This window comes from Pithys albifrons, chromosome Z, assembly GCF_047495875.1.
Source record: "Pithys albifrons albifrons isolate INPA30051 chromosome Z, PitAlb_v1, whole genome shotgun sequence".
NCBI classification, from domain to species: domain Eukaryota; kingdom Metazoa; phylum Chordata; class Aves; order Passeriformes; family Thamnophilidae; genus Pithys; species Pithys albifrons.
The window spans coordinates 11,356,618-11,428,706 of NC_092497.1; the positions used below are offsets into that span (position 1 = coordinate 11,356,618).

The 72,089-nt window shown below is 40.8% G+C and overlaps 2 protein-coding genes and 1 non-coding gene across 4 annotated transcripts in view; 1 reads left to right on the forward strand and 2 right to left on the reverse strand.

Moving 5' to 3' along the window:
- Positions 1–3,451: 3,451 nt before the first annotated feature.
- On the reverse strand, positions 3,452–49,048 carry ZFR (zinc finger RNA binding protein). Of its 2 annotated transcripts, XM_071579992.1 has the most exons (20): positions 48,933–49,046; positions 48,644–48,728; positions 29,388–29,670; positions 27,896–28,040; positions 26,914–27,132; positions 25,517–25,767; positions 24,055–24,246; positions 21,755–22,043; positions 21,074–21,267; positions 19,633–19,752; positions 19,080–19,225; positions 18,549–18,711; positions 16,827–17,032; positions 16,521–16,671; positions 15,012–15,153; positions 10,021–10,118; positions 9,106–9,201; positions 5,034–5,145; positions 4,820–4,917; positions 3,452–4,159 (listed from the first exon to the last, which is right to left on the reverse strand). In XM_071579992.1, exons 1-20 carry the CDS (start codon positions 48,967–48,969, stop codon positions 3,980–3,982), a joined length of 3,207 nt encoding a protein of 1,068 aa, XP_071436093.1. In that variant the 5' UTR covers positions 48,970–49,046; the 3' UTR covers positions 3,452–3,979. The 2 variants fall into 2 exon arrangements, with proteins under 2 accessions (XP_071436093.1, XP_071436094.1); XM_071579993.1 differs by lacking the exons at positions 3,452–4,159; positions 4,820–4,917; positions 5,034–5,145; positions 10,021–10,118 and having other exon boundaries at positions 9,124–9,201; positions 48,933–49,048.
- On the reverse strand, positions 32,521–32,657 carry LOC139685137 (small nucleolar RNA SNORA66). Its single transcript, XR_011700044.1, has one exon. It is a non-coding gene; the product is annotated as a small nucleolar RNA SNORA66 (small nucleolar RNA).
- An 11,653-nt stretch (positions 49,049–60,701) lies between the features above and the next one.
- Positions 60,702–72,089, forward strand: part of SUB1 (SUB1 regulator of transcription) — a 12,435-nt gene continuing 1,047 nt past the window's right edge. Inside the window, exons 1-4 of the mRNA XM_071580610.1 lie at positions 60,702–60,775; positions 62,491–62,563; positions 64,130–64,249; positions 70,026–70,134. Coding sequence (XP_071436711.1) covers positions 62,492–62,563; positions 64,130–64,249; positions 70,026–70,134 — 301 coding nt within the window. The 5' untranslated portion in view covers positions 60,702–60,775; position 62,491. The remainder of the gene's footprint in view (positions 60,776–62,490; positions 62,564–64,129; positions 64,250–70,025; positions 70,135–72,089) is intronic.

The window sequence follows — 72,089 nt, forward strand, 5'->3', positions numbered from 1 at the left end:
AAAGAAAGAAAGAAAGAAAGAAAGAAAGAAAGAAAGAAAGAAAGAAAGAAAGAAAGAAAGAAAGAAAGAAAGAAAGAAAGAAAGAAAGAAAGAAAGAAAGAAAGAAAGAAAGAAAGAAAGAAAGAAAGAAAGAAAGAAAGAAAGAAAGAAAGAAAGAAAGAAAGAAAGAAAGAAAGAAAGAAAGAAAGAAAGAAAGAAAGAAAGAAAGAAAGAAAGAAAGAAAGAAAGAAAGAAAGAAAGAAAGAAAGAAAGAAAGAAAAAGAAAGACATGGCTTTGCAAAATTGTTTAAGAAAACACACGTATTAAAGAAGATGACTTAATGATGACCCTTACTAAAAGGTATGTAAGGGTCATGTTATATGGGAAAGTGTGCTCTGTGCAACATGAAGATCCCCAGCAAGAGCTGCCAGTCACATATCCCTGGAAAAGAGTGACCTGTACCCTGGCAGGAACTTTACACTTGTCAAGTACTATTGGGGCAGCATTTCTTAAAATGTAAACTGTGAACAATCAGAAAGCAGTTCAATAAACAACAACAAACTTCTCCTAAGATTCTCATAATCTGAATGAAAAAGGTGGAACAAAATGGGAGAACAACAATTAACATATAGTTACAGAATGAAGCCTGATTTTTATATGGATATAAATCAAAACCATTCTTGTAAGTCTACAGACAACACTCCTTGGATTTTTTTCCTCCCAAAAGGACCTGACTATCCATTTGATTTTTAAGTCTGAGAAATACCATGCTGAAAAGATCTGACATCCATAAAAGAAGCTCTCAGGAGAAATGTAATTTGCCAGTCTTTTTGGCTAGAAAGCTCTCTGGCTTGCAGCTGTCATTGGAAAAAAAAACCCAGCAAACAGAAGGGAAACAGATGTTTTTGTTGAATCTATCACCATACTTTGTAGACTTAGCATCAAAGTAGAAAAAAAACCATTGCCAACTGTGTCTACTCCCCCCTCCATTATTAATGCTATAATATTTAAATCCATTTGGGTAGTCCAAGGAAGTCTTAATTGTTTAATAAGGAAATAAATTCAGAATTGTGTGAATACTTAACAGACCAATGATCAGCAGATACTCAACCAGCAACAAGAATGTTAAATATGCATCCAAATTGTTGTAGGAATATTTAAAATTGATTCCAACTCTCAGAAATTTTCTAGGTAGAACAATTTTAGGTACTATTAAATCACTTCTGAGTAGGGAAATAGGTTTAAAAGTAAAAGCTGCAAATGAACCCATCACATTCAATAGCTCTTTAACTGTTCATCTAGAATTTCATAAAAGGGTAAGAAGCTGATGGACTGCGGTCAACAGACTTCAATTTCCAGCAATGCTTTTATACAGGAATCCATGTGACACCACACTGCCCACAGACAGGACACACTGATAAACGAGGAAGAGAAATCAATGTTTGAAGCTTCTGAACAGAAGAGCTCACATTCTCACAAACTGTTCCTCTAAGGTGAGCACAGAGGGGAATACACTCCCTGAATACATTTCTCTTTTGTGTGTAAGGACTGTGGTGTCTGTGACTCTGAGATTTATCACAGCACTGCTGAATAAAAATGGCAAACTGCTTATTAGTAAACTGCCAGCACTGCCAAAACACAGGATATTAAAATGCTTACTTGGTCACAGTTTTGTGTTCCAAAGTGCAGAGTGTAATATTTACAGTCAAAGCTAGCACTGGTACTTTTTAAAACCTTGTTTTTTCATTCGTCTTAGATTTGTTAACAATAGTCAGAAGTTATCCATTAAAATACGCAGGAAATCCAGAAACAAACAGCAAATTCATCCTTCACCACACAGCACAAAAATTATGGTCACAGCTTCATATTTAATGTGGAATCACTTTAAGTATACAATATTTCAAAAGATCCAGAAACTGGTTAGGAACTAAAAGTCAGTAGAACAAAGATACAGAAAATCCAAAATACATCTTTGACCTTTTTAATCCTATATTTTAGGGTCACATTCTTGAATAGACAAGTTTGCTTTTATGAGGAAAGAAACTTTGGTATGGAGTTGAACTAGCCACATGAATAGCACCTGTAGCTTTCAAAATAAATAGTAATGGCTAACTAGACATGATGGCAGCAAGATATCCCCTAGAACAAGCATATGCTTGGAGCTATGTGTGAAGAATGGACAACAGAACTAGCATAATTTAATAAAGTAACGGTAAAGCATTTCTGCTTTTTTATATTTCTGATGTGGAAATTATTTAGAAAGCCCATGATTCTCTTGAAAATTGCACTCTGGTGCTTGAAGAACACTATTCTTATGTGTTTTATTTTAGAATTCCTCTTCTTTTCTAAAATATTGTATTTTCATTATACAGGCCCTGTGGCTCTGTAGCAGTGAACGTGGTGAATAGAAACATCCCCCTTACTCCAAGAGTGACTTATTAAAAAGGTCAAAGAGAAATTCGACCTTGAAATGCAACAAAAGTTGGTTTTTTCTTAATAAATGGTACCAGATAATCAACAAATTATCTTTGTCATGTGTGATACTCTCCTACTCTAGCCATTGATAGTTACTGGAATGTTAGTCTGTGTTAATCTGTGTTTTATGGGTTTGCAACAAAGCATAATACACATTTAACAGAGTAAGTGAAACTTCAGTTTCCAGTATATAATGAATTTTAGTAATTTAATAAATTTTAATTTTTATTTGTGTATTCCACTGTAGTGCTGTGACAACAAATCACACCTGTGTACCAGAGCATACATCAACAGTATGATGTAACTTTACTTACACCACTGCTATATTTAGATTTTTGAAAGAGACATAAGCATACACTATGGCCACAGCAAATAATTTTCTGGGTTTTTAATTTGATAACCTTCACTTCTTCAGTAATACTTCACTTTTAAATTTTGAATTCTTGAAAAAATCACAGAAAGTTTATACAGGAACAGATATAAGGAATAACCTCACAGGCACTGATATGACAAACATTTACCTTAAGGGCTGAGAGGCATTGATACCATATTGACAAAGTTGACTGAAATGAACAACTAACTTTGTCTAAATGGGAAATGCCCACTTTTGCTTGTTGAGAAAAGAAATTCAGAAAGTTATTTTTGGCCTTGCTATGTCACAAATTCCATCATACAGAGACCTATGCATTTAACCTAAGGTAATAGTTTTAAAAGCCCTTCTATAAAAGAGAAAAACAACCCATCATGCAAATCTTTGATCAATTATGCAGCGCTTTAAAACTGTTGCAAGACCATACTGTATATATTAGCTTTTATACTGCTAATGCACAACTAACAGCAAACTCGATTAGATTAACACAAATTTGTCTTAATTACACCATTATATCACACTAAGGAGACAAATGCCACAAGATTGGCAAAAACATTTAATTCTGAGCACTCAAATGGCAGGACAATTATGTGTTGTAACCCCTTTACACTTAGAATAAAGTGCAGCCTCAGTTTACAAAAAAAACCAACCAACTTCTGCAAAATATTAATGGGGAGGGGAACAGTTTTACTACCTAATACAAAGTAACTCATACAACTAGTGTCAAAGGCAAACAAAAATAACTTCTAAATAAAAAGTCAAAATACACAAAGCAACAGAAGCACAAATTCTGCATTAAATACAGTCAAGATAGGAAGACAATGCACTTGTTAATAAAAAAAGACAAAAAAAGAAGAACTTACTAAAGTTAGCACACATTTAAAGAAAATAACATGAGGAAAAACTCCTTTTTCCTATCACAACAGTTTCCATTTGCAGTCTTTCCATCCATAATTTGTCTGGTAGAGTACATCCAATTAAAATTCTCAGAATCCCCCAGAAGAGTGAAGTTGTTCTCTTCAAAATCTAATTCTCAGGTTTGAATTAGACCCAAGTTTTGGATGTTTTAAACAGACATTATTATGAATGAAGTAAAGCAAGGGAACAAATGGACTTTTCATTAGCTTCAATCTTACCAACGATGACAAATATTTTTAAAAGTTATCATAATCTTTTTTGTCTTTTTTCCCCTCTGCTTCAAATCCATCAACCCCATCACTGTCCCTTCTCCTTTTGCGATTATTATGGATGTTGAAGCGTTGATTCATCTGCGGCAACGGATCCATTCCTAAAACTTTGTGTATTTGACGGAATGCAAGGAGCCTCAGCGCAAACTAGGAAAGGGTAGAAAAAAGTTATTTCTGTTAGGAACAAATGTCACTTTGAGTACTTTGTCACAGAGTTATAGAGGAATACTGATAGTGTATAATATCCTTAGCTCTCATTATCCCTTCTTTCTTTCCCGCAACGATGTGAACACAATAAAATGTGTATGTCAGATTTGCTGCTTCTGTAAACACATCACCTTAGCTCAAAAATAATATACATGTGTTTCAGCTGCTGGGCCTGCACTGAAGCAGGCAAGGCTTGTCACAGGTCCCATTAGGCATGAGGAATCTTTAGCAAAAGGATCAAATGAAGAGGTAGAGGCAGTAACCTCTTACCCTGCAAGCATAATGTCGTATTAAAATTAAACTTACACAGCTTTATTTATAAAATATTAAATGTCAATGTAATTTCCAATCTAATAACATACTGCTTTAGAGTGAGCCTATTTACATATATAATCTAGATGAGAATGGCACAAACCTTTCAGAACAATACATTAATTTTAGTGCAAAAATGAACACTGTTACACATGCTCTGTTGTAACATGTTTAATGCCTAGCTTAGGACTGGTAAGATCTGACCACATTCTAAGAAAGAAAAATTCAAGTCCAAACTAAACCAAAAACCATCCAAAAAATTTAGTTACTTCACATATGTTTCCATACCTGTGCACTTGAAGTAATATCCTCTCGTTGCTGATCTGTCATTACAGCAAGGGTATCAAAAGGATCTTTTTCACAAGGGTCCAGAAGGCCAGGACCACCTACAATAATCGGGCTAATTAGTAGCTCATCTTTACCCTTTACCTGATTTCAACAAAGATTACAGATTTTATGTTAGTTAAGCCTAAGTGTACATACACAGATCAAATGCACTTGCCTTTGAGGATGATTCCTGAAGAAATACACTCAAAAACTCTTCTCAGTGCATCTCCAGGACTCTGTGGTCCAGTAGCACTGCTAATTGCTTTTTCCACAAGCAACTCCATAGCCTACATCAAAAATAAGAGGGTTCAGCCAAATTAAAAGATGGATTAAGACAGAAAAAAGCTGCTCCTGTTGCTCAATACAGAATTCCTGAATCCATAATTTTGAAGAACATTACACATCAAACAATACTTTCAGTCAAAAAGGAAAAAAAGACCTGTTATTTTATAAAGATGAATAAAAGGAAAGGTGGTGCAAGACTGAGTAATAATACTGGTGACTGGTCACTAGTGATGTTGTCCAGAGCTCATTACGGGGCCCAATCCTGTTTAATATCTTTATCAATCATCTGGATGAGGGGAATAAATACACCCTCAGTCAGTTCACAGATGACACCAAGCTGGGTGGGAGTGCTGATCTGCAGCAAGTTAGGAAGCCTCTGCAGAGGGGTCTGGACAGGTTGGATCGATGGGCTGAGGCCCATTGTGTGAGATTCAACAAGGCCAAGTGCTGGGTGCTGCCCTTGGGTCACATCCACCCCCTGAAGCTCTCCAGGCCTGGGACACAGTGGCGAGAAAGTGGCCCAGTAGGAAAGGACCTGGGAGTGCTGGTCGACAGCAGCTGAGCATAAGCCAGAGTGTGTCCAGGTGGCCAAGAAGGCTATTGGCATCTTGGTCTGGGTCAGCAATAGTGAGGCCAGGAGGACCCGGGCAGTGACTGTCCCTCTGTACTGGGCACTGCTGAGGCCACACCTCAATTCCTGTGTCCAGTTTTGGGTCCCTCACTCCAAGAAAGACACTGAGGTGCTGGAGCATGTCCAGAGATGGGCAGAAGAGCTAGGAAAGGGACTGAAACCCAAGTCCCATGAGAAGCAGCTGAAGAAGGTGGAGGGGGCTCAGCCTGGAGAAAAAAAGGCTCAGGGAAGATCTTATTGCTCTCTACAACCACCTGAAAGGATGTTGTGGCAAGGTGGGAGCTGGCCTCTTTTCCCAGGGAACAAGTGGCAGGACAAGGAACTGGCCTCAAGTTGCAGGAGGAAAGGTTTAGATTGTATATTGGGAGAAATTTTCTCACTGAAAGGGTTCTGCAGCATTGGAACAGGCTGCCCATGGAGGTGGTGGAATCACCATCTCTGGAAGTGTTCATGAAACACGTGGATATGGCACTTCAGAATATGGTTTAGTGGTCATGGTCATGGTCCTGGGTTAACAGTGGGATCTGATGATCTTGAAGGTCTTTCCCAACTTTAATGATTCTCTGATACACTTCTGCTCATCACAGGTTGTTCAATAATTTTGTAGAAATTTGTACAGTAATGGCCTACATAAGCAGATAGACAACTTGTCCAGCCATTTTTTGAGAACATAAAATATCATGGGTCACTGGATTCTGTCAACCATCTTTATACAGTGTATCTAATGAAATTAACAGAATGACACAGAAAAGTATTTTTTAATACAGGAGTACAGAAACTTAAACCATCAAAAATTTAAAATTCTCAAAATGTTTAAGTAGGTAATTTTTCTTCAGTTTAGCAAAACTGAAGTTGACAGCAAGTTTTCTCCTGGTTGTTGCCTAACACTAATTCAGATGTCAAATAAGGATAAGAAAACCCCACGCTGTAATATTTCTAAAATTTACACACTATTTGATATTAGTTAAAATGGTTTAAATCATTAGCTGTATTTTAAACATTGGTGTTTTTTCTGTGACTATTTCCAGTTTACTTTTATAAGACACTGTTTTTTCCAGCAAAATCTGCAAAAGATACTTGTAAAAGTACAGACTAGCTTTCCTTAGTTTTCTTTCCAAGCATTAAATGGATGTTTCACTGCTACCTCCTTGCCAAGTTTAATTCTTAAACAATGTGTCTCTTGGTTTTAGGCAGGTTTTTTGCAGGCACTTTTTTGGTCATTGTCCTCCTCACTGTGCTTACAGTTGTTCAAATGCTACCTTTGATTTTTCCTTTCCAGGTGTAAATGCTTATTGTCATGTATGCAAATAAATACAGGCAGTGCTGATCCCAATCCTTCTCTGAGGGTGTCCATTGCTTTCTATTTTAGCTCCATTTAACTGAGAAATTTCAATTCCTGCACATGTTGTTTCCATACTGTCACTGTATCGCTCAGGACTTCGCAACAGTAATTTCATGGTTTTCGAGTATGAAGCAAAACGCATCAGTAAAGAAAAAAATTAGATCATATTTTTGCATTTATTTCAGTCTAGTTCTTTCAGACCCTCATAGTCTACAACTCAATCCTAGGAAACTGTGAATTACAATGCCCTGGTGTTTAAGTGCACAAAAAGCTGGATTTCAAGTTTGAAAAATCAAACTTGAGTAATAGTTTCTTCTAACTTGTAGGAACTTGTAAAAATTTTTCTAATTTAATGTTTATTTTTAGACACACAAAGTGCTAAAAAGTCAATATTTAGACTTCCTAATATCTTCTAGTTTTGCAACTACTTAGGTTAGGTTTTTTTAAAGCTCTGGCATCGCTTTGGTTTGTAAGAGGTTTCTAGTATGTAAGTTAGGAAAAAAGTCTGTATCCAGAAAACTGTGTTTCTCCAATCTATGAAATTCCACCTGTGACTGGCAGAAATCGCCAATGTCATTTCATCGCTGTTTTTATCCATAAGATTTTTCCCATGGGCCAAAGGAACTGCCAACTGTATTTCCATACTGATCCATGCCACTGACAACGCATCAGTTACCAGAGGTAAATCAGGAATCACTTTTGGAGAGAACTGAGACACAGCTAGGTCTGACATGCTGCTCCCTACCTCTCTTTCCTTCTGGATGTGCATTAGAACACATAATGTGAAAGTTGAAAATAATTCCTTGTTCTTCATGCATGTGCCTGCTTTGTGCTGCAACAGTTCTAAGGATGCTTTTCTGAAAGTATGCCAGGGTTTATTCTATGGCAACTCAGTATCAGTGATATTAAAAGGGCAGTTACTTTTTACTGTCTTTTAAGACACTGCATTTGTTCAGTGTATTTTTAATGAAATGTAGCACAGAAACTGGCACTGGTTTTTTCCCTTTAGATATTTTAAAACCAGATGAAAGGACTTCACTTCTTTCCAGAAGCAGTAAATATTATCAGAAGTAATTTAATAAAATTGTCTGCAAACTTAGTAGAGTTGTAAAACATTCCTTGCTGAAATGAAGCCAACTGCTGAAACTGCCCCAACAATGTTAGTGCCCTTCCTTCAAAAACTGAAAAGGAAGGATCACAGTGCAATTGGATTTTTCTGCGAAACAGAACAATCAAAGCTAAGTTTTCTTCCACATAATACATATTTCACAGACCTATTTCAGACTGACTTTGTCCAGTCTACAGACTGAACATCTGTTAATATCTGGAGCACATGTTGCCCTCATGGAGAGTTAACTTATCTTGTCAATGCAAAAGGAATGCTCCAAGAACACTCAGCTGCAAGAATTAAGAAACTTGACCCAATACAACCCAGAGATTTAAGTGACACTGATTAAAATGTGATGGTGACACAACCACAGACTGTACTGAAGTACTGTGGCATTTCACCATGTGGGAGGGCCATATTAATGATAACAAGAATCACTGTGATTTACCCTTTGATGTAGGCTTTCTGTTATCATGGAACTATTTGGGCACAGCTGACATTATTTTAAATAAGCTTCAGCCAACTCCAAGCATTTTAGAGTGGATGGTTAGAAAAAAATAGATTCTTTCATATAGCGTATGGAAAAAAAATTCCTGAAACCTAGAATAAGAATCTACCCGCAAAGGATATAAAAGAATCAGAAAATTCCTTTTGGAAAAGAAATAATCAATTCCAGCTTCAAATGAAAAAAAACTCAGAAAATTCTATTTTAAGAGGGAATCTGGAATATTTGTTGGCAAAAAGGCCTTCAAAAATCCCAAACAAAACCCTACATTACTTGTTGAACAAGTCTAAATTGAAAAGTTGTAGTAAAACTTCACTTTGCTTTATTTGCAGCACCTTATTTTTTAAAAAGACTTGTTCAGGTGAACATTACTTACCCAGCTTGGAAAATCAGACCAAGTAGGAACCCGCTGACAGAGGTCACGAAGAATACGTATGATAATCACACAGGACTGCAGACCATTAGCTCTAGCCTTGAGAGCAATACAAAATCAAATTAATTAATCCCTGCACCTGCAGCAAATAGGACTTGTTGAACGACTAAAACACCGCTGTTCAATGGAAGCTCAGATACAAGATTGAAACAAATCATTCTGCAACTTTATTCCATGAGCTGCCATTTACAGCAGTATTTTATACAGGGTTAGTAATTTAAGGTGGTAGAAGTCAAAGTGCACAGGTTATGCAAGAATAACATTTCTTGATCCCCTGTACACTTTGACATATGTTCATCTGTAACAGTAAATACAGTATCTTTCTATATTAGAAAAAAAAGGATGAAGTAAAGATCTAAGAAATAGGTATAGAGACTGAAAGGTCAAGGGAATCTGTTTGGTTTCTTTATTGTGCCTTTGCCAGCATGCAAAGTCACTAAACCAAACAGTTGCTTCTCACCTTTCATTCCCTACACTTAATGCACTTAAAGAAATAGAAAAAAAAGTCTTAAAATCTACACACAAAGCTTTAAACACATATTCCATTATTTAAAGCGAAGTTACTCTGCAGCCTTATGGAATATATAACAAATATACACCATATGATCACCCCAAGCGAGTCAAGCTTTCAACGTCGCCTTCTCAATGACCAGAAAAAAAATGATGTCAAATGAGCACTAACTGCATAAAGCAGCTCCTCCATACTCAACCTTCTACAGTTAAATTTAGGGACCAGAAAAGTATTAAGTATCATTAGCATGAACAACGCTGAGTGTTTTCACACAATTAAACATTTATATTGCAACTGAACTAATCTCTCATAAGGCTACAAGAAGAAAGTAAAATGATGTTCCGAACCTGGAACCACTTAGCGTGGCGTAGAGCAGCCAGAGCGTCAAGGCATTTTTGCCTGTCCAAGACGTCCGGTGGGTCTTTCACCATACCCGAGGTTACATCTAAAATGGATTGAATTGGCAAAATGCAGTGAGGAATGGGTGTTTGACCAGGTGAGCAAGACACTTCCTTAAACAGCTTCAATGTCACACATGCCATTTAACGTTTAAACCCTTGAGCAACAAATGTGAATGTTCAACAAAAGTCGTTCAATTCAGATCAGGGCATCAAGCCACTGTGAAGATCAGGAGCATGTTATGCTTCAGATCTGAGGTTATTTTCAAATGCATTGCAGATTATGCAATGCTTAGGATTTCTTTATTTAAGCTAACACTGGAAGAACACACATCCCCTAAAATTAAATACCGAAGGAAGGATGGTTGGACACAGTGCACCAGCACAGAGAACACAGGACAGAAGGAACACAAAAATCCACTTTAACCAAGTAGAAACATTCAAACTTAATTTCTTGCAAATTTTAATGGTCACATGTTATTTGGGACCTAGTCTTAAAAGAAAAACTACGTATAACAAATCTTAAAAGCACTAGATGTTTAGCAATGATGTTATTTTTATCATACCTTAAACTTGAAATTATTTTGCTTTAAACACCTGACTAAAAGAATGCAAAATGTTCTTCAATATTACAGAGTTCCATTGCTTTCTACTATCCTCTCTTACATAGATAAAATTCCTCAGCCCATAACACATGTGATGTGTTCCAGCAACACTCAGGATGCAGGGAAGGATCTGTAAAGGGTCTGCTTTACATAGGATTCAGCAGGAAAAAGAAAAGCAAGAAACAGTCTAAAAAACAAAGCATAATGTCTGAAGGATAAAGAAGATAGAGTAGACCTTGTATATTTAAATGTTTAGAAAAGGATTTAATTACCCAGCTGACTGCTTTGCTACCAAAAAGGAAGAGACCACAGAAGTGGTTTAATCAGTGAAACTGGAACCACTGAACAATATGAAATGGTATCCATACCTCAGGCTGAAAGTCATATGCATATAACCAGAGCAGTGTTCACCTTTAAGGTTTTTTTTACTAATTGTGAAAATGGCCATTGGGACTACTAAAAAAGTATTTTGGTAGCATAACTGGTGATACACCAGATAAGGTGAAACAAAAAGCCATCACTCAATGGCACTCATTTCACAGGAGCTGGCTGTATGGAGCAATAGAGCTTACTCCATCAATAAATTTAGCTAAGCCAGAGAATACAATTTAAAAAAATAAATGAGACTTATGAAACATGCCTGCAACAAGAAGCTTTTAGAGATGTTGCAGAAATACTGCTCTGAAACCACAGAAGTAAAATAAACGGTAGAATACCTTACTATACAGCACTAAAAAGCCATGAATTAATATGGTGGTACAGCTTTGCAATACAGCAATTAAACTTAATGTGAAGTACTACATTCAGATTTCAGCATTTTGATAGGACAGTCCCATTGCTCTGCACAGGGATACCAGGCAGAGGACTCAGTAAGAACAAAGCTGGGAAGAACACAATTATCTTCTCATACAGATATTGCAGCTTCCATACTACATGTTGCAGTGGAAAGATGAAAATCTGGACTAACAAGGCAATTCAGAGCAAATGAAAATATTTATAGTGGTATTTATTTTAAAACAAAACCAATTTAGAAACCAAAACAAACCCCAACAAAAAAGTCTCCTCCAAACCTATGCAAGAGGGGTGCCAGGTAAACAGATGCAAGGAGTACAACCCAGATACAAGAGACAAGGACTACATCCTAAGAAAACGCAGAGCAGGAAAAAGTGGTAAAGTAAGGCTGAGAAATTAAAAAGAAAAATATGTGTTGTTGGGCCTACTAACCTAATCAGTCAATTATTTATTTTCTTCTAAAACTAATATGCAAATAGGTGACACTGTGCAAACTTTTAGATTTATCAAATAATTTAAAACTTTACTTCTACCTCTGAGAAACTTTAATTTGGAAAATAAATTTACTAACAAGAATTGCAGTTTAAATGCACAGAGAAGAATCTTACTCAGTGCTGGAAATGCACCGAGTAAAATGGGCTACTAAAAGCTACCACAATACTCTTGAAACTTATGAAGTCAGAAATTGCTGAGGCATGTAATGGACATTGACTGAAAAAATGTATCAAGGGAACTCCTGTAATATTTAATCTGTGGATTTTTGCTTATGTTTCACATTTTAGGATTAACCCCTTAAAGACTATTTAACTAAAACCAGATGCCTAACCTACCACCCTATTAAACTCAGAAAAAAACTGAATTAATTTACAAAACATGCGCACGAATTCTTACCCTGTATAACTTATTACTAGACTAAACATAAGGGGTTAATCTTCAGTTAGACATGCTGTGTCCACACTACCTCTTCATTAAAAGTTAACAGGTGTATCAATTTAATTAAGTTTTATTACGTTAAATATGTTTTATCCAGTCAACTATTTCAAGACTAGTGTGAACACTGCTTAATTCTAGGAGAGAGACAAAGACAAAGAGAAAAAATAAAAAACAAACACAAAGTAACAGTAGATGCTAGGACTATGCATCCAAACCCCTCCTTTGTAAAGCATGGCAGGTGTGACACTGAGCTTTAGAAAACCTTGGTCAAAAATCCTTCCGATGTCTTGGCAGCCACCCCTGACAGGAATCAAGTCCCTCTGCTAGAAGGCTTTGGACCGGGGCTGTGAGCTAAGGATAAAAAAGACACACGCGCACACACAGATGTGTTTTCAAGTATGTACACTTTGCTTGCTGAAGGAAGACTCCACAGCAGGGGTTACAGCTCTTGGAATACCAGATTTGGTAACCTGTCAAACGCACGATACTGTAAGAAACAGTAGCTATGCGGTTAACAATTTTATTTCACTTGTTTCTCTTTTTTTAAGACTTTCATCATGTAATTACACTTCAAACATGATTCTACTCCACGTGCAAGACTCAGTCTCGTCTTTACTCAAACTGGTTCTTCCGGTAAAGCCTTCCTTAACACCTGAACTAGCTCCCCAAGCGGGCTAAAAAAAAGAGAAAACTTTAAACCAATGTAAGACACAGAGCATGAGAAGCTGCAGTAAGAAAAACACAAACACATACTGTTATTCTGCAGCAAATAAGCAGCAGTCTTCGCAATAAGGAACTTCTTTGCTGCAATAATTGTCAATTCAGTCTTCCATTTGTTCCAGTTTCAAAAGTGAACTTTTCTGCACATCCATTTTATACTGCTCAGTGTCTTGAAGAGAAATTTAACTTGACTTTGTCTGCCTAGAGGCAGTACTGCATTCAGCAGTGAATAAATTCACAGAGATAATTTAACTCAAGTGTGGGTCAGACAAAAATACAGATTTGTTTCCTTTCGGTGGCATAAATTAAGGGATTGATGATAGTAATTTGAAATGTCTTTTATTTTCTGTCCACATCATGGAATTTTAGGCCAGAAATCACTTATTTGAAATTGAGTATTGTAGCAGGAATCAATATTGCACTTTTGCACAGTACATCAAGAAGTAAGCATGGTGTTTAAGAGTAATTTCATTCAATGGTTAGTCTAATTGAGTAATAAAATCTTTTAAGTGAATGTATTCTTTAAAAACTGAGATAATATGGGAAGTCAGGTTCACCCCGGAATCATGTTACACTCAGATTGTCAAAAAACAAGTAAAATTCGTTGGGTGTGACAGTACATGTTACACAGCCTTTATAGCTAGGAATAATAGGCACAGCTTAAAAATCATGTTCAAAACACTCTAAAACTCTTTGGAAGTCATCCAAACCACAGAATGCATCTTGTAATTTTTCTTTCTGATTATCAGGATGACTGTGTTAACATAGCTTGCTTGTAATGCACTAGTCACAGCTACAGGACATTTATTAATGCAATATGAAAACCTCAAGTATTTTAGAGGACATGTAATGATGAGATGAAATAAAAAAACCTCCGTGGCTTATATAAATACGTATATACACAAGCACATGTATACATACACACATACAATTTCTTTCAATCTGCATATGAGATCTGTTGAGACAGCCTTAGATTTCCTATTTGTAGGTTTGCTGTCAAACACCAGAACCCTGTTTGCTATGATCTCTTTCAACTATGAAAATACATGATTAAAAGGAAACAAAAGTTAGTTTTATCTGACCCGTAAATAAAAGGAACCAATGTACTGCAGACATTAATCATGCTTGTTGGCTTAAAAGCTTTTGGAGCTTTGAAAGTGTTACAGAACAGACCCTAAAGCAACACTGCTGGCACCAGAGAACTATGGACTTCAGAAATGTAAATTGATTTACAAGCTCCACCTTCTGCTTCAGCTCAATGACAAAGCCATTTCTTATTGTACTAATCTGGGTTTGCCAGTTGGACAGAAGACTGATTGTAATACCAGGAGCCTAAATGTACTCAAAAAACACTCCAGACCAAAAAACAACCTCAGAGAGCTGGAAAAAATCACACCCTCTTTTAAAGATAGAAGCACTGTTACCATCAAAAGTATTGTACAAGCGCATTTTAAGTGACGCTGCTATTTGAAAGGTCTAAGTGATGGTAATGCTGATCCAGTTTAAACCCAGAAACCTGCGATTTGATTTTCTAAAATCATACAATCTTTCTCTTAAGGCAAGACTGCTCTAGGAAGCCAGTTTAGAGTCACTTGGTATACAATTCTTAGTTTCCCACATAATTTTAAGGGGAAAAAAAAATCAAGTTTGTACCTTTTCCAGAAAGCTGAGGTTGAACATAAAGTTAGAAATTTTAAAAATTAAATAAAAACATCATATACACATTTATTTTAACCAACTGTTCTCTACCAAGACTGGTTGTTGAAAAACAAGGTTTCAATCAAATACATGTGCCAGCATGTTGCCTTCCAGGACCTTAATGCCATCTTAAGCAGAATAAACATGAATAAATAGGTGAGGAAAAAGTAACATCTTTAACAACTTCCCAACCTCCATCCCTCATGTTCTCTTCCCGAATGACTGGAGATGTCAGTGTGATTGTAACTTGCATTTTGGGTTCCACACAGGAATTTAAAATTATTGCTGCTTCTGGGACTGCACACTTGATATCGTATTTCTCAGGACTTATTACCTAAATACCGAGAAACAGAAATTTCTGTTAGCATGTGGTCAATAAAAGCATGGGAAAGAACACGGACTCCAGCATAGTCTTTTTTAACAGAAAGATGAGATGCAATATAATTACATGAAGCAGATACCTGTGTAGTCATAGATACCACAGCACACACTACACAGATATACAGACATCTGGACTTGCATATTGTTTCCAAATTATTAATGCAAATACACAACAGTAACCAACCATGCAAAAGGAAAAAAATACCCAGAAAGTAAATTTAGATACAATTACGTAACAAGAATCTTGACTCTGTTTGACGTAAAGAAAAATTTCAGTGCCACTTAAAATATCAGCAGAGCATTTTTCATTGGATCAGAGCAGCCTTTAAAAAGCAAAGATGCAGTGGTTGTTTTTCAAGCTCACAGGATGGGTACTGCTAATACATCCTATGCTTAGATGTCAAAACGTCCGAAGAAACAAAGGGCAAGACAAATACCAGGTGAAAAAAATATAAGACTAACTAGTAAGAGGGTTACTCCAAATTGCTTCGTGCAACTTTAATAATCCTAAGTAGCCCCAAAAAGAAAGTGTCAGCATCTCTGTGATCTTCTTCCACAAACTACATGGAGAAGTGACATTTCCACAAAGCCAGCTCAGGATGTGCATTTTTTAAATTGACTTCTGTTCTGTTACTTCAATTGAGCAAACCTGAGACTACTTTCTAGTTAATCTGATTTTGCTAAAGTTTCTACCATGCCAGTGATTCTGTTGAGCAGTTTACCAGGCTGCACTGAAATATTAACACTGTGACACAGACTATAGTGACACTGAACAGGCTTTGGCCAGCAGAGAGCAGACATTTTATTCCATACCTTTTTTTGTGGAAATACTGCAGTTGGTTTATATTAATTTCACTGAATTGTCTAAAACTGCATGTTTGTTTTTTAAAGGTCCACATTATAAAAATCACCACACAAGAGTAAGCTAACTGTGGACCTGCAAAGCATTGACTCATACAAATGGGAAACAAGATGTAGCCACAAAAAGAAGGGAGAAATTTGGCCTTCAGGCAGCAACCTTCCTGTAAGTGCTACTGATATCTGCGTAACAGCCTTCCTTGTGCTCAATTCTATTTCCCAATTAAATAAAATGTATTAAATGATGATTGGTACTACACCAGTGGAGTACACACTTGTATAGGCACAATACAGAGAAAGCAGAATATGCAGCAGTCTCTGAATTCAGATGAAAACACTCAGAAAATGGAAAAAATCGAACCTGAGCTATGAAATGTAGCACAGTGAGTCCTGCTGATATTTGACTTGACTTGTGCAGTAATTCTACATAAATTCCAATTCAAACCCCAAAATTCTACTTACTGCAAGTTGCTTAGGAAGACTTTCAGCAATACGACTGAGCAACGACTTAGAAGGCTTCTCAGCACATAACAAAACAAGATTGACATTTCGGTCTCCTCGGAGCAGCAATCCTTTAGCCAAAACGCCTACCCGTAAAACTCCCTTCAAAGCTCTGTGAATGACAGTTAAAAGTTGTATTTAAAATTATACTGTAAAAATCCACATATACTGTATAACAGCCCAAAGAGAAGATAATCCCTGGAAGCACAGGTAACAGGGTAAGGAAAAACAATGAAATTCTTAAAAAGTAATAAACAAAAATAATACCTGTCTTTACTGCCATCCTTTTTGTCATCTCCCTCTTTATTCTTGCTTTTTTCCTGATCAGTCATGCTGTCAGAAACAAGTTTCAAAGCACGCTCAGTAATAGAAACAATTTTTTGGACTGCCTGAAGCTCCTCCTCCGTGGGATAAATAGCAGCGTGCTTGGTCATCACGTAGCGGTCATCAGAGGAGTCAGGTCGGCGCAGAGGCTAAACAGAAAAAAGTGTATTTCTGAAACCTGGGTGCACTCCCAAATAGTGACCAAAGCTCAAACATGTGGCTAAACAACAGAATATTCAAACCTTACATCACTGAAATGTAACACCACATGAACTGAAGTGTCCTTAACAACTTACACTGGTCACAATTGATTTGTGTCTGAAAAGACACAAAATGTATCAAAATTAAACAAATTACAAATCAGAGGTACTTCCCCAACAAAAATACCTCGTCTTTCTGTCCACTGGGAAATACTTGCATATTATGCAAAATAAAGTACCCATGACTGCTTTCATACAATCACAGGGTGGGACCTCAGAGGGCTGTACAGTCCGACTGCCCATGCAAAACATGGTCAGCTCCAAGGCCACATCATGTTGCTCAGGGCTTTAGTCTGTTGGTTTTTGAAAAGATGGAGGCTGCACAGCATCTGCATTAAGATGATTTCTTGTTTTCAGTCTTTTGACTTGGCTTAAGCTGGATGTGTTTCACCCTCTCATGGCTGTAAAAACCCTGGCTCCATGGTCTTTATAATGCACAGGGGTATTAGATTACATCCCACCAAAGCTCGCTCTTCTCCAGGCTGAACAACCCCAGATCCCTCAGTCTGCATGAATTCCAGACCCCTGACCATCCTCGTAGCCCCACAGTGAAATTGCTATGGTTTATCCTATCTTTCTTCTACTGCCAAGCCCCAAACTTAATGTAGTATTTCAGTCTGGTTCTACTGAAAGCTGATCACTTCCTTTCATCTCTTGGATTATGCTCCTGTTACTAAAGCCCAGGTTGCTGCTGGTCCTGCTACTGACTCACGTTCAGCTCCCTGTTTGCCAAGACCTTCAGATCCCTTTCACCAGAGCTGCCATCCAGCCTGTATCAGTGCAAGGGGTTACTCCTTTCTGAGTGCAGCATAAGGCATTTGTCCTTGCAGAATTCCAAAAAATGCCATTCCTCTAGCTTGCCTAAGTCCCTCTAGATGGTGGCCTTGACCTCAAAGGTATCAGCTATTCTCCCCACCCCAAACTGGTTGTTTCATGCCAGCTGCAAACCTCAGAGTGTGCACTCACCCCATCGGCCTTTCAGATCACCGATAAGGTCCCTACCAGACTAACCCCAGGACAAAACCACGCCGCATTCACTCCACACAGGTAGCGTATGATCCACCACTAAGCACTATCCTTTGAAACTGATGATTCAGCCACTTTTTATCCAAGTATTTGTCCACAAGTTGTATAATGCAGTCAAATAAAAAACTACATAAATGCAGTGTGACTTGTATTTCACAAAGACAAGATTTAAGGCGTCCTCCTGTCATTTCAGTGGACTCATTTTGGAATACAGGTCCACCTACACTGTTACACTGGCATGTACTTTCTTTTTGACTTTTCCAAATCCTTTACTAAGAAACACTGGAGACAAGTGAAATATCACTGATTAATTTGTAATTCTAACTGTGCTTCCTGGTAAGTATGATTTAACTTTTTTTCCTCAATTTTAGAAACTCACAGCTGGTCCTTGAGGCTGAGGAGGCATTCCTGGTCTAACTCCCAGCAGGCCCAGAGGTCCTGGAGGACCATGAGGATACCCTCCATCAGGTATTCTGCGGCGGTCATCCCAGTGGTGCTGCTCTTCCTCCATTCTCCTCCAGTACATGTCCTCTTCGTATCGCCTAAAGAGCATCAATCAAAGTGTACCCTTCATGTATCACTTAACACTTGTAGCCATTCTAGAAAGGATCCTTTTTAGTAGTCAGAAGCAAATACCAGTGAACACCAGAGGATAAAATGAAGAATTATTTTAAAAATAATTATTTTGAAAGTAGGTCTGAAGTTACAGCAAAGTAATTCTAACAACTCTGTGCTCCTCAGAGGGATAGAACAGTAAGAAACAAAAACCTTAGAGAGGTAATGACAACTTCATTTAAAACAAGATAGCACAGAGTTCCTCCAAGAAGTGTTCACAATAAGTAACACTGAATTTAGTTTCAGACAATCTGAATGCAGCTTTGCCTCATTCATTCATAAAACAATGCATTACCTCATTTCCATCCTCCAGCGTTCCTCTTCTTCTCGCCTTCTCCAGTATTCTTCTTTCTGCATCTGCTTCCTCATCTTTTCTTCTTGAATTTTTCTTGCTCGAATACTGGGCTTTACTTCTACTTGTAAGTCTGGGTTTACTTTTTTCTAGTTCAGAAAAATAATGAATTATGTGTTGATTTCCTCTTTTCATCTCAAGATTACAGAATTGCTCTGACATTTAACATATCCCACTTCTCTGCAAGAAAATCAAGGGGAGTAAAATGCAGTTTTAGAACTGCATGAATGCCCTCAGCACTAACAGAATCTGCAACACTTGTTTCTCAATGTCTCCACAAGGAGTGTATGTGGCTTATCCTGACAAACACATTGAGCAGTACTATTTTACGCTACTTGAAATTCATGATAAACAACATAAAGAACCTATTGCTGCTTGTGTAGGTTTTTTATATGTGCTGTTCACTCAGAGTGCCTACTTTTGTCTAGTCTTTAAGAACATGTGATCAGTGATATCTGCTCGATTTTCAGAGAGAAGCATTAGCATTTCTACCAACCTTGTACTGAAGTCTGTGCCGCCTCCCTTTCAAGTGCATCTCCTTGGCATTAGGATCATTAAAACTGCATTCACAGAGTTTACAGTGAAAGCGGATCACCTTGCCTTCATCATTCCTTACCTGGAAAATGAAGTTATAACACATTTTGGCCTTTTCCTGTTTTTTTAATAAAGTGGATGTAAAAATTAATTATTCATTATCTAATTATCCAATGACAGTGGATAATGTCTACCTGTCCCACAACATATAAGAAGTTCACACAGTAACTGAAAAAAGCAAAGCAGAACTTTCAATTCTGACAGACAACCACTATGCTTGGTAATGAACAATGAACAAAGTTCTTCCATTCCAAAGACTGCACAGCTTTAAATTCAAGACTGAACATACTGAGTAAATCACAAATGTATATACCACTGTATATAATGCAAAATTTACATTAGACTCAATCCACCTATCTCATGCCACTCACATGAAGAATGCTCCACTGAACAAAAAAGAAACATGCACAATACAAAAATGTAAACATGCACAAGCCTTTGCAGGTTCAATGCCTTGTCACTCTTATTTTCAAGGAGGACCCAGGGAATTACTAGTCAGTCAACCTCACTTTGATCTCAGAGAAGGTGATGGGAGTAGCTAGTCCTGGAAACCACTTCCAGGTACAATGAGAGGACAAGAAAACCATCAGGACCAGTCAGCGTGGGGGCTTCACCAAGGTGAAACCTGGCAGATGATGGCAGGGCAGCTGATACTGTCTCACCACAATATCCTCATGCATAAGCTGCTACTGTGTATTTTGGATAAGCATACAGTGAGGTGGACTGAAAGTTGTCTGAATGGCCTGGCCAAACGTGGAGATCTGTGCAATAAAGCCCAGCTGGAGCAAGTAGCCAGCAGTGTACCCCTCAATACTGGCTCCAGCCCTTTTAAACACCTTCAGGAATGCCTTGGATGATGGGGTGGAGTGTAACCTCAACAAGTTTGCTGATGGCACAAAACTATGAGGAGCGGCTGACATGCCACAGGGTGGCACTGACATCCAGAGAGATTTCGACTGTCTAGCTAGGGAAGAGGAAGCTGAGGGGAATGGGAACTTATCAATGTATGTAAACAACTGAGGGAAGGGTGCAAAGAGCCAGGCTCTTTTCAGTGGTGCCCAGTGCCAGAACCAGAGGCAATGGGCACAAACCAAAACACGAGTGAACATCAGGAAGCACTTTTTCCTTGTGAGTAACCGAGCCATGGGATGGGTTGCCCAGGGAAGTTACGGAGTCCTTGGACACCCTCAAAAACCATCCAGACATGGTCCTGGGTAACTGGATGTTATCCCCTGCTTGAGCAGGGTGATTCAACCAGATGACTTCCAGGCAACCCTGCCAACCTCAACCACTCTGTGATTACACTTCACTAAAACAGTTAAAATACACATTTTCAGTAATACCTCCTCCACATAGTCATGGCCCACTGGTTGGACATCACTTTGCAAGGCAGCAAGAGTTGTGGGAGTCACTGGTTCAGCTGCTGTCTCTGATTTTACTTCCGGTGTTTGTACCGTAGCAGCAGGAGTTGTTTTAACACTTTCAGGTGATTTCATTTCTTCCATTTTACTTCCTGTTGTCTGAAGCTTGTTGCCACCTAGAAATCAAAAAAAGTTATTGAGGAACAGTTGCTTCCCATCTCTGAGTGTCTGTCATGCTCAGTTCAAAGTTCCCATGGTTACATTTCTACTCTTACAAGGATGTTTCAGTTACCAAGTGCCAGCCTACTGCAGGTGCCTCCAACAGTCCAGGCTGTGAACTGAGACCAGGACCAGGAGGACTACAAAGCACAGTACTCCAGTACTTACGGTTACATAAGAAACCCCAAATGTGATGCTTCTCATGAAGGTGGGAGAAGCATTTTAGAGAGGCCAGGTTGAGACAACCAGGTAAAAAAAAACGTAAATTTTCAAGGAAACTTTAATATTCAGTCCCATTCTCACCTACTACTGAGAATTCCCTTTACACAATGGAGTTACTCAATGCACAAAGATAACTAAATACATTTGTATCTCTGCACCCATACTTTAAAAAAAATAGGGAATAGGTGAGGTTTCAAAATAAAGACTGTCTTCTGTACTTGCCAACAAAGTTAATTTTCGGTGTAGGTATTTTCTTTACGGGTATATTAGCAGCAGCTGAAGACGTTTTGTTGTTGGACGCACTGTTAATTGGTGTGTTTGCTGTGGGAGTTAGAACTTTCACTGCAGAGGATGCAACAGAGGAGTTCACAGTACTGCTGCTAGTTGATATATTTGAAGCAGAGGCAGTTGGCTTGGAAGCAGATGTGGTTGTTGAGGAAGTAGCTTGGGTAACCACATTTGGTTCAGTTGAAGGAATGGGTTTGCCAAGTTTTGTGTGCAACTTCACTACCTGTAAGTATGAAGAAAAACACATAATATGATATCTCTGGGATTACTATGCAAAATTATTTATCACAAAGATCAATAAAACTGAAAAAAATTCCATATAATGAAAGAGTTAGAGCTTTCTTTTTTTAACAAAAATTAGTCTTAGTAAAAAAAATAAAAGACATCTGAAAGCTCTTGTCGTTTGCATTACAAGGAAACACTTAATATTTATCTCACATTGCTTTACTTCCATGAGAAATTAAGGCCTTTACTCCCACTGCTGTGTGGATGAGGACAGGCATCAAAATCATAAGTCAGTAAAACTAAAGAAAACATTTTGCTTCCACTGATTCAATGTATCTATTTTTTGTCTGGCTGCTTTTTAGTCTCCCTCTAGAAGTGTAGCACATTGAACTATTTTGGTTCCAAACAACATTTTTAACTATTTCAACTATTTAGCCAACTTAATTAACAGTGAACAACTCTGTCTCTTTTAAGTGCTACATTTTAAAAGTATTCATATTGAAAGAATTTCCAGCTCTAGCAAAACTGAAGAGCTTCCTTGGGCAAAAGTGTTTGTTTTTTGTTTTTGTTTAAAAAGAGAAAAAGATACATATACAGAAAAAGTGAAGGAGGATGCAAGAGGTATTTCAGAGCTCTTCAGTATCTTCTAGAAAGTAAAAAGGTACAGGCTTATTCTCAGAAGTAATAAGCCAAAGCCTTTCCACAATATGCCTGATAGAATATTACATTTTTTGGACTATTGATCATCACCTGGAAAAGCAATTCATGTAGTTCATAAGAAGCAAACATGAGAGATCAAAACTGGGTTTTGAAAATAGTAGTAAAAAATTACAAATCTCTGAGACATGCCTTAAATGCAAAAACATGTACACAAGCATGATGTGCTCACAAGTGTATGAATTAATTTCTTAAGTTTTTGTTCTTTTTATGTTCACTATCAGAAAACAGACATATTAAAGTCACATAATACTATAAATTTAAGTTCAAGCAACTCTTCAAAATGAACTTTTTTCCAGTAGAATGCACAGAGTTATTTAGTTACCGGAGAAATAAAGAGAGTCCTTTAAGATTTCATTTTTACACTGCTAATAACCTAAAATAGCAATGGCTAGTGACTATCTATCAGAAAGAAAAAACTATATCCAAATATATAACATATAATATACTCCATATAACTATGGAGTTATTGGGTACAACTCAAAAAAGCCATGGTCCAATTTACTAAAGAACGAATGAAACACCAGACAAGTTTGTCTTGTGGGAAATATATTTAAAATCTGCCATGTGTTCTGAGATGCAAAGAGCTATAAAAGCTCAGTATAAATACTGTATTTGTTAGTGACATTAACCTTTCCAGAGTTTTGAGGAAAACCTGTAACACCTAAACACACATTCGACGCTACCACTGCTTTTACTCTTGTATGGCCAAATTTGAAACACAGGCCACAATGTTCCACAGTGCAGGTCACAGATTTTTTTCCAGAATGTACACCTGAATGCACCCAGACAGTAGGAAAAACACGTGTACCAGAAGTCCTCCAAACACACTCATTATGAAGTCTGCTACAGAACATTATTCCCTTCTCCCATATGACAATTTTCTTTGCAAGGATTACCAAGAAATGATGCAGAATACTCCTGTTTCTTGGCACTGTCTCAGCTTACAGCACACTGAAAGCTTCACAGCACCAGTCAAAGTAGGGTGAATCTCAAGAAGTCTTTGAAAGAGTTCAGGGGCACAAGCATGGCACTGCATGTCCCCTGTGACTCTTTTCCTCATCTTAATCCATAACTTCTTCCTATGAGTTACATACTTTTCCCAAGACATCCTCTTCTCATTGATGCCATGGCAGTATTTTTTCCCCCGCTTTCTTTCAACATGGCCTTTCTAATAATGATCTTAAACTTAAGTTTGAAACAGGAAGAAGTAGTAAATGTCTTTACATAAAAAAACGACACAAAGAATTTAGATGCTGACTTGCATAGTAAGAACAAGAGAAAACTCTTACTTTCTGATGCTTGGCTCCACGGATATGGGCAGCATAAGCATCTGCCCCTGTACAGGACACATCACAAAGCTCACAACGCAACTGATTCTGAGTTCCACGAGCAGAAGTGCTGTTGTTATTGGTGTTCTGGGAAGCCTTTAATGCTGCTTCTTTCTTTTTGTGTTTCTGGCCTTCTAAGTGTTCTTTATAAGTCTGTTTAAATAAACAATACACACACAATAAGCTGTCTTTGTACTGTCAGTCACCATTCACATGAATGCATGTAAGACAGAATATGGCATGACACTTGACCTAAGAAATACTTCCTACACTGAACATTTCCTCTGTATGACATGCTCTCATAATAGGCCAGATCTAAGACCAGCAAATTTTTCCCACCACCAGCATTCATGGTTCAGTAAATACATGGGCTTTTCTACTCTAAATTCTCATTTCCTCAGTCGAAAAGTCAATTAAAAAGAAGGTAGCAAATAAATAAAGCTGTATTGAAAATGAAATGCAGAAGATGATCTGAGTTCCTATATTAATATTGGAAATCTATAGAGCAGACAGAGTGAGAAATAACAAGTTTACCTAAAGAAAAGGAACTTTTTAGTCAGACACACATGTGAACACTCTGCATGACTTGGTATCTATTTTCTTTGCATTTCTACCCACTGTGAAACTAAAGTGGGATGCTGGAATAAAATGAAGAATAAATGTTTAGGCTTACCACTCACATAATTTATGTAATTCCATAGCTTTCAAAAGTGAATTTTCTAAAAAGTTTGCTATGTTAAAGAAGCAAATCGAATCCAAAGTTTAAAATATTTCTAAATTCCAAAACACAGGTGAGACTTCTCTCTACAAGACTGGGGATTTATCCTTCTGTCGTCTTGTAGGAATTCTTTCTATAGTAGTGCACATTTTAACTGAATTATTCCTTTAGCAGAAGTACACAATCAGGTCTTTAAAAATTAACAAATATTCTTGATTGGAGAGATGGAGAACCTCTCCTGCAAGGAAAGGCTAAGAGGTTTGTTCAGCATGGAAAAGAAAAGGCTTTGGGGTGACCTAAATAGGGCCTTTCAGTCCCTGAAGGGAGCCTAAAAGAAAGATGGAGAGACATTTTACAAGAGCATGGAGTGACAGGACAATGTGGAATGGCTTCAAACTGAAAAAAGAGTAGGTTTAGATATGAGGAAAAAAAATCTTTACTGTGAGGGTGGTGAGGCAATAGAACAGTTTTTGCCCAGAGAAGTTGTGGATGCCCCATCCCTGGAAATGTTAGAGATCAGGTTGGATGGCACTGTCAGCAACCTGGTCAAGCGGAAGGTGTTCCTGTCCCTGGCAGGGGTTGGAACAAGATGGCCTGTAAGGCCCTTTACCACCCAAGCCATTCTATGACTCTTCACAGGGTCAGATTTTTAGCTGAAGAAATGATTAAACAAGTGTATAGTAGAATATCATAGAATACAGGTACCTGTGGTCCAGCACAGCTGATCTTGCACACATCACAGTAGTGGATCTGGGGAGGTTTGGGAGGTTGTTTTGGTTTCAGTTGCTTATTTTGGAATGGTGCCTTCTTAGTAAAGGTGGTCCCTGTCCAAGCAGCTGTTGCAGCAGCAGCAGCAGCTGCTGCCGCCGCCTGCTTCTGTTGCTGCTGCTGCTGCTGTTGGTAATAGGACGACGCGGCCGAATACACGGCGGCTTCATAGCCAGAGTAGGAGGTACCTCAAAAATCAAAATAAAACAAATGTTACATCACTGTGCACCACGGATCAACTACATAATGCACTAATTCAAATCTCGTTGCATAACAGAGGGGCAGGGAAAGATATAAATAATTTACTGAGATCTTGTCAAGCAGTCTGAATTTTGCTTGATGCTTCACAGTACACAAATACACAGCTACCAACTGTACTGGAACATACTCCATTTCAGACACATCTTTGCACACACACACTTATGTTGGATATATCAAAGCATTCCTAAACAACATTCAAAATTTCCTGGTAAAATTGGGTATAATGGAACAAGAATTTCAGTGAAAGGTTTATCAAAGGCCACTTGAAGTAAGAAATCTTCTAGAACCACATTTGCTGTTCATGTTTCCAAATGGCAAGGACAATTGATATTTTGTGGAGGAAGGGGAAAAAAGAAGATAAAAGACAGAAGGTCTACTGCTATTACATCCTATTACATTGATTTAAGTTCTTTTAGTGCAGAGAAGCTGCCTGGTCACTAGAACCTGGCTACACAGTCCTTGATTCCTAGTATCATAGTTGAATCAATCACAGAAACTGTGCTCTGTCTCAAGGGAGCAGTAAAATCCCTTTTTAAACAGAAAACAAAACAAAACAAAAAGTTCAAGGTAGCTGTAACATGCCAGTTGATTATTACCTAAAGTTAACACATTTTCCTCTTCAACTACCTTTTGAATGTGTAAGGATTGAATTAAAGTCTTTTTTTCAGCACCCATTTTCATTCCGTTTTGGGTCAGGACAGCCCAAACTTAAAAAATTTATACTGAACTGCTCCTCCCTGTCTCTGTAACTGCATGCTTCCTTCCCATACACCTGGGGTAACATTTGTGTGGATGCATTTCATTTTTTCTATCCCCCATCTCTGCTTTTCAAACCTTACAGTAAGTCACCATTCATGTAGCAATGTCATCTGTATATCCTCACATGTAACCAAACAGGCACATAAGATATCAAACCTCTTCTAAAGACACAAGAAAATGATAATGGCTTAACTGGTTGATACTTCTCAGTAGACTATGATGTAATTGAATATGAATTGCTAAATTCTGAGCATTGAAAGCCTTTCCTGCAACAAGTGCAAAGAACCCAGTAACAAAATATGCAAAATTCTTACCAGAGTAAGTCACTGCCGTTGTACTGTATGTTGCACTTTGAGTGTAGGATGGAACAACAGTGGCTGCAGCTGCCACTGGCTGCACAGTCGAGGACACTGGATATATGGAAAACGTAGTTGTTGCTGGACTTGGGGTTGCAGGTTTTATAGCTGTCACTTGTCGTGTTTGCTGGGCTTGGGTGTACTGAGTTGTCCCTTGGCTATATCCTGCTTTTGGAGCTAAATAGGATAGAAAATAAGTGCACAAATATTGATAGGTTTAAGTTAAGAGAAATTCAAATCGTATTAAGGGATAATTTAACAACATCCTTGTGAACAAATGTGCAAAAAGAGGGGGTTTGGTTTGTTTTGTTTCATATATTTTGCTTTTTAGTGCTGTGCTTTATTGTCATGATTATGCAGGTTATGTTACCCATGTAACACACAACGATTTAATCATGTCACAGCTCACATTAGAAAGCCTCAAACTTATTTATTTAACTGTGCTACCATGCTTTTAAACAACTTTCTTATCCAATGGTTTTATTAGAGTACACTAAACCAAAGCACATATAAACTTTCCTCTTATATTTAAGTGAGGTAAAAAAAATAGGATTGATGATTTGTAGCAATCATGATATGAATAATTAAAGAACTACATACATGAAGTAACTGAAGAATTACAAGAGTAATTCCAATTAAGTTATCATCTGAACCCGATAACAACTATCTAAAACTACTTCAGCAAGCTTTCAAGACAAATCAGTAAGAACTTTACCTAGAGGTATGTTTTGAGTCTATTTAGTAGTAATTCAAGCCTCAGATGCAGCTACTTATGGCGATGCCACACTAATGTTGAAGCTCTAGGTGTACAAATTTTTTCAAACACATTGACAGAGATTACATGACCTAAAAAAGTGAAATACTCAAACCGCTGTTTTTAAGGTATTACAGTAGCTGGCAGACTGTGAATAAGGAGAGCAGAGAGAACCGTGCCACCCACCTGTCTGGTAGTAGGACTCTGCCACCGAGGGCTGGGGCTGAGCAGCAGCAGCCACGGCCGCGGCGGTCACTGTCGGCTGCTGGTAATATTGTTTGCTGTCATAAGCTACGGCTGGGGCGGTAGATCGGACGTAAGAATAGGAATCCTAAGAATTCAAAACAGAGAAACCACCTTTAGGTATCTATCTAGAGTAATAAAAGTCATCCACATGTAGTGTATATACAAGTAAACACATTAAAAAATTGCATTTACGTTTACAGGTACTTCAGGCCTTAAACAACCCTACTGGTCTTTTAGACCCTTAATATAGGAATTGACTTCATGTTATTAAATCACTTTCCCTACCAAACTACTTTTGTTATTGAAAAGCATCTACTCTCACTTTTTAATAATTACCTTTTCAGATTCTGTTTCTACAAAGTATGAAGTGAAAACCCATCACAGATTTCCACAAAATGTGAATTTTTTACAACCTCACATAAATTGACAAGGTTAGAAACATGAGCCTATATTGCCCTAAAAAATCACATAATTAACTACGTTTTTCTTGGCTATGCTTTTTGGAGTATGAAAGTGGTACTTTAAAAGTCTTCTTCCCAGCAGGGAACCATAAGTGGCAATAAAGGCAAGGCAAGCAGCCCATTTGACACCTTTAAAACACAGGAGATGTCCAGTAAATTTAGAAGGGCATGACCTGGAAGATACTGTATATACGTACATATATTCTTCCATCCTCACCACATTTATGGTACATGACAAAGAGCTGATCAACTGAAGAGTAGCAAGGCATGAACTACTACAGCTGAAATATACTAATGTATAAAAATCCTCTGTAATTCCAAGAAATAAAACAGTAAAATCTTTTTTCCATCCAACGTGTGTAAACAGGAATTATTTTGTTTAGTTTGGGGGACTCTCTTTTTTGTCTAAGTAACTGACCTCATAATTACAGTATGTAACAAATTACAGAAGCTATGCAAAAGAATTGAGAACATGCAGTAATAATATCGTCCTTTGAAACAAACAAAGCTGCTAATTAGAATCTAGGTAACACCTTGGTAAGTTTAGGACTAAAAAAGATGAAACAAGAGACACAGTATTTCAAATTGGAAAGCTCCCTTTTGCAGAAAGCCCGTATCCACAGGAGGGTAGGCAGGGATTTCACAAAAAGCATCCAAAAACTATTTACAGGGCGGTTTATCTTCTACGGCAATCTTCTATCCTCAAGACTTGGTACTACAACTCCTGTGGCACCCAGCAACCTGACAAAGGAACTATTCCACCTGAACTGAAAATGTTTACTGGAACAGTCTGAAATTTTCAGCTTCAGCAGTTCCATGACCCAGTTTACTACACACCATGCACACATCACTTAGCTGAGACAACAGTGCCAACCTTTTACAGTAGTAGGTTCACAAAACTGCATTTTCTTTTCCAAACAGACTTCCTCCTTTTAAAGGCACCGTGTAAAAATCACACCACAGGAACTCACCTGGTAATTCTGGGTGGTGACAGGAGGCGGTGGTGGTGGAGCCTCTTGCTGTCGCTGCGTGTAACCGTAATCGGTGGCTGTGTGTGCCGTGGGATAACCTCCATAGGCAGCGGCTGTGGCAGCTGCTGCAACAGCCACTGGGGCTGGCCTGGCCACGGCCACCGTGGCTGCTGCCGGGGCATAGGCTGCGGTGACCGTGTGCGCAGCCACCGGCGCCTGGTGCACGGTGTAGCTGGCAACTGTGGTCGGGTGGGAATAGGCTACACCCGAAGCTGGCTGCTGGCTACATCAGGAAGGAAAGACCATAAGAAAATTAATCCAACATATGAAGATAATGCTTACACATTTCAAAATCCCAGATTTGATTTCACTTGTCTGTTCTACAGAGAGACCTGGAGCAGCTCCCTATCGCTACATGCTGTTATCACTCAACTGCCACCCTCATGAAAAAGGGCTGTACCATTCTGAAGCTTCTGTGGATGGACACAGAATACAATCATAGAATGTTAAGGCATGGGAAGGGTCCAGAGAAGAGCAACAAGGCTGGTAAAGGGACTGGAGCACAAGTCCTGTGGGGAGAGGCTGAGGGAGCTGGGGTTGTTTAGCCTGGAGAAGAGGAGGCTCAGAGGTGACCTCAGCACTGTCTAGAACTACCTGAAGGGAAGTTCTAGCCAGGTGGGGGCTGGTCTCTTCTCCCAGGCACTCAGCAATAGGACAAGGGGGCACGGGCTTAAGCTCTGTCTGGGGAAATTTAAGTTGGAGATCAGAAAAACATTCTTTCCAGAGAGAGTGCTCAGGCATTGGAACTGGCCTGCTCAGAGAGGGGGTGGATTCCCCATCCCTGAAGGTTTTTAAACTGAGATTGGCCGTGGCACTGAGTGCCATGATCTGGTAAAGGGACTGGAGTTGGACCAAGGGTTGGACTTGATGATCTTGGAGGTCTTTTCCAACCCAATCAATTCTATGAAACTCTAAGAAATTCTATGACCTTAAAGACCATAGAGTCCCAAACCCTCTGCCATGGGCAGGGACACCTCCCAATAGACCAGGTTGCTCAAGATCTTATCCAATCCGGCCTTGAACACTGCCAAGGTTGGGGCATCCACCACCTCCCTGGGCAGCCTGTGCCAGCATCTCACCACTTTCACAGCAAAGAATTTCTTCCTAATATCTAACCTAAATGTCTTCTCTTTCACCCATTACTCCTTGTTCTATCACTACAGTTCCTAACATATCATGCATGTGATGATCTTAGCAAAGGGGATGTTTGTGTTGCATTTTTTCTAAGCAGTGGAACACAGGTCTCTCATTGAAAATAAAGCAGTAGTCTTAAACTGTTATCTTCTCATGACGGGCAAGTTTTAAAATGCTTTAGTGGCTCTTCAACAAAACTGACACATCTGTAACATTAAGAAAAATGCTACTTTTCTGTGAAAGTTTATTACTGATCTATACTAGCATGAAGTTTTTCATTAAACCATATTCAAGTAAACAGATTTTAAAGACTTTCATGAAAATTAGCTCAGAACTACTGCACTTACTCAAATATACACCTCTGATAGAGGACTTTTCCCACAGAAGTTTAGAATATTGGCCCCACTTGCTTGTGCAGAAGTCCACTGACACAACATGAGGCATCAAAAGAATAGTCACTCATATCGAGCAAGAAGAGCAGTACCAGAGCTGTGGGAATCTTCCAGGCATGTATGAGACTAATCTGCCTCTCTAAAATTTGCAGGTAGGACACTAATATGTGGGTATTTAATAAGAATGAGTAAATACTAACAGCAGAAATCAAAAATGATGACTTCAAAGGTTTAATTGCTTGAACAGAAACTAGAATTACTCTCCTATACTGATGTGTAACTCTGCATGATGTTATCCTATACTTATGTGTAACTGTGTATTATTAAAAACTTAGAATATTTATGATTTTTAAACAAATAAAGTGGGCAAAATATCACTACTTGGAACAATGACATGAAGCGAGGATACAGCGATAATTCTAAATTTTTAGTACACTTTCTGCATTGTTGTTCAATAATAGCTAAAAATTTATGAAGGATTTAAAATCCCTGTAGCACTATTAGAAGATATTTCAAAAACAACTCCATGCCTAGGACAGAGGGAGTATTTCAGAAAAGAAATCTCACTTGGAGCAGACACACCCAGCAGCACCATGGAATTGCAATATGGTTATGCTCAAAACCAAAAGGAACAAGTTTCATGACATTTTCAATAAGAGTAAAGGAAAAGACTAAACCACTTTGATGTAGCTCCCATCATTGCTTGGAACAATCGTTCCCACCTGATGCACAATAGGAAGACTGTTCACTAATGTGAGAACTGGACTCCACCACAAAATTCAGGAAGACTATTTTATGATGGTGAAAGTGAATGACAATTCATAGAATTAGACTGCATTAGCTACACAGCAAACAGTACAGAACTGTGAAGTATTCTCAAATTCTGAGGTAATTATCTCTATCTCATATATATCCTAAAACCACATTAAACTGAGTAAACAGTCAGTTTAACTCAGACTGCAGCTGACCACACCAACAGACCAATACTGCCAACAGGGTAAATCCTGCTGCACACTGTGCTTTCCCACTCTTAGTCTTCCCATCTCCTGTATATAAAACCTAAGCCATCGTATTTCATCCCTGGTGCTAAAGCTCTACTTTGTCAAGCAGCTCAGTGCACTGATTTAACTCATTAATCTAGCAGAAAACAATGGGAGGGGTTTTTGCTGGGGTCATTTTCTAACATGGCAGAAACATGGAGAAACACTGGAGCTCACAAAGTAAGTCTGCTGAATGCCAGAAAGCTTTATATAAAGGGAAATGGGGAGAAAATGGGAGCAGTAGGATGACCTGTGCAGAAGCATTAACTTGGCTCTTCCAAGTTTCACTAAGTCACTACTACCAAGTATGATATAGTGCTTAGAACAAACTGCAAAGTAACAATGTCTGTCAGTTTATCAAAGAAAATGCTTTTGTTCTCAGAACATATATGGTCAAAACTCTCACAGTTTTCCATATTTAATACTGTTAGGAGATTATGATCATTAGCAGCAGAACTACTACCAAGATTACAGTAGAGAGAGTTTCATTTCTTGTGCATCAAAATTCCTTATCATGGTACAGAATCAAAAGCCCAAATAATTTGATTTCTAAGGCTAATACAGCTGTATGACCATGTTTATTTCAGCAAACCTGTTCCCCTTGCTTCTGCAACATCATGCAGAGGTAGTGATCGAGTTTGCAAGCCTGCAAGAAAAGTATTATAGAGTTGACTGCTTCTTCCTTTCTAAAAATTGTTACATTATGTTACAGAAACTCACAGTGACATCTCCTCTAAATTTGTGACATACTTCCAATTATAGTCTTTTAACATTAAGATGAGCAGACATTTTCATGTAATTAATTTACATGTAAATATCTTTGTGTCAACTTCTTCATTTAACTTCTAGGAGTTCTTATCCTTGTTTGGTGATTAGTGTCTCATCATGTTCACTGAGCTTCTCCTGATTATTCTGCCAGACTCCCTATTCCACTCCATCTTCATCTATGTACCTATCCAAGTTATTATCTGCTTTTATGGGTTCAATTTACTTTATTAAGTAGGTGGAGCTTAAAAATCACAGGATAATTTAGGTTTAACCAAAGATTCAGAAATCATCTGTGCCTACCCAGCTGAAAATACAGTTTATTTTAGAGTTCTCAGGTCTGTGTCCAGTCAAGTTCTGATCATGTCTAAGAACAGAGATTGCAAGACTGTTCTAGACAACCTGCTCCAGTGTGTCATGGTTTAACCCAAGCTGACAGCTCAATCCCCGCAGCTGCTCATCCTCCCCCACAGGGAAGGAAGCAGGGAGAGAACTGGAAAAGTGAGAAAACTTGTCAGTTGAGATAAAAACAGTTTAATAGGGAAAGCAGAAGTCTCACACGCAGGCAAAGCAAAACAAGGATCTGAAAAGGCTGGATTGATGGGCCAAAGGCATGAGGTTCCACAAGACCAAGTGCCAAGTGCTGCTCTTGGGTCACAATAACCCCGTACAGCGCTGTAGGCTGGGGTGGAATGGTAGGAAAGCTGCCCAGTGGAAAAACACCTGGCTGACAGCAGCTGAACAGGAGCCAGTGTGTGCCCAGGTGGCCACGGCAGCCAGTCACAACCTGCCTGGTATCAGGAATGGTGTGGGCAGCAGGACCAGGGCAAGGGACTGTTCCCCTGGACTCAGCACTGGTCAGGCCACAGCCACACCCTGAGTGCTGTGTCCAGCTCTGAGCCCCCCTCGCTTCAAGAAAGACCTTGAGGTGCTGAAGCATGTCCAGAGAGGGGCAACAGAGCTGGGGAAGGTTCTGATGCACAAGTCCAGCGAGAAGCAGCTGAGGGAGCTGGGAGTGTTTAGCCTGGAGAAGAGGAGGCTCAGGGGAGACCTCATCACTCTCTACAACTACCTGAAAGGATGTTGTAGCCAAGCAGGGGTCAGTCGCTTATCCCAGGGAATAAGTGACAGGATATGAGGAAATGGCCTCAAGTCGTGCCAGGGAAGGTGCAGGTTGGACACAAGAAGAAATTTCACTGAAAGGGGGGTTAGATATTGGCCCATGGTCGAGTCACTGTCCCTGGCGTGTTCAAGAAATGACTGGACATGGCACTTTGTGCTATAGTTTAGCTGACATTGTGGTGTTTGGTCAAAGGTTGGACTCAATGCCCTTGGAGGTCTTTTTCAACCTTAATGATTCCATGATTCTATTATTGTATGAATTCATCCACCACTTCCCACCAGGCAGGTGTTCAGCCATCCCAGAAAAGCAGAGTTCCATCACACACAACTGTTACTTGAGAAGACAAACACCATCACTCGAAGTGTCACCCTCTTCCTCCTCCTTTCCTCAGTGGTACCATATGACATGGAATGTTCCTTTATGGAGCTGGGGTCTGCTGTGTCCCTTCCCAATTTCTTGTGCACCCCCAGTTCTCTCCCTTGCTGGTGGGGTGAGGAGCAGCAAAGGCCTTGGCTCAGTAAGTCCTACTCAGCAGTCACGCACGTATCTCTTTACTTTGAACACTCTTTTCAGAACAGATCCAAAACACAGCTTAATATCAGCTACTATGAAGAAAATTTACTCCAGACCAGCCAAAATCAGCACAAAATATTTGAGAATCCTGTAAAAATTTTCCTTATAGATATTCCAGTTTCAACCTTTATCTAAGGCAGATAGATCCAGTTTCTGACCATTCAGTTCAATGCAATTTCATATAAAACTTCTTATGCTGCTTAAATTAACTTTCAAGATAAACACCATTCTTTAGGAAGTTATAGGGTACCTTCAAATTACACTTTGCTGTACTGCTACTACATTACCTCTTCTGAGAGAAATTTTCACTCAAAAATAGTAATTTTATGATACCACTCCTGTTTCTTTAGCCGATCATAATAATGACAGTGTTTCCCCACCAAGCTAACTTAATTTCTATTTTCTAGGAGGAACACATTTTTCAATGCTTGTGTTCCATTTTAAATATCCATGTCACTGCATTTTCACTGTCCAATCCAGAAGCATTTTCAGAGCACAGGCTGTGCTCAGTATTTCTGCTCCAGGTTCTGTCAGTGTATGTTTCAGTCAACTACAGATGGTAATTTGCCATGTATTTTGTCTTTCCTTACTTGCTTTTTAACTTCCACATGTATATCGCTGTTTCCCCATGCTCTCTACTTGCTCCTCCCTAACAAGGTCACCTCTATTCAGAAGTTTTACATCCCAGTGTATACTTAACTTGTCCTTCTTCTACATCCTAACTAAATAACCTCAAGAATGAGAGAATTCTTTATTCACAAATGTTGTATTACAGTGCATGAGGAAAGTATTTTTTGTAAAATACCTTTGACTCAAATCTTTGAAAATCATCTATTCTAATTTCTACTGACATTAACGACAGGAAACACTAATCTTTCTGTGGTGTTTGTACAAGAACAAATGCCATAAATTGTGAAATGTCACTATGAGATTAAACCTCCTGGATAAGACTGACTACAGTGAGCTGTGACCGTGTATCTTTCTGCACACTAATCTCTAATTCCATGACAATCTGGTTTACTGCTGGTGGTATAAGGGGCCAGACTGTCTCAGAGTCTTACAGAATTCATCCCAGAGCAAAGGCCACAGCAAAAAGTGCTTTGTCCGTGTTGCTGTCGGGTGCACAGAACTCCTTTCATTAAGTGCAAGTACCTTTTCTCAAAGCAGGTGCATGTTTTGCCCCAATACTTTGCAAGCTGGACATCAGAGTAACACAGCAGATGTTTCCATGGGACCAACATTCGACTTCTGGAGTACATTTAGAACTATCATCCTGAAACAGGGTAATATGTAAAAATATTTTCCTCATTCCCAAAGTCTCCAAAACACTGAGGCAACACCAGAGTTCTGAAGATCTCCATGTCCAATTCTATACAACAAAATCAAATAAGCCATGGTACAGCTTTAAAAAAAACCAGTGTAATTCTATGTAGATACTTAGCCAGGAGAATTGTACCCCGAACACTTTACATTTGGCCAAGTTGTATTAAAACATCAGCAACAAAAAGTCCACCCCCTCAGATAAGCTGTCAAAAGGTACCACCCATCCAAAATTGTTATTAAAATAACTAGATGAATTTTCTGATTTTGTTCTTAACTTTTATTTCCCTTTCCAAAATTGAAAATATTCAAGCAGCAATTAAAAATGTTTTCCGAGTAGCACAAAGTTCTTCGGCAAGGAAACAGTAGCAGTGTTTTTGATTTAAAAAAAGAAATACAGACTTGTAAAGCAAAAAAAAAAATCTGACAGTATATTTAAACTGTCAGAAACTGGCTGGGAGGCAGAAATTGCTCAATCACAATTAATGAGGTACTGGTGTCACTTGGTAAAATATTGTTCCCCAGTCCCAAAACCTTACCTTTGTCTCACTTAAATAGCTCAGTAAGGTAGGTTTGTAAATGAGCAACATTATTCCACACAAAAAGCTTAATGAGAACTTTTAACTGCTACATTGAGTACAGCAGAACCCTTGCTCATTACTTTTATATGGCAACACCAACAAAAGGTCTGGATTACCCATGAATGACAGACACTAAAAGCAATTAAGAAAAATAATACTGAATTCTCTAACACACTTGGGTAGTGGTTTTTCCATTTCCAGCTATTGCCCTTTCCTAGAAAAAAAACTGTTGAGGCCTCTTTGTTAAAAACTGTATTGACAGTACAAAGCTTTATTTATTTTTTGCATGTTAGAAATAAAAGAAAATCTATTTTGATAAAATGGTATCTATTTTTCCAGATAACTAAAGATTCTAAGAGACTTTAATTTTCACATTAAGGTATCTGTAGAGTAAGTCATGTGTTCAGAAATTTTATGCTATCTGTAGCAATTACAGTCAGAGGAGTAACACATTTTCAGGAAAATGCAGTCTATTTCAAAGTAAGATATATAGCACATAAAAGCTATATATAGAGGAAGCACATGAAAGGTTCCCTATAAGCCTTGCTGTTGATCACACCGACTCATTAATTAAAATAAAGGAAATTAATTAATTGTTATCATGTGCACATAACCTCATGAGAAGAATGCTGATTTCCAGCTCATCTGTGTACTAACAACCAAGACACACACAGACACACAGACACACACACACACAGACACAGAGAGACACAGACACACACACGTGCGCGCACACACACAGACACACACAGACACACACAGACACAGACACACACAGACACGGACACACAGACACAGACACACACACAGACACACACACAGACACAGACACACACACAGACACACACACAGACACAGACACACAGACACAGACACACACACAGACACACACAGACACACACACGCGCGCGCACACACACAGACACACACAGACACACAGACACAGACACACACAGACACAGACACAGACACAGACACACACAGACACACACACAGACACACACACAGACACACACAGACACAGACACACACACACACAGACACACAGACACAGACACACACACGGACACACACAGACACACAGACACACACAGACACACACAGACACACACAGACACAGACACAGACACAGACACACAGACACAGACACACACACAGACACACAGACACAGACACACAGACACAGACATACAGACAGACACACACACACAGACACACACACACACACAGATGCACACACAGACGCACACAGACAGACACACATACAGACACACACACACACACACAGAGATGCACACACAGACACTGAGATGCACACACGCAGACACACACACAGAGACACAGACACAGACAGATGCACATACAGACACACAGACACACAGATGCAGACACACACAGACACACACACAGACACACAGACACAGACACACACACACACACAGACACACACACACAGATGCACACACACACAGACACACACAGACACACACACAGACACACACACACACAGACACATACACACACACACACAGACACACACAGACACACACACACAGATGCACACACACAGACACACACACAGATGCACACACACACAGACACACACAGACACACACACACACAGACACAGACACACACACACACAGAGATGCACACACAGACACACACAGACACACACACAGACACAGACACACACACACACAGACACACACAGACACACACACACAGATGCACACACACAGACACACACACAGATGCACACACACACACACACACACACACACACACACACACAGACACAGACACACACACACACACAGATGCACACACAGACACACAGAGACACAGACACACACTCTGCTACTATTCCAGCTCTGTTTAGGTTGCCAAACATTGAAACTCATCTCCTAGAGGCAAAGAACATCTTTAATTTTTCAGTTTCAGTTTTCTGAACGGTGTTGTTTTGATAGAGAGTTACAATTTGGCCTAAAATCAAGTCTGTCCCTTATCCACATGACAATCTTCCCCAAAAATTACAACTTCTAAAACATATTTCTTGTAGGACTTTTCACTTAAAAAGTGATTTCTGTGCTAGCTTGACACAACATTTAAGCTAGTCTTAAAATAATTTTTAAAATACAAGTATCTTCAATTAATCCCCTCCACTAATTAAGATGTATCTCTTGAATTCTAACATTTAAGAACATTTGAACATTTTAGCATTAAGGACACCATATTTGGTGACCCTTAACTGTCAGATTTCTTGAAGTTTCTTAGATTATTCTATTAACAGCAGAGTAGCAAAATCTTCAGTCCTTTCAGGAATATAAATATTGAAACAAGTATGATCCAACCCTACAAAAACTGTTAGAAGCAGTGCAGTCTGATCCTGCTTCAGATCCTAAGCCAGGAAGAGGTACTCATGAATAACCGGTCAGATGTTTCAGGTGAGCTAATGGAACATGGACAAAGTAAAAACAAAATAATAATTAAAAAAAAAAGTAAGTTGCTTTGCTCCTAAACACACTTGACAATAAACAGCATAAAATGTTGAAATAGCAGACTACATTAAGTTGTACTTTAGAAGTGAGTTTGCTTCTCTTTTTCTAGAGCCTGTCACTCACTATAGGCAAAAAATTCTCAATGAAGACCAAATATATTTTTTTAGAACCTTAATTTTCTTAAATGAATTTTTTTGCTTCTCTATCGTTACAATTTTGTGAACAGAACACTGTAATGCTATTCACTAGTAATCCAAAGAGAGGCCTGAAGGCACGCAAATGTGCAATCCACTCTTGCCTTGTGCTAAATTTCAGAAGTTCCTAATAATGCGTTCTATGGTTTAACTGTATAAAGCCTAAAAGAGACAGTTCTTTGTAGCAATTTTGAGTTTCCCTTCCTCTTCCTTGTTTTAAAAGCTTCCTTGCATGATTCCAATAGAAACAAAAACCCCTGATTGTTACTAGATAGCTAAACCACATACTGTGAATAAACTCACCTCAAAGATGAACAGCCTCGTGTTTTCAATACACCCTTAATTGCTCTGATAATCTTCACACTCAGCCTCACGACCTGACTTAATTCCTATCTAATTCCGCAATATTTTCCTCATGTACATACTCCAAGTGTCTGTAACAGGGATGTGACACACACTGTACCTAGCTCCCTTTGCCCACAACAAGCAGCCCATTGCCTACAGTGCTTTCAAAAAATTCATTTTTCCACGTCTATTTTCAAGTCCAGCCAAGAGCCATGTTCACAGTGACAACATCCAATACAAAAAGACCTGAGCTTGAGATGCTACATCTACCTAAAAAGGACCAACCACTAACATTATCTTTGGCAAAATCAGAAAATCAAAGAATGGCTGATGTTGGGAAGGAACTTTTAGAAGTCATCTGGGGGTTCAGTCCCACTCAAGCAGGGCCATCTACAGCCAGATCTCAGGACTGTATCCAAACAGCTTCTTCATGGGCAGACACTCCACAGTTTCCCTGGGCAACATTCGTCAGGGCTCAGTCACTCTTAAATAAAAAAGTGTTTCCTGATGTCCAGAGTGAACCTCCCATGTTTCTGTTTGTGCCCTTTGCCTCTGGTCCTGGCACTGGGCACCACTTAGAAGATACATTAACAACAACCCCCGGCCTCCTCTTCTCCAGGATGAACAAACCCAGCTCTCCCTGCCTTTTCCCTGTAAGAGAAAGGCTGCAGATCCTTCAGCATCTTTGTGGGCCTTTTGTTGAACTCTCTCCAGCATATCTGTATCTCTCCTGTACTGATGCCTAGAAATAAACACAGGATTCCAGGTGTGGCCTCCCTGGTGCTGAATGAGAGGGGAAGGATCCCCTCCCTCGACCTCCTGGCAACACTCTGACCAATGCAGCCCAGGATGCCATTTCCCTCCTTTGCTGTCAGGAGGTATTTCTGGCTCATGTTCAAGTACGGTGTTCACTGCCCCCCCCCCCCCCACCATTTTTCTCTGCCAAGCTGCTTTCCAATCAGGTGGCCCACAGCACACGATGCATGGAGTTGTTTGTTCATACAGAACTTTGCACTTCCCCTTGTTGAACTCCCTGACATTCCTCCTGTAAGGCTGTTTCTCCAGCCCTGTGAAGACCCTCTGAATGTCACTGCAACCCTCTAGCACATCAGTCACTCCTCCTAGCTTTGTCATGAGCAAACTTGGTGAGGGCACACTCTGTCCTATCATCTGCACCATCAATAAAGATGTTAAAGAGAAAATAAAAGCTAAAATTGGTCTGTTCTCTGTAAAAGGAATGAAACTTCACTAGTATGGAAAATTGTATTAAATTCTTAAAACATTCTGAATTTCCTATCTTAAGCTACAACCTTGTTTTTATAGTACCAATAATGTAAAACTACACATTAACATACCATTGTTTTATGATAGTATGAGACAAATTTTACACATTATTTAACACTCCAGAGTTAAGCCTACACCCATCAATCCATTCTGAGGATACAGCTCCAAAGGGCACGGCCATACCATTAACCAAAACTGTTATCATTAACAGAAAAGTTTCTCCAAGTGCTCAATTCATAGAATCATAGAATCGATTGGGTTGGAAAAGACCTCTGAGATCATCAAGTCCAACCCCTGGTCCAACTCCAGTCCATTTACCAGATCATGGCACTCAGTGCCACGGCCAATCTCAGTTTAAAAACCTTCAGGGATGGGGAATCCACCACCTCTCTGGGCAGCCCATTCCAATGCCTGATTACTCTCTCTGGAAAGAATTTTTTTCTGATATCCAACTTAAATATCCCCTGGTAGAGCTTGAGCCCATGCCCCCTTGTCCTGTTGCTGAGTGCCTGGGAGAAGAGACCAGCCCCCACCTGGCTAGAACTTCCCTTCAGGTAGTTCTAGACAGTGCTGAGGTCACCTCTGAGCCTCCTCTTCTCCAGGCTAAACAACCCCAGCTCCCTCAGCCTCTCCCCACATGACTTGTGCTCCAGTCCCTTTACCAGCCTTGTTGCTCTTCTCTGGACCTGCTCCAGCCCCTCAGTATCTTTCCTGAACTGAGGGGCCCAGAACTGAACTCAACACTCAAGGTGTGGCTTCCTAAGACAAGAGTATACTGTAAATTTCAACTAGTTGGGCAGACTTCCCTCCTTAAAATGACAAAGGCTCCTCTGACTCCTGAGACACCTTTCCTCCCCACTTACCACCACCTCATGTTCCCATCACAGCCAACTGCAATACCGGCATTTGGCCCCTGTTAACAAGCCCAGAGCCCTTTACTGCCTCTCTAATGTTGGCGTATCAGCTTTGAGAGCAGGATGTCACTGACTTGAAAAGAAGTCTATTGAAATAATTTCATAGACACCAATACTGGATGGTTCTTGTGTACGCCAAGTAAGCCAGAACACTCTGTTCAGAATAGCACTTAAGACCAAACAAGAAGAGAATCAGCTCCACACAGCTCTGTGACATTCAGTGAATTCTCTTCTGCCAGAAATGGGTATGCTTCAAGATAAGATGCAACTCAAGAGAGCACGGGCATAAAGTTCACAGAGCAAGCATTTTGAGTTTTTACCTTCCTCCTGTGGTAAACTAGGACTACTTTCACTGTCCGTGCATTTTAGAATAAGATGTATGTAGTGTAAAATGAATAAATGTTTTTCATAACATAAGTTTAAGTCCAGTAGTGCATATCCTCTAGACAATAAAGTCTACTCAGTATTGTCCTTACCATTCTGTTTCCACCAGCACAACACTGAATTATGTTTAGTGATACTTCAAGCCTGTGTGAATGCCTCTAAAGACTGAATACTTTTCAAACCAGTATCTACTTGAATAGGAGGCAACTTGGGCAGACAAGTGAAGACAAAAGTAAAATTAATTATAAATAACATCACATGTAAAAAAACCACTCCACCCCTAATCAATTCTCAATAGCCAACTCACCTGACCGCAGCAATGCCCCTTCCTTTGCTGTTCTACACCAGACACGAGTATGTTTTAATATCATGCACTACACCTCAATTCCAAACCAGCTGTAGTTGCAAGAGTTCACTTTCACATGGCTGCTTAGAACTCACAGACACTGTGGTCTGTTCTGAACCTGAACTGCTAAAATTGCCTTTGACTGTGAAGGCTCAGCACACTTAGTAATATTCACTCTGCTTAAAGGCAATTCAAAGTCAACCAATCACTCCTAACGGCCAAGCATCTCCCATGCCTGTCCCCTCTCATTAGAGCAGGGATGTGGATTCAATGTCATTAAGATGCAACTGAAGCACTTAAAAGAGTCTCCACATCTTTTTAACAGAAGCCAAAATCATAACATAAGGATAATTAAACAAGACTACCACAATTGCACATTTCTCTGTCCCAAGATTACTGATTACCCCATCTCTTCATCATCATCTTCTCATTTCAACCAGCAAACTTCAGAATAAAAGCGTAACTATGACTCTCTTCAGCACTAAACCAGGAACACTGACATATTTTACATATGAAAGATAAGCCAATATTAGGGTGTCAATTTCCAACAGAATAGTGGTTCAGGTTCAGGTTCAGGACCTAGAGAGCACACGCACAGAGAAACGAGGACTGGTATCACCAGATACCACACTTACTTCAGGCTCCTAAAGAGATAGATTAGTAGTTACTTAAATAAGTAACAAATGAAGTTTGCATTGAATGCAGGTTTATAATCTTGGGCCTTAATACTACGACTAGGAGAAAGCATGAATTGTAAAGGCATTGCAATATTCAGAGACATTTCCTGAATTACTATTTGCATCATCTAATGCTTCTATCATTGCCATGGTCTCATTTCACAAAGAATTGTAAATGAGTGGGGTAGGAGGGAACTTCATGCAGCAACAACACTGAAAGGAAAAAGAATGCTTCTAATACATTTTTAACAGGTTTAAAGGGCACTTAGGTCCTTTGCAGCCTTTCATTATGTATGAAACAAGATTTCAAATGAAAACTAGGAGTTATCAACTAATAAGGACAGTACTCTATTCCTTACCTAGTCAATTCAGGGAAGTACACTGATTATGCTGTTACAGCAGTAAATACTTTTAACTCCTCCATGCCTATCCTGGTTTTGGTGGGAGTAGAGTTTATTTTTTAATTAGTAAGCTGGCTCAGTGCTGGTCTGGATGTAGTATGAGAATAATGCTGATAACACGCTGATGTTTACTTGTTGCTCAGCAGGGCTCACTCTAAATCCAGGATTTTTCTGTGTCTGATGGTCCGCCAGAGAGCAGGTGCAAAAATAAGTCAGGAGGAAACACGCAGGGATCTGACCAAAAATGGCCCAAACGATATTCCATACCATGCAACACCATGCCCAGTGCATCAGCCACGAGGAGTTGGCCAGGAGCTGCGGATTGCTCCCAGAGATTGGGCTTTGGTCAGCAGATGATGACAGTCGTGTTGTGCATCACTTTCTCTTGGGTTTTATTCTCCCCACACTCTTCATTACTACTACAGTTTTTATTGTTCTTACTGCTAAAAATCCTATTACTGTATTTTAATTTCTTTCAACTATTAAACTGTTCTTATCTCAACCCAGAGTTTTACTTTACCGATTCTCCTCCCCACCAGGGCAGTGGGAAGTGAGAGAGGGGCAGTGTAGTACTTAGTTGCCTGCTGGGATTAAACAGCAACACAGTCCTCCTGAATTTTCCAAATCCAAGATCTAACATCTGAGCACCTACAAATCTGGCCTTTAAAACTGCCTCAAGTATCAGTAGCTAATGTTCAGACTTGGACAAATTTTAATTTCCTCCTCATGTGAAGGAGAAGAGTATTTAAATGATCCACCATGGCCACAGATAAACTGTAATCACAGGAAGACACTGTGATTTCTCTACCAATAACAGCTCATTCCATGGTCTTTTCAGTTGTTGCTTTAAATTCTGCACCTGGGACAGGGCAACCCTGGATGTTTGTACCCTGGGGAAGGAGAGCCTGGAAAATAGTGCCGGGAAGGGGACCTGGGGGTCCTGATGGATGGCAAGTTGAACATGAGTCAGCAGTGCCCTGGTAGCCAGGAGGGCCAACCATCTCCTGGGGGGCGTCAGGCACAGCATCACCAGCCGGTGGAGGGAGGGGATTGTCCCACTCTGCTCTGCACTGGGGTGCCCTCCCCTCGAGTCCTGGGTGCAGTTTTGGGATCCACAATATAAAAAACACATTAAGCCACTAGAAGGTGTCCAAAGGGCAACAAGGTTGGAGAAGGGCCTGCAGTGGAAGCCGTATGAGGGGCAGCTGAGGGTATTTGGTTAGTTCCGTCTGGAGGAGACGGAGGGGACACCTCATTGCAGTTACAACTTCATTGTGAGGGGAAGATAAAGGGCAGGACTGATCCCCTCTGTGGTGACCAGTACAGAACACAAAGGAGTGGCCTGCAATTGTGTCAGAAAAGGTTTAGGTTGGATATCAGGAGAAGGTTCTTCACCCAGAGGGTGGTTGGGTCCTGAACAGGCTCCCCAGGAAAGTGGTCACAGCACCAAGGCTGACAGAGTTCAAGACGCATTTGGACAATATTCTCAGGCATATGGTGTGATTCTTGGGCTCTGGGAGCAGGGCCAGGAGTTGCACTTTGATGTTCCCTGTGGGTCCTTTCGACAGGATATTCTATGATGCACTACTAATAATGTAAATTAGAATATTGCTATTTTGATGAACTGCAATTCCAGGAGAATTTATACTGATCTTCAGCAAGTCTAGAATTAAATACAGAAAACTTGCATTATAAAAGCACCTTTCAACAATCACTACAGCAGATTTTGTCCTTTAAGCCTTCTGAGTGGGAGGCCCATGACTGTAAAAACAATGACTTTCCATTTGTGGATACTAAAAATCTAAGGGACTGGCTTTATGAGCTGACTGTTCCTATGTCCGTGAGTCCTGATGGGATTCACCCCAGTGTACTGAAGGAGCCAGCAGATGTTATAGCAGGACCTCTCTCAATCTACCAAAGGTCTTGGGAGTCTGGGCAGGTCACTGCTGACTGGAAGCTTGTCAGCCTTATTCCCATGTACAAAGGCATGAAGGAATACACAGGGAACTACAGACCTGTTAGTGTAACCTCAGCTCCTGGAAAAATTACGGAGATACCAAATGCTACTGAAAGGCATTTAATGAACAATGCAATCATCTATCAGTGTCAACACGGGTGCACAGAGGGAAAGTTTGCTGCTGATCCATACTGGGATGTGCCATGAACAGCCTTGAGGCACAAGAGGCCTTGCAGGGCAATCAAGATGGATTGGAGCATTGAGTAATCATTAATGTAGTGAAATTTAACAAGTTCAAACACTGGATTCTGCATCTGGGATGGAGTAATGCTGGGCGCAGGTATAAACCGGGAGTGGCTGGACACCTGCAGAGAGGGATGTGGGCCAGGCTTACACTGAGCCCAGTGTGGGTCAGCAGAGTGTGCCTGGGCAGCACAGAGGGAAAACCCCATTTGGGATCCATCCAACACGGCACAACCAGCCAGCACAGAGAGGGGATGATCCCACTGTGCTCAGCCTGGTGCAGCCCCACCGTGGGCACTGCTGGGCCCTGCAGGTGGAGCAGGATGGGAAGGTCCTGAATGTGTCCTGTAGAGGGAAACAGCTGGTGGGAGGCCTGCAAGGAATGTCCTGTGAGGAGCAGCTGAGGACTTTGGGTTTGTCCAGTTTGGAGAAAAGGAGGGTGAGGGGAGACCTCACTGCTCTCTGCAGCTGCACCTGCAGAGCTTCAGACTGGACATGAGGAAGCATTTCTTTGCTGAGAGGGTGTTTAAACACTGCAACAGACTTCCCAGAGATGTGGTTGATGCCTCCACCCTGCTGGTCTTCAAGAGCACTTGGAGAGTGCCCTTAACAACAACCTTAACATAACTTGGTCAGCCCCGCAGTGGTCAGGCAGTCGGACTGGACAGTGAGTGCAGGTTCTTTCCAACTGGAAGAGTCTGTTACATTCTTTGAAACTGAACAGAAACTGTTTTAGACTCTTACCTCTCTAATGCATAGTTTAGGAATTTTTTAAAAATTTTCTGTATGCCTTCATATGAAGATTTAACGTATTTTAAGATATTCATACCTCAAGATATTCCAAGAAAGGTGTGTATGCTAAAAAGAATCACACAGTTTTTCTGCACCTACCTAAACTAAGTGCTGAAATCCAAAAATTTATACATATTATTATCTGGGAGCACTGAGATTTCCCTAAAGTTGCAGTCTCATATTCTCCCAATACACCAGATTTTTTCACAGCCATTTTGGCAAGAGAGAACCTTCAAAACTGTGATGAATAATGTGTTTATTATGAAAATTGCTGTTACTTGCTATTAAAGGTACAGCACTAAGCCTTCTAAATGGTATATATTAAACAACTAAGGTCTTCAACAGGAACTTGCTCTCCTAAAATAACTTATTATTTTGAGAAACCTTTTTAAAATCCATAGACTAGCCCTTCATCCAATAATAGTTTTTTTGTAGATTCATGAGGCTCACCTATGTATTGGCTATGTAGAAAAACATTTGTTTATCTATTATCCTGGTTTCCAAGAACACAGGGATTTTTCTTTTAGTATGTAATCTGTACTATTTTCCCCTCCTCTTTCTCAAAATACTGGAGTGGAATTCACATTTTGTAGCAGTCTGTAAACATGCCACGAATTATCTACCATGCCTAGTTCATGAAAGTAAGCTTGTCTTTAGGCATTTTAAATGACTCATGTTTTCTTCTCAAAATATTATATTTGCTCTCAGGAAAGGACTGCTCTGATTGCTGTGTCTCTTCACTTCCAGATGTGGTAAATTAACAAAACATTTACAGGATGTAGAGTCTAACTGATACGAAGTAAAACAGTATCTTGCACTTGTGATACAAAGGAAAGAGCTTCTATTGATTAGTTTTCCATTTTCTGAAGAGCAGATTTAGGATCAACTATCTGAACAAGTTTTGAACTTGAATGTTATTCCAATTATACGGTTTTTATATTACAATTCAAAAAGACATTTCAAATGAGTTGTTCATGGTCTTAAGACCACCTCAGCTTCACAACAAAAGGAATTTTAAAAATTTATCTCCACTTCAAAACTGCAGACATATGGATTTCAGTTAATTATTCATTTGAATTGTATACTTAAAAAGAAATCCTGTATAGAGATCCGATATATTCATTATAACTGCCACGTAAAATGTAAACACATAAACATACTGTGAACACACACAGGAACTAGAAGATGAGCTAAGCTTAATCCTCTCCTTTAATATTAAACATTGAAGTAAATGAACTTTCATGCACTTCATATCCATTCCCAGGAAAGAATAAGCAGAAAAAAAATAGACTGGGAGTCATTCTAAGACCTCCATAAAACTGTACCTTCAGAAACTATGTCAGGTATGCAATTTTTATTAGCCAGGAGCACACATCTGCATTCGTTTGTTAATATTCCTTAATATATTTATTATTTTGTTTTTCCCATAACCCAGTCCTGGGCATCACAGAAGGTCTTTATTACAGATTAATGGAATGAACAACCTAAGATTCAAATGGGGACTTCAGGGTGCTATTCCAATACAAGTCAAAAATAGGAAAGTGTTCCTGACTGTATTTATGAAATTAAGTAATCTGATGCCAGAAAAGGTGAGATAATAGATGCTACCCACTGCTTTATAACATTCTGGTCACAATTTGGATGAACAAACCCAAAAAAGATACCAGTGTGTCCAAGGAAGATCTGTACAGACCGGTAAGATACAGGTGTGCGTACCTGTGTACACAGTCACAGGTCCTCAAGTTCTGTTAGAATACCTGCTCCAGGTCTCAGAAATCAGAGTAGATAATTTTAAAAGGCACCTGGCCCGGAACGTCCCTTCTCCACTTTCTCAGACACATTAATCATAACATTACTTCAACTGGATTAAGCCCCCGTTTTTGCCCGTACTCCTCCCTCCCTCCCTTATCCATGCAATCTCCCTCGGGCTGGTTCCGCCCCACGGCAGGAAGGCTCCAGCAGCCCCACGACGACAGCACAGCCTGGGGGGCCGGGCCGGGGGGCGGTTCACGGTGATTCGCCCGTGCTGGTGGCTTCAAGTGGCCATTTTAATTTTAAAGGCCGGGGGAGCCGCCGCCGCCTCCGCTCCCATCCCGGCCCGCCGTGCCAGTCCCACGTCCCAGCCCTGGGGACACGGAGCGCGATCAGCGGGGGGACACGGCCCTGGGAGGCTCCGGGCACGACCCCCCGGCCGGGGGACACGGCCCTGGGAGGGTCGCGGCGCGGTTACCTGTACTGGGCAGCAGCCCCGCTGTGGGTGAATCCAAAGTAGTTGCCGGTGGCCATTTTGCCATCTTCCCCCAGCCGGCTGGGCACTGCGGCGACCGAGGGGCGGCGGCGGCGGGGCCATGACAGGAGGCCCAGCGGGAGGAGGCGGTGGGGAGAGAGGGGGACACACACAGAGGGACGAGGGACAGAGAGAGCGCGGGAGCGCCGGGTCAGGATCGGCGCCTCAGCACCGACCCCCCCGCGCCGCCGCCCCCTCACCGCGCACGGGCGCGCCGAGCGCCGCTACTCACCATAGGTGAACGAAACTACCGGGCATATGGGAATCATGAGTCCGGCCTGGCAGCGACGGCGGCGGGTGAACTCTCAACTCTCCCCCCCCTCCCTCCTCCTCCTCCTCCCGCTCGCTCCCTTCCCCCACCCGCCCACCGACGGCGACAACGGCGAAGTGCGGCCGGGCCGTGTCCGCCAGCGCACGCGCGGGATGTGCGCGGGGGCCGCTGGGAGCTGTAGTCCGGCCGCCGCAGCGCCCCCTGGTCCTCAGAACGGGGACGCGCGGGAGCAGCCGCCGCCGCGGGAGCCCCGTGTGCGCAGGCGCGGGATGTGCGCGGGGGCCACCGGGAGCTGTAGTTCCGCTCGCCGGCCATGGGGGGCTGCGCTCAGGGCAGCACGCAGGGTATTTACACACATACATATCGTACATACATACATGTCGTATGCAGCACCCACTCCGTAATAGCTCCTGTGTGCTCACTGCGCGCACAGCACAGGCTGCACCCACACAGGGCCCTGCCCTGCGCCAGCAGCCCGTAAGGTCGCTCCTGCTACGCCGGCAGGACTCGGGCAGCGGGGCCCGCAGGCCCCGGGCACGGGATCGGTGCGGGGCCCTGCGGCTCTGCCCCTCCTTCAGCCGCTCCTGCCCCCTCCGAGCAGCAGGTGTGCCTCAAAGCTCTGAACAGAGCCAAACCTACACGCTTCAATAATTCCTGGTGCCTTTTTTTTGTCTGCACTAAAATGTGCCTTTTTCACAACTTAGTCAAGACTTAAACAGTTCTAGATTAAGTCAATTATTATTATTTGGGAAGTATTTGTTTTCTGTAAGTCACACCGACTCAAAATGCCTCCGTTCGGGTTCTCCTCCCACAGTGATCACAAAACCAGGGGTTTCCCTTATCTCACAGGAGCTGTGGACATCTTAGGCATCAAGACTTCAAAGATTAGAGAGGAGGAAAGTAATTTCCCATCTAAAGCTTAACATTATTACAGCTGCTTGTGAACTACAGCTGCTTCACATGCCAAACATCCTTTCCAGTTCACTCAATATAATTTGTTCATTAATTCTGCATAGTGTAAGAAATGCTCACATTTTACCAATAAAATTTGGAGGGGACAAAGTCGTCAAAGCAAAACTAACCTTTCATTTAGCAGATTTGGCCGAACCGTCTGCATCCCTCTCTGGCCCGACAGACCCAGAACCAAAAAGAAACAGAACTTTTTATAGCCTTTCCCGGTCGAAAGGTCCCTGCCCCCTCTTCCTAATTTCTGGAAATTGGGGACTCTCAGTCTGGCCGGGTTCGCCTGCCTGCCCAAGACCCCCCACCTTCTCCAAAGGAGGGAAAACCCATTGGAAACTAATTACCCCCTTAACTACTCTGTTATAATTCTTTTAGCATCAGCAAAACCCTAATTCTGTTTCTAACAATTCACCCCTTGTTTTCATGTTCCGTTTTTGCTGAAGCTTTCCTTCAGTTACTCCCACCATGGTTCAGCTTTTTGCTTGGGCTGGCATTCCATGTCCGAGTTCATTTTATGCAGGCTTGCTCTTTCCTTATGCTTTTCTTCTTGGAGTTCTAAATCTAGGGGTGTGGTCTGGGGTGAAAACTCTTAATTAAAACGAGGAGCCAACAATTTAACAATGAAACAGAAACCAAAACTTTAAAACCAAGTGTGGCTCCAGGTAGATGGGGAAAGGAGGACAGGGAAATGTCATTTACTTCATGATACTGCCACACAGGAGTTGAATTTACAAAATTAAGCAAGATTATATATATTTAAAAAAAACATTTTCCTTAAACAGTTTCATTCTAAAACTTCTTGAAGACTTTCATTTTAAAACTTAAAATGACACTTTATTGATTTAATTTAAAAATGGAAGCTTCTTTCCACTCAAACTAATAGACAAACTTGTTAAGCCACACCCAAGAGTCACCTTCTCAGAAAGACTGACTGGAGATTTGGGTGGATATTACCCTAAAACTGCTGTGCAGATACATACACTGTTTCAAAACATGGAGAAACTAAACTGACACTAAGGTTGTTATTTTGCCAGCTTCTGCCTTCTTCACTCAGACTATTATGCTACAGGAAGGTCCAGATCGTGCCACTTTTACTGATGGTGGTGAAGCTACACTCACTGCATAACCCCAGAAGAGCCACTGGCTCAATGTATTAAATAGTACCTCTGCACAGGCTTTAGTCTGAGCTTGAACTCAGTGACGTTCTCAATTACACCTAAGTCATGTATATACTTTAAAGTTGTTGAATGGATTATGCTTCTGCCAAAGCAACTTTTTCAGAGCAGAACTCTGTATTGCTTTGCCTCAGTTTGCTTGGTCTGCTGAAAAGTGTTTGGTTTGTGTTGAGCAGGTTCACAAGCCCTGGCAGGAGAGACATCTGCACCAATCCGGACGCCCTCTGAGCTCCAATCACAGCTGGAGTCACAGTAACAGTTGGTCAGTGATTTGACTACTAGCAGCAGCTAGACACCTATCACATTTAGTGAATCTGGAGCTTGCTGAGGTGCCAAGGCCAGCACTGATTAACTCCGGGCACCACATGGGTATCTGCCACACAGGCTTTTCCTATTTAAGCATGAGGGATGGGCCACAGTCAAGCTCAAATAAAACAACTTTCATAGCAGTTTTTTGCTGCAAGAGGAACAAATTGATGACCTACTCTGATGTAACCCAAGGCACCAAGCACGATCTCACTAATGCTCTCTGTGAACTGGTACAAACCCTGGTGGAAGCATCACAAGTGCTCTTATTGTAGGGACAGTGTAGTCCAATGTGTTCTGCAGCCACAAGCAATGGCCACGGCAATCAAGTTTGAAGCAACAACTGCTAGGCTCTTCCCTTCACTTGCCAAGCAAAAAACCTACTTTTTTTCAACACTGAACAGCGATCCCTCTGTTTGCAAAAACGTTTTTACCATCGGTTTATATTCGTTTCTAAAACTTTTCCTACCCACTTCCCTTCACCTCACCCACAGCCACCCCCAAAAATGCAAAGAATCTCTTCACCCATCAAGGCCCTGCGCCGCAAACACATCCCTGCAAATTACTCAACTCGCTTCCAAACAGGGAACACTTTACACACACACACACGCACGCACACATCTTTCAAGCACCTTCCCTTGCACAATTCCAGCACTCGCTCGGGATGGGGCGTCCTCCCGTCCGCCGCTGGAAACGGAGACACCGCCGCCAGTTCGGCTTTAGCGCATCTCCTGCTATTCTCCCGCTCGGCCTCGCACCCTCCAGGGGCGCCGGCAGCGGGCACGGCTCGGTCCCCCAGCCTGGGAGTGACTCCTCAGTCTGCCCGGCACTGCCCCCAAAGCCGCCTCTGGGTGCTGAGGGACCCGCGCTGCCCACACAGCCCGATATCCGCAGTTCTGCCTGCCAGCCCCGTGGCTCCCAGGGCACTGCTGCGGCCCCAGGCAGCCGCTCCCGAACTCCTCGGAGCCGCAGCCGGACCGGTGCCGGTGCCCAGCACCTCCAGCCAGCACCGACCTCGATCACAGCGCAGAGCAGGCGGTGCCGCGGCGCGGGGGCAGCCACAGCCACCACCGCCGCCGCCAACACCCCGCCACCCCAGCCCTATTTTTATCAAAGAAATCCCTCTTACAGTTCCCCATCCAGTCCATGGGGAGGGGTAAATAGTTCAAAGGGTCCTCTTTCTCTCTTCTTCCATTTCTCTCACCTTCCTCACCAGTCTCTCTGCTTCACACACACACATTCAGAATATCACCAGGTCTAATATCCAAACCCCTAATATGGCCAGTAAATAATGGGTCTACAAAATTGTATCTTTTTCCAGATCCTTCCCCCTGATTGCAAGATACAGCTTCTTGCCTCAGAACCTGAGCACCATACCCTCTGGGCTGTTGAGATATATGTCCGAGGTGAGGTTCTACGACTCTAACCCCTCAACCCCTGAGACTCCCAAGTCTCCGTTTCCCTGCAGGACTTCCCCTTCCTGCTCCCAGCTCCCCCAATTAGTACTTAACAGCCTCTGTTCCTGCCTGGGTCTTGTGCAGAAGTATTAGGAGCTGCCGCGGTAGACTTAATATCCATTTTCTTTCTTTCTCTTCTTTTTTGCTTTGAGACTCCCCAGTCCGAGGCTTTCCTGCAGTCCCCAGGGGGCAAGACATCAAGCCATGGGCTGCTTAAAAATTAGCAGGGTGCACCTTCCTTGTCTTTGATGTCCTACCTTGTAGGGCCAGAGGTCAAGATATCCTGGACGAGCCCTGAGATTGTGAGAAATGCTTACATTTTACCAATAAAACTTAGAGGGGACAAAGTCGTCAAAGCAAAACTAACCTTTTATTTAACAGATTTGGCCGAATCGGGTGTGTCCCTCTCTGGCCCGACAGACAGACCCAAACCAAAAAGAAACAGAACTTTTTATAGCCTTTCCCCGGCCGAAAGGTCCCTGCCCCCTCTCCCTGTTGGCTGGGAATTGGGGTTCACAGTCTGGCCCGGTTCACCTGCCTGCCCAAGACCCCCCACCTCCTCGAAAGGAGGGAAAACCCGTTGGAAACTAATTACGCCTTAACTACTCTGTTATAATTCTTTTAGCTTCAGCAAAACCCTAATTCTGTTTCTAACAATACGAACTGAATATTACGGTACCTCTTGTTCATTCTTACCCTAATCAGGCACAATAGTAAAAGGAATCTGTGTGGTTCCACCCAAAGTGCTCTTCTGTGAAGCAACTGGCTGTTGGGTGAAGAGATTAAATTAAATTTATAGATTATAAAAAACAAAGTCTTAATCCTGAAGTTCTATATTACAGTATTTCAGAATGCTATACAGAAACCTATAAAAGAACTCTGCCATGAAAACCTCAATTGATTTAGCATATGCAAGTCATATATATATATGCAAGTCATGTATATATATATACACACTCTCTCTTCCTTATTTTTTATCAAAACTGTTCATAATTAGACCATTGAATCATGGTGTTTGGACAGAAAAACAATAGTAGTTTTCTTCCACTCTCTTTCAGGTTTTTTCAGTTGTAAACTTTCCAATATACTGATAAATAGACAGTATTCAATATACTTTTCATTAAAAATATAAGCATCTACATAAAGACATAGACATTCACACACCTTTTAACATTGCATCACTAAAGTATATTTTGCAAGGGAGCTTAAAGGTGATCTTGTTCCAACCCACTGCTATGCTCAGAGTCATCCACCAGACCAGGTAGCTCAGGGCCCCACCAGCCTGGCCTTGAACACTTCTAGGGGTGGGACATCCACAACTTCTCTGGGCAACCTCTACCAGTGCCTTACTACCCTCACAGAACTTCTTCCTGATATGAAACCTAAATCTACTCTCTTTCAGTTTTAAGCCATTCTCCCTTGTTCTGCAACTCCTGGCCCTTGTAAATAGACTTTACCTTTCTTGTAGGCTCCTTTCAGGTACTGGAAGGCCACAGTCACATCAGCCTTCTCTCTTCCAGGTGAACAATCCCAATTCTCTCAGCCTTTCCTCATAGAAGAGGTGCTCCATTCCTCTAATCATCTTGGTGGCCTCCTCTGGACTCTCTAAATGGATATCATCTCTCTCTCTATATATATATTATTACTATATGAACTACTGATACATATTATAATAGTCCAAACAAACTTGGAATATTTAACCTCTTTTTTCAACCTTCTTTTTTCCACAAAAAAACCCCAACCCCAAAGTTTCTTATTCAAAATATTGAACTTTTCCCATCCAATTAATTTCTAGTAGTTCTAGTTTAAATATTACATCCTTTATGTTGTGATTTCAGTCCTGCATATGTCAGAGTACTAGCTCTCATTTGGCAGCACGATTCAGCTCAATTTCATTAGAAGAGTCAGATTATTTTCCTGGGAGAATTTTGCATTTTGAGTTTTCCATGTATATATCACTTGAAAAAGACTACAACATGTTTTATGAGAAGTCACACTTACTAAATGGGACCAAAAACACCCCCAGAGTTTCTCTTTTACTTGGAAAACACAAACAAGTAGTATTATACAAGTCTTTCCCTCAGCAGTTTCCTAATAAGAACCTGATGCTTCCTGGTGACTTTGTGAACCATTACATAACATCTATTTATGCTACTAGTAGCTTGCAGGATCAGATTCATAGCCTATACTTAAAAAATCTCAGTGTGTTATAAAACAAGATTGCATCTCCCTAAGACATGTATCAGATTGCTTCAAAATGAAACAGCAACAAATTCAGATCCTTCAGGGCATTTTGAGCTTTACTGATGTCTATATCCCTAACTGGAAGGGAAATACATGGAGTGATAAAGTGGAAGTCGTGGCAGAGGGAGAAGGGCACAAAAGCTCTAGTGAAACATGGAAAAGGTATTTTGTAGATAGGAAAAATTATACTTCGTGTCTGTTCCTATTAAGATTACAGAAGAACAGCCAAGAATTTGCAGAATGCAAATGTACACTGGAACACAAATCTTTGATTTGGAATTAAATACTACAGCTATTCTAGCTGTTCAAAGTTCAGGGCGTCTAAAAATATCCCAGACAAAAATGGTAAGCAAGTCACCATTCAGAAAAACGAAAATTTTCCATTCATTTCAACTGCATGAAAAGAGATCTCCAAAATGTGGTGGTAAGAAAGTACCATATAACACCCAGTGTCATCAATCCCACTATTTTACTTTAATGTCCCAAGATGTACTTTAATGTCTCTGCTGCTACCATAGGACTGCAGAACTGTAGCTGAAACACATTGGGGAAAACCAAATCTTTTTAAATCTTAAGATCTGTTAAATAAGATTAAGTAAGATTTCTTGGGGGCAACCTTCCAGTTTATGTAAAAGCTGGCTCTCAGCCGGCCCTTGCGTGCCCACCAGAGGGCAGGGCGATGCAGCAGGAGGTTAAAGCCTTTCAACACAGCGAAGAATATATTAAAAGTTGCTCTACTATTTCCAGGAAAGGTAATTTAATACTTAGTGCTTTCTTTGTGAACGCTTTAGATGAAAAGAGGTTTACAATCAGCATATGGAGCCCAGTGCTACCTTCTCACCTGGAAATTACCTTCTGAGGCAGAGAGAAGACATTCATCAGCTTCTCAATCTTATTTTAAAGTGAAATTACATTTTTTTAAACAGTGAAGACAAAGACCCTGTTTTCACCATGATTTTAAATGATTAAAGCAAAAAAGTTTTAACGACAGGGTTTAGACCTTGAAGAATGACCATAACAATAAACATATTAAGTTAATTTATTAAACCACAGATAGAAGTTATGTTTAGAATACTAAATTGAAACATATAAAACCACTTCCCATACATAATTGAAAGTTATGCAAGTATTAATGCAAACTCAAATTATACATGATATATACATGACAAATGAACCAGTTACATACAGTACACAAGCAAAAATACTGTCTGGCAGCATCTCTTACTCGTTCTTTCCTGACACTTTAATAAAACTACTGACCATGTTATAGGCTAACCTTCCCTTCCACGGCAGATTTCTTCATCCATCTTTTAAACTAGTAAGTACAGAACACAAGACCTTTAAAGAGCTGTCCCTCATTGGGCTTGCTCCAGAATGTGCTTCCCTCCTACTATTTTTAACTAGAGGATTCAACCATTGCAAGCCAGTAGTTGCTATGTGATCAAAGCCCATGTATTTTTCAGCATTCCTGTTCAAATCTGCATGCTAAAATTTGTTTTTGAAGAAAAAACTAATGCTTCAACATTCTTCTGTGCCAAAGACATATGGGATATGAAATGAGGCAATCAGGCAGTAACTAGAAGAATTTAAGCCCTTTTAAGGCAGCTACAGAAGGAAAGTGTCTGATGAGGGAACAAAAGCCTATTTTAAGAGCTGAGAAAGTGAACTATTCCCCTTAGGGGGATAGATGACTCAGTCAGAAGGTAACAGCAGAGAATCTACCTTGCAAAAACTATGGCTTCTTTCCCACTGTTCTAAAGCTAGCATTTTTTCTTAGTAGCTTCTTTCTTCTTTTTTAAAAAAAGAATAAAATATAGTAAGGCTAACTTACCAATGGCTCAAACAGCCACTATACTCAACAACCAGAATAATTCTCAAAGAAACCTATCCTTACTGAAAACCAGAACATGAAATCCCAGCTTGCAGCAAACACTCCCTTCCCTTCACCGATCTGTTATTTATGAATTCAGCTGTAAAAATAAACTTGACACTGGTTTTGGAGGGAATGCTGCAGGTGGGAGAAATTAACTCATTACAAGCCAGCAAAAAATGTTGGGTTTTTTAGAAATTTTGATGTATGTCAAGGCTGAAAGACTTGATTAAAATGCATAATTAATTTGAATCAACAGTTCTTTGATGACTTGATTAAAGCCAGAGCATTTTTTGTGTACCAGGTGTTGGCTTCTAAGAAAGCAAAGCAGACATGGATTACAAAGACCTGAACTGCCATTACACTTGTAACATGAAAAGTTAGTGAAAGTCTTGAAAAGAGTAACTATGGATTCCACACCTGGAGATGATCCGGTGTGAAATAGGGGCTTTTAGATTCTGTTGGAGTTAAGCATTAAGTATAGCAATATCATCTGTTTTCCACAATTACATGGCTTGACAAGCCTGGTGTTTGTGCAGTGGTGATAATTACTACATTCCACACATATGATTTACTGTGCTTTAATTCTGTATAAACAACCATATTTTGACTTTGCAAAGGTCATGCATACAGTAAGAACTGTGTATTTTTCTATTTTTCTTTTCATTTTGCAAGCTAAGTAACATTGTGGAACTGCAAATTACCAAGGATTATTTAAAAGAGTTCACTTCCTATTTCTGGTATTTCCTTCCTGTTTTCCTTCTACTGAAGTGAAAAAAATGAAAGCCTGGTCTCACACTGAAAGCCAGTTTACTTCATGGTGAGGGCTACAAGGATCTGGTGGATGCCTTCTGGAAACCTCTTTGCCCATGTCCAGTCAGTACTTTTTCAGAAACATTGCTTAGGACTTGCAGCTACTCATTCTGAATTTGGGGGATTATCCCCTCTTGAAACATGATGTTTGTCCATGACGTAAGTTTTAAAAAGCCAAAGACTTTTGATTTTAAACACTTTATTAAGATAGTTTGTTGCCACCACCTCACTTTGCCTATACCAACTTTATCTGGAAGCCAGGATTGCAACCTTCACTTCCTATTTCTTACTGTTTGCTTGCGCTTTTTACATAAAGCTTGGACTCATGTGGTAGAAAACCACAATTCTGGAGTTAGTAACAATGAGAAATTGACTAAACTAAACTGGTAATGGGTGTGTCTGAAACACTGTCACCCTGCCATGCTCACAGCACAACTACATGACCCATTGTTGCAAACAATGATAAACAGATAATAACAGGCTGTGTTAGTTTTGTGTGAAGTTACACCACAACTGGGTGGTCCCATGGTGTAAATGAGAGCACTCTGGACTCTGAATCCCAAGGACCTGAGTTCAAGTCTCAGTGGGACCATCCCCTGGCAGTAAATGCCTCCCTGCCATCCCATCCCGTCAGATCTCGGATGCTCAGCAGGGTCAGTCCCGGTCAGTACCGGGTGCTGTGACAGTCCCGAGGGCTTCTCTGTCACTGTCCAAGCTCGCTCGGCCGTGGCAGATGGACCCTCAGGACTTGAACAGTGGGGCCAGTTCTGTGCACGCTGTGCCTCACCTAAAAAATCCACTGTGCAGGCTGGAAGGGCATGTGGGGAGAGCCCTGCCCAAATATGTGTTGGTGAAGTCTGGCCAGATAGATTTATTATAACTATGACTACACTTTAATGTTACTAAATCTCATCATAAATGGAAAGGCCCAAGTAGATAACAAAGAAGACACAACATTAAGCCACCTTGTGTTCTGGATGGCCGACTGCAGACTGCAAAGGCTGCTGGAAGTCTCACCTCAAGAAGCTGAGGGCAGAGGGCCCTTCCTCACCTCCTTCCACTCTGGTGTGTCTCAGAAGCCGAACCTGTTCAGATGAACTCAGGCTACAGCCCCTCTTCAAGTCCACAGTGGGGTACGTGGGATGCACCACTGTGTAAACATGGTACAGAAGTAAGCAAGATTGTCAATATGTTTTCACTTTTTTTTTTTTTCCTTTGGACAGCTTTTAAGAAGTAGGTGTTTTGACCTTCAGTCCCCAGTGCTTCAGACCTGAGGTGCATGGCAGCATGGGCTCCCCAATGCTCCCTACGCAGCCCTGTGGGGTGATTTGCAGAAAGAAGACTCTATATCCAGTAAGGTTATAGAGAGGTGTGTTTATTCCAGGCCTGGGTGCATGGGGGAGAGCTCCTCCCAAAACATGCACCCCTGCTCGAGTTATATGCAAGTAAGTTATACATATTTATTATTTCTTCATGCATAAACATTATTTTCTTAGAGAAGGGAGGGTTATTATAATAAGTTTCAAGAACTGATTCATATTTTCTCCGCCTCGTGCCAATCCTTCTTGCTCCTGCGCTTTTCTTCCTGGTAATTTGGGGCAGGGGTCTTTGGTGGTCTTTTGGGGATGAAGTTAGTAGTCTTCCTCCCATGAACTTCTTACCTTTTGCTCAAAACTGCTTCAAACCTGATCTGTTGACAACTGTAACTATTGGCAACTGTAACTGTTGGCAACTGTAATTGGCGAATTTCTCTACTTATCTTGTTCTTTTGACACATCTGATTTATCTTCGGTTCATAGGGTATCCTGGCTGTTTTAATTAGTCCAAGAGGCTCTGCAGGCCTCTTGGTATGCATCTTCAGGGACAGGTCTGTACCTTGTGATTTTTGCCATGTGCTATACAGTGAATTTTATAGTAACTACTAAGCAAATTCTACGATATCGATTAATAACGTTACAAATTAATAAGCATAAGTCCCCCCCAGTCAGGGGAGGGAAGGAAACCCAAGTCCCAGGTGGCAGGAAAAGGTTCTGAGGCAGGAGGGGAAGCAGCAGAAGGGGTTCCTGAGCACGCCAGGCGTGGCGGGGCTGTGGTTTCCTATGCAAAGCCGCCTCACGCCGCTGCCCCGGCAGCATCGAGGAACTGCTGCGGTGAGTGAAATAAACCAGCTGGTTATTAATTATTGTGTTTTTTTCAGCCTGGCGGACACTGAGGGGAGACTTCATGGAACCACACAATCGATCAGGTTGGATAAGGCCTCTGAGATGGTTGAGCATGACTTCTGATTGAACACCCCCATGTCAACAAGGCCATGGCACTGACTGCCACATTCAGTCCTTCCTTTAAATACCTCCAGGGATGGCGACCCTACCACCTCCCTGGGCAGCCTGTTCCAGTGTTGAAATACCCTTTCTGTGAAGAAATTTTTCCTAAAGTCCATTGTAGGCCACAGGTTCCTCACAAGGGAAAGAGGAGGGGTAGGCACTGATCTCTTGTCTGTGACAGGACCCGAGGGAATGGCCTAGGTTCTGTCAAAGGAGGTTTGGGTTGGGTATCACAACAGGGTTCTTCACCCAGAGGGTGGCTGGGTACTGGAACAGGGTCCCCACCGCAGTGGTCACAGCACCAAGCCTGGAAGTCCAGGTAGGGTTTGGACAATGCTCTCGGGCACATGGTGGGATTTCTGCGATGTCCCGTGCGGGGCTCGATGATCCCGATGGACCCCTTCCAACGCAGCACATTGTACGGTCCCTGGGGATCTGCCAGGAGTTCTGTGCCTCCGCAAGGGCCCCATTTCCAGCGATACGACCCCACTCCCTCCCCCGCCCGCCCAGCGGGGGCGGCGAGGGGACAAAGGGCGCCGCGTCCCCTTTAACACCGCCCCTCGCGCCCCACGTGAGCGGCCTCGGGGCGGGCGTTCCGCGCCGCGTCAGTTCCGCCTGTGCCGCGAGCGGAGCAGCCACGCGCGGACAGGACGTGAGTGCCGCGTCCCCCCGCGGAGAGGCCGCGCCGCGTCCCGGCCCGGCCGGGGGGGCTCCCCCGCCGTGGGGCCGCCTCCGCCCGGGGGGACCTGCCATGCTGGGGGGGCGCGGAGGGTCTGAGGGAGGGAGGGAGGCAGAAGATGGCGCCTCTCTGCGCCCCCCACGGCGCCGGGAGCGGGCCCGGCCCGCCGCCCCCCCGCCCGCCCCTGGCCCGTGCTGCCGTTCCGTGCGCCCGCCACGGGTGGCCCGCAGCCCCTTCGCTGTCGGCCTGCCCCGGCACGACTTGGACGTCCCCGCCCCTGCCTCACCATCCTCCGGGTCTCCGCTGCTTTCCTCGGGGGGCGACACGAGCCATGGAAAAGAGGGATAGGGGAGGAAAATGGCGGCTGGGATCCGCCTACCTGGTGTTCCCGGCTACCCTTCTTCTCCTTACCTTTCCTTTCCCCGCTCTCGCCCCCCATCTCTTCATCCTCACCCCCGTCCTCGCCGCGTCTCCTCTCGCTCGGCCCCTCCCGGGGTCACTCTCCGCCCCACATCCCTTTTCCCTGCCGTTTCCGCCCACACCTTCCTCCATGTTGTCGCTTCCTCGTTCCCAGACGGACCCCGGGGTCATCCCTGCGCATCCTCGTCTGGTTCTCCGATTCAGTGTCATGCCTGTGCTTATTTTCACATTGTCCCATTTCAGCGCTCCTCTTCGTCCATCTTGCAGCCTGGTTTGTGTGTGCTTCCCCATATCCTGTATTCCCTGTATCCTGGGCAGTGCTCCGGCTTCTATCGCTGTGCTCCAAGCTGTTAACCACAGGTCTTGCTCTGCTTTAGAACCACATTGATCCATTAGCATTACATGGACTCTGTTTTTTTATTCTCCATATGCAGATGTGTTTTCATATTTGTGGAGTTTTTTTCACTGTTAGTTAACACTTTAAGATATGCTTTAATGTTATCTTAGCCTTTTCTAGCTGTAGTTTATATTACACTTTCTCAGTTGCTTGGTTTTATTCTGAAAGCACAAATGAGCTGTGTACGTGTTAAAAAGAGTAACTGGCACCAGGGAAGTTGTGCAACCGCTGTATCTAACCACATGTTTGCATACCAGAGTGATGTACGAGCACACCTGGCAGTGTGCATTCAAGGAAAGCTGAATGGCTGCTTGTCTGGCAAATGAATAGGCTCTAGTGACTGATACTTTGAAGCTGCAGTGCAAATACCAAGTTCAGTGCTGTAGTTCACTGTAACTGAGGTATTTTTCAGACCATTGTATTGGTGGGATCTTCATCTTAATTTGTGATGATTATGCAGCTTGTTGCTTGTGAATCCAACTGGGTGAAATGCCTGTATCAGAGGGCGCATAATGCTAAGGCCTTAATAATTTACAGTTGTGAATATAATATAAAAGATCTAACTGGAGGACTGTATTATATTCTATATTTACGCTGTGCTTTTTGCCATGTCTGGAGGTGTACGAAACTTGTGCAAAATTGTTCTGCTGTAAACAGTTCAGAAGCCAAGCCACTGCATTTATAATACACTTGCAGTAAAAAGGGAAAGGGTGTTTGAGATTGCATCTGTAGGGTGTATTACAGCACACATGGAAAGGCAGGAGGGTTTTGAATGAGGTGAGCCAGTACAAACAGGTTTGCAGATGGCTTTCCAGCCATAATGAGATGTATTCCTTAACATAGTGTTCTCATGTTGTTTTTCTCTTCTCAGAATGCCTAAGTCAAAGGAACTTGTATCTTCAAGCTCATCTGCCAGTGATTCAGATAGTGAAGTTGACAAAAAGGTGAACATTATTGCGGTCTATTACTGTGTTAACTTTTATTTCAGTCTGGGGTTAAGGAATTAGGTGAGCATTACGTCACAACATGCCTGTCATTCCGTATCATTTATCGGACACTTAACAACACTCTCTCTCCCTCCTCCTCAAAAAAGCTACAACAAAACCCAATGCCATTCCCAAGTTTGGGTGGATTATATGCTTTTTGCCCTGCAGAATTTATTTTTAAGTTGCGTTTTGCTTTCTTCATGCCATTCCATGTATAGATATAATCACCAGGTCACCGTAATTGTTTGCTGCTTTGTGGCAAGTGACAGAAAGCTTCTGTATAAGCTGCCCTGGTGGCAAGAATTTGGACTTATTTTGAGGACATGCCCACACCCTCCACTTCCATTTTAATATCTGGGTTAGTTCTCCATAGCAAAAGTCCTATTTTGCCCTGTGCTCTATTTGTCACTTGCTTATCTTGTTTGTGTGAGTTTTTCCTCTGCTTAATTTTCTTTTATTTGTTGTAGTACCGTTTGCTATTTTCTCACTTAAAAGCTGAGCCAACCTGAATGTTTCAAATTGATAGGTTTTAACCTGACTGTTATAAATGTGTAAATTGTTCCTGTTTATTTTTGTTAGTTATTTAATGTGATAGTTTGTATAAATGTAGCAGTGATTACAAAGAAAACCTGAAAAAAATTAAGAATTTGTAATTTTAAGAAATGCTATGTGGTAATGCAGACATTGGGTCTTTTAATGTAATACATGAAGAGTCTTGATCTGCTTTACTGCTCTCACTTAATTGCACCTTGCAAATCAGGTATTCTGTCAGACCTTAAGAGAAAAATGATGGGGTGATTTTTTTTGCTAGGCAACTGTATTCCTGAAAAGACACTCTAACAATCTCCTTTAGTAGGCATTAGAGTGTTTTTTTTTTCAGAGAGGTTATCCACAATATGATTGTAGCAGGTGAAACTAATTATTGATATGTTGATATTACTCTTTTTTTGAGGCATGGGGGCATGGTGACTACATAAACATATGTAGAAATAGTAACTTTGTGGGTTATCTGATTAACCTGATTTACAGGTGATACTGTCTGAATGTTTTAAAAGCATGTTTAATTTATCATGCTATGGGCAGATATTGGATGCTGATGTAAAAAAAAGGTGTCTGATGGAGGTGGTTTCCAGATCCTTTATTAATTTCCTTTATTTTTTTTTTCTTTTTTGGAGGAGCCATAATCTGTACTGTAGTTTTTGTTGCACTCAGTGGAAGGGAAGATGACATTTCTATCAGACTTAAATTTTTTATTAAAATGACGGAACCAATTGTCTTACTGTGCAAAAAGAGGAGGGGTTTTGAAATGTATTTTGGTCTGATTAAATTCTCTTCAAAGCCAAATTATGGTAAACTTCACTGGGAACAGGATTAGTCTCATTTGAAGGGTTTTATTTCTTTAATTGCAGTTTAAGTGTAAAGTATTGGATTCATGCCTTCCCAGCATGAAGGTGATAATGTGCATTGCTAGTAATAGTTTGTGACATAAAATGTAAACTTGCTTTTTTTTATTCTTGCCCCAAGGCAAAGAGGAAAAAGCAAGCAGCTCCAGAAAAACCTGTGAAGAAACAAAAGACTGGTGAAAGTTCAAAAGGTTCAGCTTCTTCTAAGCAAAGCAGTAACAGAGATGAGAATATGTTTCAGGTAAAATGATAGAGCCTGGTTAAGGTAACATATTAAATCATATTCAGTATAAATTTTACAAGATGATCTGACTTTCTTGGCAGCATAGTCTTGGTCTCCTGAATCCTTGGCTGGAGGCGATTACGCTGTGGGTTGTGCAGATGAGATGCTCAGAAAAGCGTGGTCAGGTTTAGCAGAATAGAAGAATTTGAGTTGCAGCAGTTTATCTAATCCTCTTGACTTTGCCTGTAGTAGCTCTGTGTAGTCATTTTGTGAGTAAATACAACACTTACCGTGAGTATACTGTAAATAGAGTAAATAAGTAAAGTTTGTCTCTGCATGGAATGTTTTTTGATCAGGTCTCTTGGGAAAACAAGCTTCTTGGAAACCAAAGTGTGGACTCCTCATTCCTGTGTAACTAGGTCAAGGGCATCTTGGCTACTGTAAGATATGATAGCATCTTGGAATAAGTTTTGCTTCTTCCTTTATTTCACAGTGCAGGATTTTGTCAGTGAATGTCCATAAAGATAGTAATTGTTAACATCCTCCGTGTTTTTGAGATGGGCTGAATGCACATTTTTCAGTAGAAGGGTACATTTGTGAATTCAGAGTGTTGCCGTTCCCAGGATTAGCCAAGGCAGTAGCAGCATGTGCTGAGACCTGTTCAAGAACATACATAGCTCAGAATTACCTGTTTTGGGTCTGTCAATCAAGACTTATTAAAGGTTTTTAATTAGCTGGCTGGAAAGGAATTTAAATTTATCATGCTTTTGTTCTCGACTTTGTGAAAGGTTATGAGAAAGGTGTCTAATGAGGTGGCCCAAACACAGAGTAAGGTAAATGAAATGGTCCTTAGCTGTAGCTGTGTAAAGTAATATGGGGAAAGAAAAAGTAAAGAGAAGACCTGCTTAACTGATACTGTGATACAAGGCAGTTATTTTTAGTGTCTCAATTCTCACTTTCCTCTTCTCATGTTTAGGAGGGAGAGCTTCACTTGAAGGCAATGCCTGGACTTCCCTATCGAAGGAAGTGTATAATGTTTTTAGTTCTGCTTGGGCATGCTTTGAACCCTGTAGGAAAAATGAGATAGTGAATTCTACACCTTAAGAGGTGAGCTGCAGCTAGAATTCTAAAGAACTGTGTATAAACTTTATGCTATGTTTGTAGTAAATGCAGACATTTCAGCCTTGGAGAAAACTCCTAAAATTTGTAGTGTTCCCCTAATGCAAAACCAGCCAGACTCTTTCAAATAAAAGCAAAAGTATTTGCATGCTCTGGTTTCTTGAAACCTTTTTTACCTAAGATAATAAAAAGTTACTAAAAACAGACAGTAGAGGACTCTTCTAGTACTCAGAAAAGAACAAGGTTCTTCCGGTTTTGAGTATGAAGAAGATACTTGAATATCACCTTGACCTAAAACATCAGTGTTACTCAGTCTCTGTGTGCCTTTCAGGTAATTAACCATGAAGTATTTTTTAGATTGCTCTTTGTGTTATGTGCAGCATTGTCGGTTTTTTCAAGCTGTATCAACTGTGCAGGAACTAAAATGCAAATGTTGCAATGTATGAATAGAACTACAGTAGGTCAGAGGATAGTTCCCCTACTTCTCCCTAGCACAAAGACATGCTCTAAGATCCTTTTACATACTCATTTTTAAGGTACAGTTTAGTTTGTTGTAGGACTGGTAGTAATAGAAACTCCTTTTTGGAGAGTTTCTCTCCCGTGGCAGTAAAATGATCTCTGAAGTGGAAGTGACTTCAGTTGATGGAAATCAGGCTGTAAAGCATTCACAGCATAGTCAGAAGTTCTGTGGTGTCCGTATTGTGTGTGGGAGTGGTTGAAAATGATGTGAAACTTGGAGGACTGTTCTGATACACCCTCAGGCTGTGTTCTTAAAGCATACAGCTTCCCTTAATATAGAGCTTATTGTGATGGCTGTGTTCAGAACATTCAGCATTTTCATAAATATTTATATTTTATATTCTTGTTTGAGATTGTTACTGTAATTTTTATTTTGCAACTACTTAGGAAGAATAGTATACATGTCAGTAAAAGAGAATTTATTCAATGTATTGACCAAGTGTATTATGTATTTACATGTCTTGGCTTTTTTAGGTTTTATGGGTAGACTAGTATGCTTTGCAGTTTGTTGAAGGATTTTTGTGCAGTTAGTGTGCAGAAATTTATCTTACTCCCTTGTATGATGTATTACTAGAGGCCCTAAGGACAAGAGGTATTCATGTTAATGTGGAAGGTTTAGTGTTGACCATTAGATTCCTGTCAGTGGCTTCCAGCCAACCTGAGCTCTGCACCATGTACTTTGGTTAGTTTGACTAATCCTATCATCTGCCTATGCCTGATTTGGATAAGGTTTGTCAAAATGCATTAATGACTACCCAGAGTGGATCCACATTGCATGATCATGCATTTAACTGAAATTGTTACTTAAAATTGTCTGTGTGTTGTCCTGTCCACCCTCCACCTGTGTTTTTCGAGGAGGGGGTTGGTTTGGGGCTTTTTTAAGTTTTGGTCACATTTGCTTTTTGACTTGCGAGAAATAAGTTCTTTAATTTCCCAGTGTGGTGTCTTTATCATAGGCTTCTGAAAGAAGGCAAATATATAAGTTTATGGTGCTCTGAAACTGATTGGTTCAGCACATTAATTATGAAACTTAAGTGATCACCAGTGCATTTTGCAAACAACTTGCTGTATGAACAGATCTCACTGTTGAGAGGTGTCTTCCTATAATGCTGTACATGTAAGTATTAGCTGGGAAAGAAGGAGCTTTTTTGCTGCTTCTGCTTCCACAGTGTGTGTACAGTTTAAACCAGAAAAGCTGGAAATAGCAAAAATGGTGAAGAAAGTGCTTACTGAAACTCACACAGGAAGCCAGTTGCATAGCTGTGAAAGGAACTGAGACATAGTTCAGTGCATTTTATTCTAAGAAACATTAAAGTAAGAAATGTCTTTTTTTGAGCTCTCCAGGTTTCGGCGCAGAGTCAAAGATGGATCCTTCATAGAAGTGTAGTCAGTGCTCTGATTTATTGTTTGTTACACACACACATATTATATATTTTCTGAGTCCACGAATAGTACAGGAATATCACTGGTTAATGGCTAGGGTGTGCTTGCTTTACCACGCAGCTAGATTGGTACTTTTCTCAAAACTATGCCCTTCTGTATCAATGTGTTTACCTGCTTCTCCCAACGGCTGCCTCATTCTTTCTATTGTTTACTGCTCTTCTTGAAGCAGGCTCAAAGATGCAGGGGCCCAGTTTCCCTCTCTCTCTCTGGCCTGGGCTGTGCACATAGGCTTCCAATAACACACTGTGGCCTATGTTACTAAAGTATTCCTCAACACGGAAACCTGGAAATGATGGCTTTAAGTGAGGAATGTAATTTGGTAGAGCAGTATAATCTAAGGATCCACAGAATTTAATAGAAAGTATACAAACTTGTGTGTGGGAGTTGAATTGCAGTAACTGCACTGCTGTAAATCAGTGTGGCTGTCATGGTTTAACCCCAGCCAGCAGCTGCTCACTCCCTCCCTCACCAGCAGGACTGGCGAGAGAATTGTAAGTGGGAAAACTTGTGGATTGAGATAAAGGCAGTTTAATAGGGAAAGCAAAAGTGCTACACACAAACAGAGCAGAACAAGGAACTAATTTACTGCTTGCCATGGGCAGGCAGATGTTCAGCCATCTCCAGGAGAGCAGGGTTACTCAAGAAGACAAATGGCATTACTCCAAGCATGTACCTCCATTCCTCCTTCTTACCTCTGCTTTATACTGAACATGATGCCATATAGTATGGAATATCCTTGTAGTCAGTTAGGGTCACCTGTCCTGGCTATGTCTCCTTTCCTACACTCCCAGCCTCTTTGGCAGCATGGCAGTAGGAAAAGCAGAAAAGGCCTTGACCTTGTGTAAGCCCTGCTCAAAACAAGAACATCTTATCACTGGGTTCAGCACAAATGCAACCGACAGTCCAGCTGAAGAAAATTAACTCTACCCCAGCAAAAGCCAATACAGCAACCCTTGGAACAATGCTGTGGTTATAGAGAACCAAAAATGTCTTGATCAGTGAAAAGACTCCAGGACTATCATCTGCCACATAACAAAAGAATTGTTCAGCAATGAACCTATTCCAGAATTGCTAAGTGTTGCTTGGTAGCTAAGTATCAAGAAACATCAATTTACGTAAATCTGGATTTGGTTGTGGTTTTAAACCTCAGATGTTTGCTGTATCTGTACTTTAGAAGGCTATTTAAAAGTTTTAGCTGTGACAGCTTTTGCATAGAGTTAAACTAAACATTCAAAATTTAATGTGATCATTCAGCTGAGATCTGCACAGTGATGTAATATCTAACTTAATTTCAGCATTTTCATAAAGAGTTACTTTCAGATTAGGTAGACTTACTGAGTAAATGTGAACTTCACATTATTGCCCATCACCTTACTGTAGTTGAATTGAGACATAAGTGTTATCCTTGAAAATCACATTCTCAGCCTATTTACTGTATTTGCAACTGTGGTCTGCTGTAATGTATTAGATTTTATTTCTTAGGTCAAATTTGTAATTACTTGGCAGTGCACTAAGATTCTTCAATAATGGTGACAGAAAGAGGTGCTGCAGAGCACAGAACTGCTGCCACTTGAAGCTGTTCTTAGAGGTGACCGTAGAAGTTATTGAAGCATTAAAGGATAAAACCAGGAAATGTCCGTGTAGGCTGTTTAGTATATTCTTTGCCAAAAGTGCTGAGAGTCATGGGCATGGTGCCAAATTTGGTCTGAAAGAGCTAAACTGCCATGTTTGAATGTTAACTTTTAAATGCTGGGAAAGCATTTAACCAGTCAAAAATACTGTCTTATAAACTGTAATGTCTTGTTCATTTTAATAAACAACATGGTTTAAAATGGGAAAAGTGCTTCAGACTTACATTACCCAAATATGTCCTAATTGTTTTATAATCAGTTTTAAAAGTCATGTAGTGTGATTTGCGTAAGAAGAAAAATTTCTTTAAACAAATATGAAAGTATTCATGTTTGTATCTGTTTTGTGAAGTAAGAGCATACGACTTGAACATCGGTGAATTATTGTAGTTAATCAAAGAGTTAACCTCTGCCCTTGCCTTCCCCCCCCCAAAAAGAGATGCCCATGTAATTCAGTTCAGACACTGGTGCAGAAATATGGAATTCCAGAGTAATTTCATACTATGCGATGTGCTTGCAAACTTAGAAGATTTGAATGTTTTCTTTGGACGCCTGGTACAGTGAGGTACCCGTGAGGATTTGGGAGTGGGCATGGGACAGCTGGAACTTTCATTTCCATCTGTATTTACTGTTAAAAAAAAAAAGAAGAAAGCCTCACAATTTCTGGAGAGGCTTTTTTGACAGATACTGCATGTAAATATGTAATTTGTTTTCTCTACATGTGGAATGGACTGAAATTTACATTTGAGAGTAGAGCTCCTTTTTCCTCTCTTTGTTTACAGCTGCTGCAAACAAGGGCAAAACAGTAAATTCATTGCTTTTGTAAGAAACAAGCTTGTAAAGATACAGGTATTTTTGTTCTTGGAGAGCCACTTTTGCATTGAGCGTTGCATGCTCAACTAGTTTTAAGCCATTGCTTATTAGCCTACTGACTACTCTGAATTAAGCTTCTAATCTAGTTGTTTCTCTGGTATCTAAAATAAGCTGCAGTGTGCAGTGTCACATGTTGAAGTCTAATGCTGCTGGGGAAAGTGAATGCTGTAATACGCAAAATACCTAAAAGACCTTTATATGTGTTTTGACAGATTGGTAAAATGAGATACGTCAGTGTTCGGGACTTTAAAGGAAAAGTCTTAATTGATATTAGAGAATATTGGATGGATCAGGAAGGTGAAATGAAGCCTGGCAGAAAAGGTATTGTTCTGTTTGATGTTACTTGGTATTAAAGCATTGTCTGCAGTTTGCAGTAGAACTTTTGTGTACCATATTTTTATCCCTTGCTACATGGTATTTTACAGTAATGTTTTTACTTTCTTATAATTTGTATTTTAAAAAATGACTAGTTTTTATCTGCAAGTAAAGTAGTAATAAGTAAAAGCAAAGTGGGTTTGTTGGCCTGAGTCTGTTTACCTAAATAGATCCTCCGTGATTTGAGAAAAGCAGGGCATCAAATACAAGCAAATTTGGGGTAGGAGTTATAAACATGACCATAACATAGCCATACCTTTTTTCCCCAGTCAATTAACTTAATTAACACAATTTATTTTATTATGATTTATTATTTCAAAATTCATGGGAGAGACGTAATGATTTTTATAAGACATTAATTTTGTTAACCACATCCTTCAGTTTCTATTAAATTTTTGATGAAAACAATCAGAACATTTAATGAGACTGACTTTGGAAAAAATATGGTAAGATTTTAGTAGAGGGGAAGGTATCACAAGTGGTCAGTCTTTGGTGCCAGGTTTCTAATCTGCAGCACAGCACAAGCCATTGTACCTTTAACTGCTGCTGCTTGGATAGTTGCCTTTTCATGGCAAGCCTTTGCTGCAAACCACTTTCAGAACTTGTCCATCTCCAGATGAGCATGTGAGGACAGTTAATGTTGTGTTACTTCTCTTAGAACTAAGTCTACTTTTTATCAGTTTTCGTAGTGCATCAATTAAAGAGGTAAGTATGAAACATTCTGCCTTGGGGATTCATAGAACCATTGAATGGTTTGTGTTGAAAGGGGCCTTAAAGACCATCTTGTTCCAATGCCCCTTCCACTAGACCAGGTTGCTCAAAGCCCTGTCAGGCTTGGCCTTGAACACTGGCAAGGATGGGACATCCACAATGTCTCTGGTCAGCCTGTTCCAATGCCTTACCACCTTCACAGCAGACAATTTCTTCTTAATATCCCATCTAAATCTACCCTTTTTACAGTTTGAAGCCATTCCCCCTTGCCCTGTCACTTCATGCCATTGCAAAAAGTCTCTCCCTGGCCTTGCTGTACTGGAAGATTGCAAAGTTTGAAAGCATTTAATGTACAGTCAGTATAAGATTTGTTACATTCTTCTAGTGTGTTCAGGAGCAACTCAGTGAATAGTAATCTGGAAAGTCTGAGAAACTTTTTCAACATTTCTTAAGTAACCACTGAGAACAGTTTTGCATGAACAGGTGTGCTGGTGTTGTACAGGAAAATTCCTTGGTTTGGATTTGTTACTGCTAGTTAATGAAAAAGATTACTCTGATTTTATGTGCTTTAACCTGCTGTGTTTTGAGGTGGAATTCAACAGTATATGCACTTTGAGTGGCAAACTAAAATGTGATTTGATGGAAGGGCCAAGTGACAAAAATTACATGATGTAGGTAGAAATGTGTATCAATGTAGCAAATGGTTCTGAATATTACTAGCATAAAATTTAATATAAGCCTCATACAGTATGTGAGCCTAATACTTCATTGATGCATGCATAAGCCATCAATGCATTCATAAGTCACTTATCTAGCTATCCTAAAACCAGTATAAGTAGTTGAAGTAGTGTAATAAGACAGAAAAATAAATCCATCAGTTTTAATTATGGTCAGAATGTTTCAAACAGCAGGACTGAACTTTGCAGTTCGTCTGGTGTGTACTTGAAGGATGTTTTGAGATACTTGGTGCCCTAGTAATGGGCCAGCACACCTGACCTGTGTTCAAATGAAACCTTCACCTGAAGGCTGGTGGAAAGCTGCTTAGAGAAGCTCCATGCACACAAGTCATTGCTGAAAATTACATGGTGGTTCTCTAGTAAGACAGTGATGGTAAAAGGAAAAAAAAGTCTATGAACTCCAAAAATGGAATTGAAAGTTTCAGCTGTTTTCAGGCTCTGCTCCACCTACAG

Bases quoted from the DNA above. Each gene is read 5' to 3' on its own strand.
- ZFR (XM_071579992.1), bottom strand. From the start codon at position 48,969: ATGATTCCCATATGCCCGGTAGTTTCGTTCACCTATG. The intron at 28,041-29,387 runs GTGAGTTCCTGT...TTGAATTCTTAG, and splicing joins TCACCACCCAGAATTACCAG to GATTCCTATTCTTACGTCCG. The intron at 25,768-26,913 runs GTAAGAATTTTG...TTGATTTTTGAG, and splicing joins AACGGCAGTGACTTACTCTG to GTACCTCCTACTCTGGCTAT.